The sequence below is a fragment of the Camelus ferus genome, chromosome 14 (genome assembly GCF_009834535.1).
Source record: "Camelus ferus isolate YT-003-E chromosome 14, BCGSAC_Cfer_1.0, whole genome shotgun sequence".
NCBI lineage: Eukaryota > Metazoa > Chordata > Mammalia > Artiodactyla > Camelidae > Camelus > Camelus ferus.
Genome location: NC_045709.1, coordinates 965091 through 1037179, shown reverse-complemented (window position 1 = coordinate 1037179; position 72089 = coordinate 965091). Strand labels below are relative to the sequence as shown.

Below are 72089 nucleotides of genomic sequence, written 5' to 3'. Positions count from 1 at the left end.
GCCGGCAGTGCTACACTCAAAATTCTTCATTAGTCACATTCAAAAAGTCCCTTTTGCCATGTAGAATAACACATTCACAGGTCCAGAGATTAAGGTCTGGATGTCTTGAGGGGCATATTGTCCCTATTACAGTCTGTCCACTGGTCCCAGATATTCACGTGCTCTCAACATATGACATATATTTACCCTATCCCAACATTTATGTAAGTCTAAACCCACAATAGTGTCCCTTCAGAAATCTCATCTAAACTTCATCGACCCCAAAGTCCCAAATATCATAATCCAAATCAAACACAGGGAAAGATCTGACTATAATCCTTCCTAAAACACAATTCCTCTCCACTTGTGAACCCATGGAACTCAAAACACAAGTTAACTGCTCTCGAGATAAAATTGTGGGTCAGGTGTAATAGTTGAAAACACAACCATTTTAAAAGAGATAAAATAGAAGAAAACCAGTTCTCAGACATTTTGAAAGTTAACCTGACAAACTCCATCAAGTTTTAAGACCTGGGAAGAACACTCTCTGGCTCACAGCCCTGCCTTCATGCATCTTGGTTCAGCCTCGGTCATCTTTCTTTTGCATGAAAGGTAGCATGTGTTTTCGACTGAGTAGTTTTATCAGCCAGTTGCTTGCCTGTAGAATTTTGGGTGTTTGCCAGCCTTAAACTTTATTTTGTCTTGTCTCTGTCCCTTTTCCATCTATGCTGGCAGTGTTTCTGCTGTTATAGCATTTGCAAGAAACTTGTGGATCACACAGGTATGTATCAAGGAATCCTTTAATTAGACAGAAGGCTGATCCACAGATCTTTCCTGGATAATCTCATCTTTATTTCTAGCTTCTATTTGAGAGGAATCTGTGAATGACATGCCTAATCTTTTCAAAGAGCCTTCAGAACAACAGAACCTTTTGAAGCACTCGCATGGAGTGTAAAATAAATCCAAGCACTTCTGCTTGGTTCAGAGAGTGTGTATTGAGTAACATGCAATTGATAAACACCCTGTAATTGATGAGTTTGTATAATTGATGAGATGCAACTCCACCTGGAAATGGGAGCTTGTTATTTACCTCTCAAGGAGCATATGACTGGCAGGTGGTGTCTCCAAAATATTCTTTCCTCAATCTTCTAATTAATCTTCTACTTTTAACATTTTTGAAATCAAGATGAGTGGAGATGATCCCCAGATAACCAAATCCTGGTTCCTTTTTGGTTAACAGTTCTTCCTCAGTTTATTTCATTCCTTTCACATTATAGCGACAACAGCAAGATGATACCAGGCTGCATAACAATTTGCTTAGGAATTTCTTCAGCTAAATGTCCTTGTTTATCACTTAAAAATCTCCTTTCCAATTTTGTGCATCCACTGTGGAAAACAGTATGGAGATTCCTCAAAACACTAGGAATAGACTTACCATATCCCCCAGGAATCTCCCTCCTGGGCATATATCCAGAAGGAATCCTACTTCAAAAAGATACCTGCACCCCAGTGTTCATAGCAGCACTATTTGCAGTAGCCAAGACATGGAAACAGCCTAAATGTCCATCAACAGAGGACTGAATAAAGAAGTTGTATAGTTATACAATGGAATAGTATTCAGCCATAAAAACTGACAATGTAACGCCATTTGCAGTAACATGGATGTCCCTGGAGAATGTCATTCTAAGTGAAGTAAGCCAGAAAGAGAAAGAAAAATACCATATGAGATCACTCATATGTGGAATCTAAACAAAACAAGACATAAATACAAAACAGAAACAGACTCATAGACATAGAATACAAACTTGTGGTTGCCAAAGGGGTGGGGGGTGGGAAGGGACAGACTGGGAGTTCAAAATTTGCAGATATTGACAGGCATATGCAGAATAGATAAACAAGATTATACTGTACAGCACAGGGAAATATATACAAGATCTTGTGGTAGCCCACAGCAAAAAAAAAAATTGACAATGAATATATGTATGTTCATGTATAACTGAAAAATTGTGCTCTACACTGGAATTTGACACAACATTGTAAAATGACTATAACTTAAAAAAAAAAAAGTTCTGCTTTCCATGTAACCCTGATACAAATCAGCTAAGTTTTCTACCATTATATAACACAGATATATTTCCTCCTTTCCAATAACATATTCCTCATTTCCTTCTGATTTTTCACCAGCTCATTCTTTAATGCCCATCTTTAACACCCAGCAGTCTCTCTATGATGATTTAGGTATTCTCTGACAAGATATGTTTTCTCTTCCATGCGTCTCACTTCTGAGCTCTCACCAGCAATCCTTAGTGTCCATATTTCCTCTGATAGTTTGTTTTTGATGATTTAAATATTCTGTAGAAAAATGTAACTTTTATCTACCATGTTCTATACTTCTTACCGAGTCTTTACTAGCATGGTGGTTAATATCCATAGTTCTGCTAACAGTCTCTTTAAGGAAATAAAGGCTTTTTCTATCATGTTCCTTAAAATTCTTTCAGCCTCTACCCATAACCCAATTCCAAAGCCACTTCCATATTTTTAGGTGTTTGTAATAACAGCATTCCATTTCCATGTAATAAAATGTATTGATTATTCATTGCTGCTATAAAAATTACCAAAATACAGTGGCTTAGAACAACCCAAATTTATTATTGTTTGGAGGTCAAAAATCTTAAAAACCAAGGTGTGGGCAAGGCTACCTTTCTTTTGGAGGCTCTAGGGAAGAATTATTTCTTTGCCTTTTTCAGGCTCTAGAGGACATCCGAATTTCTCTGCTTGTGGGTCCTTCTTCCATTTCAAAGTTACGACTCCAATTCTGTGTCTGTTAGGATATCTGCTCTGACTGTCTGCCTCCCTTTTCAATTGTATAAGTATCCTTGTGATTACAACGGGCCCACCCAGGTCATCCAAGGTATTCTTCTCATCTCAAGACCTATAGCTTAGTCACGTCTTCAAAGTCCTTTTGCCAGGTAATATAACATATTCACAAGTTCCAGGGGTTATGATGTCCACATCATTGAGGGGCCATTGTTCTGCCTACCATCACCACTTAGACACAGTGTGCAGCTCAGACTGAGGAAAGCTCCTTTCTAGTCTCATAAACCTATAGAGGTCACTGGATTTCCCAGAGTCAGCTGACAATTGAAGAAATTCAGAATAACCTGGCAAAGTCTCTAAAAAGGAAAACATCTTTGGAACCAATGCATGCCAGAGTAGGGTAGGATATGTAAGAGCATTCCTGCCGAAAGAAATATTTTAATAAGATCCAAGGTAAATGATGTTATAGACAAAAGTTTAATCTATCATCAAAAAAAATCACTCATTTTAATAAGAAACTGGGAAAAAAATCACAACAGATGCCAACAATAAGATGAATCATATATTGCAAGTATTTGGCAAGTGTTTTAAATCAGTCATCTTTAAAATATTAAAAAAATAAATTAAAGGTTCTCCTGAAACAAACAAAAACTAAAACTCTCAGCAAATTAATGTTATAAAAAATGTAAATCATAGAACAAAAATTACAAAACAAAAATTTCACTCAATTGGTTGAGTAGTAGACTGGAAATGACACAGGACAGAATCAGTAAAGATAAGTGGAAAGATAAATATAATCCACGTAATCTGAACAAACATGGACTGAAAAAAACATGAACAAAATTTTAGGAACCATGTGGTAATAGCAGAAGATCAACTATATTTATCATCAGAGCCATAGAGAACAGAAGAAAGGGGATTTAAGAGGATGTGAAGAAATAATGGCTGGAAAATCCCACATTTGGAAAAATAACCTACTGATTGAAAAAACTCAGCAAACTCTAAAATGATAAAACTAAAAAAATTCTTGCCCAGACATACCATAATTCAATTTTTAAAACTAAAGACAAAAAACATTCTGGAAAACATCAGAAGGAAATGACACATTACTTATAGAGAAACATCAATTTGAATAGCTATGGATTTCCTGTTTGAAAGTATAGAGGCAGAAAGAAGTAGCACAATCTCTCTCAAACATGGAATGAAAAGTACTGTGAACCATGAATTCTATGTTCTTCTAAACTATCCTTGAGGAATGACAGGGAAATGAAGACATTCCTAAATGAAGGTAAACTTTTAAAAAATGCATCTATCACAGACCTACTCTTAAAGACTGACTGACTCAGAGCCTTGGAAGTAAGAATCACATTGTTCACTTTAGAATCTGGGATAAGACCCTCTTCTCTCATCCTTTTCTCTTTAGATTCTGTAATTCTGTCTCCTCCTTCCACGGTCTGCTTGGGAGATGTTCCACAGTCAATCTGTGTAATATTTGCCTCAACATGTGTAACTTGCTTTAGTTTGATATAATTATCAGATTCACTCTCACTGAAAGACAAGCTTAAACAGATAAAAATAATAGACTAGTCACTCAAGAACATGATGCAGTTTTTCAGTAACTGTGCCACTCAGTATAAACGAATTATTTCTTTAACTAAACACAAAATTTCCTTGAAACCAAGAAGAGTGGGATGCTATTTTGGGTAGTCTTTATAATGCTTTTGATTAAGAATTAATCTGCTTAAGACTTTGAAGTGGTTTTCATTTATGGTATTTGACTATATTTTACTTTATACATTCAAATTTGTGAAGCAATGACCAGATTGCACCTAGCATATTGTTTGAATCTTTACTTAACATGTTTTATAATTGTTTATAAACTGAAGAGAATCCAAAGGAGCTGGTAGTTGATTGACCAGTTTCGCTGTGTGCATAATTGGTATTAGAAAAGTACACGCCACATAAATTTATCTAACTACTAATAATTATTATAACAAGTAATCATATGGTGCTTATCAGACACTACAATCTAATCTATGTGATACTCCTATATTAGTTTATTTAATCACTCAATATGCATATTTAATAAATAATGAAACTGTGCCATCACAAGGGTAAATAATTTGTAAAAGATCACATTTTAATGAATGTTGGTTAACTGCTGTAACAAGAAAGTCTCAAATCTCAGAGAAATAATAAAATAAAGGTTTGGTTTTATTTAGAACAAATCCAATGGAAATGTTTATGATCGGGAGGTCCCCTAGGAAGACTTCCTTGAAATGGGAGTGAAGGTCGTTTGCTGATGCCATGTTGTACCTCTGCCATCTTGTGGCTTCAAGTTGACCTTAACACCATCGAGTCTACAGTCAGTGAAAGAGAGCATGAGGAAGTCATACAATACACTGAACTGGGACCTGGAATTGGCACGTTACATTAGACAAACCTGAGTCCGTGGCTCCACCTATAAGATATGAAAAATGAAAAGATATGATAAGATATATTTCTTAGTATGACAGCTAACCTCCAGCAAAAGATTCTTCCTTTGGAAGGAAAATGAATCCCTAGTTGGTACCCCGTCATCGATGATGCAGCAGATAAACTGAAATATAAACTTAGGAATTTGGCTCTCAAGGCTATGCTATACTATTCTGTCATACACAAAAATAGGATAATAAATACTTTATATTTTATAGTGTAGTATTCATAATATTACAGTGTATTATACAGACATACCTCAGAGATATTGCAGGTTCAACTCCAAATCACCACAATAAAGCTAATATTGCAATAAAGCAAGTCATATGAATTTTTTCTTTTTCCAATGTGTGTAAAACTTATGTTTACAGTATACTGTAGTCTATTAAGTCTGCAATAGTATCATGTCCAAAACAACTGTACCTATTTTAACTAAAAAATACTTTATTGCTAAAATATGCTAAGCATCATCTGAGCCTTCAGTGAGCCTTCATCTTTTTGTAATAACATTACCAAAGATCACTGATCGTAGATGACCATAACAAATATAGTAAAAATAAAAACGTTTGAAATATTGTGAGAATTACCAAATTGTGACACAGAGACACAAAATGAGCAAATGATTTTGGAAAAATGATGCCTATAGGTTTGCTGAAGGCATGATAACCACAAACTTTCTCTTAAAAAAATACACACAATATCTATGAAGTGCAAAAAAATTTTAAAAAGGCACAGTATGCCTGTATATGTGTACATATAATACAGTGTACTATATGTTTGATATATATTAAGCATTCAATAAAAGTAGGCAATTATTGTATTATGAAATATACAATTAGTTGCAGAAGCAATCTCAACAAGTTTAAGAATAAAAAAAATGATTCATTACAAGGGTACGAGGATATCTAATGGAATACAAAGGTAGGGATAAAATATGCTTATGATGAATGAAAATATAGAAAAACTTAGCAGAGAAGTAGAAACTATTAAAAAAAAACAATTAGACATTCTAAGACTGAATAAAATATACCTGAATTTTTAAAAAAATCATTGGATGAGTTTCAGAGCATAATATATGGCAGAGAACAAAACTGAATTTTAAAATAGGTCTATAGAGTGTTTGATTTAATAAATGTTAACTTAGTTTAAGAGTATTAAGGGGATTGTTTAAAGAAAGTCATAATTGTGAGGCAGTCAGTAGCTGATATTTAGTCGGAAAAAAATGTCTAATAAAATCAGCCTATAATCAAATATATTAAATAACATGTATAAATATGTATCCATGTATATGTTTTTAATTTGCCCTTATAAAGGCATATTTCAGTTTTCCCTCCATATCCTTAGATGATGTTTTTCTTTTTGGTATCTTTTCCTAAAAATGTAGAAAATGAAAATTTCTACTTAGTTCAAATTGGAATTGGTTATAAAAATAAAAACCACAATGTGAATTTTTAGATAAAAACCCCAAAAGTATTTTGTAAGAAAGAAATGCTAGATATAATACACAAAATATTCTGAGAGATACCCAGGGAACAACTTTTTTCTGTTGGATTTTTCATTTCAATATACCTTAATAATACAATATGATGTGGAAGGTTACAGCAAGCAAGAAATGCAACATGACTTGAAATTTGCAGTCGTGTATTTAGTTTACGGCAGACTTTAAGAAGGAAACACACATATACAAAAATTAGGTATACAAGATACAAGAAAGTGACATACTTCTTTTTTCATATAAAACCAAACACATACAATTACTGAAAAATTCAACTGCAGATCTTGATATTTATATGAAACATGCCAAATCTGGATTTTGAATTAAAATTTTGAATTTCATCTAGATACTATGGATAAATTTAGTCTAAGTGTGGTTTAAAACTTAATAAATGTACAAATATATATTTATACCTCAAATTTGGATTTAAAGAAATTGAAGAAAACTGAACATGGTACTGATATAATGATATAATTGAGAAATTTGTAATTCTCAATAATTTATAGTGAAATGAGAATATTTGAATTTGATTCTTATACAATATTAGAAAAATCCTTAGTGCATGTACACAGAATTTTGTATATAAAATATTACTGTGTCTCTAATCAAAACCAAGATGATAATCTCAATTTTTAAGACTGACAGCAAATTAAGTTACCTTTTTAGTAAACAATGGAGGAAATTCATATTTCTAAGAACAGAAGTGTACATTTGAGATTCAATTGGAAGATGCAAGTAAAATTTTTTAAACCATTTTGTTGAGGTGTGATTGACATACAAAAAGCTGTACATATTTAATGTGTAGAATTTGATGATATTGCAGATAAGTATACAGCTGTGGAATCATTATAATCTACACCATAAACATATCCATCATCTCCAAAAGTTTTCCCCATCTTCATTATTATTTTATTTTTATTTTTTTAATTTTTATGATAAGAATACAACGTAAGATCTACTCTCTCAGCAAGCTTTTCAATATTTAATAAAATATTGTCAACTGTAGGCACCATGCTGTGTCATAAATATCTAGGACACAATCATCTTGTATAACCAAAACTTTGTACCTTTTGACTAGCACTTCTCTGTTTCTTCCTACCTCTAGGCCCTGACAACCACCATCTTATTCTCTGCTTCTATGAGTTTGACTATATTAGACACCTCATATAAGTGGTATCATGTAGTATGTGTCCTTCTGCTTCTTTCCTTAATTAAATTCCTTGGAATACATACCCAGAAGTGGGATTGCTGGATCACATAGTAATTCTTTTTTAATTTTTTGAAGGACAACTATACTGTTTTCCATAATGGCTGCACCAATTTACATTCCCATCAACAGGGTGCAAAAGCTCTCTTCTCCCCACAACCTCATCTACACTTAATTTGTTTATTTATTTTGGATAATGGGCATCCTAAGATATGTGAGGTGATACCTCATTATATAGTTTTGATTTGCATTTCCCTGACTTTCCCTGATGATTGGTGATGTTGAGCACCTTTTATATATCTGTTGGCCATTTGTATGTCTTCTTGGAGAAATGTCTATTCTAGTCCTTTGCCCACTTTTTAATGGGGTTATTTTTTGCTATGAGTTGTATGAGTTCCTTGTGTATTTTGGATTTTAACCATTTTACTAGCTATGTGGTTTGCAAATATTGTTCTGCCACTCTGTAGTTTGCTTTTTCATTGTGTTTCTTGTTCCCTTTGTTGTTCAGAAGCATTTTAGTTCCTGCTTGTCTATTTTTGCTTTTGTTGCCAGTGCTTTTGGTGTCAGATGCCAAAGTTTGAATTATTTTAAATAGAAGCACCTAAAAATAGATGTTAGCATTAAAAGGAATGAAGAAAGAAGGAAAAGAAAAAAAACTGATATAAAATATAAAGATAGATTTAGGAGAAAAGAAGAAAAAATGATAGCTATAAATGGAGATAATCTAACGGTAGTAAATGTTCTTGTTTAAGGAGGAAGAAAAGGACACTCTGGAAAGTGCTGCATGTTTTGAGAATTTGTGGCCATTTGGTGGTAGGTAGGGGAGAGTGGGTGGCTCTACAGGTCCCCCTGCTATAAAGTTGTGAAGGTGGGATATTTTGGGAATCAGTGAGAAAATTCCCTTCTTAGCTGTACTGTTCATACTGTTAATCCTCTAAAGAAATCCAACTGTTATTTTTCTTATTGCCAACATAGTTAATTATTGTTGCACAGAGCAAAACAATGATAAGATCTGAACAAAACAGATGGCTCAGCGTAGCCAGAAAACTGTTTTCTCCATGAATTTTTATAAGATACAGAAGAAACTACAATTTTGCTGAAAATGCCCAAGATAAATCAGTATATTTTCACAATACTTATAGACATTGTAGTGATTCAAGTACTCTAACTTTATTTCATATTTCTTCAATGATGCTTTTCTAAGAGCTTTATAAGAGCATAAAGGATATATGTCATTTCTACAGGATGACATAGTTAAGAATACTTGCTTGTTCATGAGTATAGCCAATTTAACCAGGTAATGCTTCTTTGAAATGTCGCACATCATCTTTGAAAATCAATTGGCAAGCTGGAATTTTAATTTAACTAATTTGTCCTTTAAGATTGCAGGGTTATCTGGACTTATTGAATGTATTTGCCATGTTAATTTCTAATACATTTAATAACTTTATTAAATGGCAAATAATTATTGCACTCATGTTTATTTCTAGGCAATATGCTATAACTAGTAATATACAGATCGATAAGAAAAGGCCTTGTTCTTTGGTGAATTATTACCTAATGGGGGAGGTTGGCATATAAATCTATAGTGTACGTTTTATTAAATTATTAAGTAAGTATGAAGTTAGAGATAAGATTTGAGGAACTCCAAGGTTGGGGCATTAGTCAAAATAACAGGGCTAGGAGAGAAAGTCATATATATTATGACATATTTATATTTTGCAGAGAATTGGAAGCATTACCAAGGCAAAGATAGATGGAAAATTAATTCAAGTCTGTAAGAAGGGCATAATGAAAAGCACCAATGCATTATAATGTGTGGTGTAGGTAGCCAGACACAAACATGTAATTTTCAAGGAAAAGAATGTTGAAAGATAAAGTTGAAGGGAAAAGTATTTAGTGTTGCGCTTAGTTGGGGCTTTGTTTGATATGCGAAATTTAATTCTTATTCTGTTAGCGATACAAAGAAATACACGTGTATAGAGGAATAAAATAAACCTCTTGGCTATAATATGAGAGAAGAATTTAAGGGAGATAGCACTGAAATCAAAAGAGTTTAAATGTATGTCAATAGTGATATATATGTGCTTGAATGATTAGTAAATGAATGAAAACATGCATATATATGTTAAAACACTTGACTAAATGGAATCATAAATCTTAATTTTTTTAATTTTAAAAATTATTAATTAAAAAAATAAACAATAAACAAATATGTGCAGTCTTCAGGTAAGGAATTTGAAACTCAGGAAATTTAGGTGACATTTCTTTGGACAGAAAGTATCTCAGCTCCAAAACAATGTTTTCGACTCTACTATTTTCTCCATCAAATTAAAGTTAAATCAAGTTAAAAATAATAACTTAAAATTTAACTTTATAGGAAATGAGTTTTCCTGTAAATGTATAGTAGTTTTTATGTCTTTTTTATGTATGTAAAGTGGGGTTTTGAATCATTTTACCTATTTAAATAAATCATTAAATTGATTAGATTGATTAGATTGATAAATAGTTTTACATTTAATAAAACAAAGCATCTATTGAATTTCTTTTAATAATTTGTAAAATCATATGATAGCCTTTATTCTAAAATCAACATTGACAGTTTAACCACTGAATCACTTCTTCTTAAGCAAATGCTATTATCAGAATTTTTCTAGAATTATTTGCAAGCCTTAAAATCAAAATACTATGCATATTAATTAAAATGCGAGAGGGAATCTGCTCCTATAAAAAATAAGAAAGATTGGTAAATAAATTTTAATTTAGTTTCTTAAATTTTTGTTGATTTTACTTAGCCCTACTTATATTCAAACAATAAGGAATGCTATGGGTAGAAATACATTAATTATTGACGATTTTAAATCTTAGTATAGTGCTTCCACACACATTTTTAATGAAACCACTATGTGCTAATGTATTTTTTAGTGTTGAACTCATATACACCTCTTTCAAAACCCTCTTTTCATCTACGAAAGATATACATTTTTATTTTAGTTTATTTTTTAGCCTCCTCCCTTGTCACCTTTCCCATTAGAGATATTTCCCATAAATGTCCACTGTAATGTTCTTATATGACATTATCCGTTATCCTTGAAATTTTAAGTAGTGTGCTTTGTATATATCTGTGTTTTCCTTTGGATTAATGTTATTAGGATAGAAGTTGCATTCACTTTGATACTTACTGTATTCCACACTGTTTTCAATTTCTACCCATATTGCTAATAGTTTAACTGAGAACTTGTTTTTACATCACACCCTACTGCCAGAGGCACCCAACCTATTGCATATTTCTTTTATCTATTTCCTTGGCGATGGATACCCGAGTTGCCTCTATCTCCCTACTACCATAAATAAAACCTCCACGAAGACCCAAGTATACATCTGTTTGGGGACCTGACGAGAGCTTTACTATAGTACACAGCAAGCAGAGTGATTGCTCATGTTATCTCATAAGGAATGAGCATTTTTAAATTGACAAAATACTGCCAAATTGGTTTCCAGATTGGCTGAATGAATTCAAGAAAGACATGAGGTTCTCCATATTCTCAGACCTTGATATAAACTTACATTCACATTTAGGTATTCTAACAGTGTCTTATGGTGGTTTAGAATTAATTAACTCAAGTGAAGTTGGACAGGTAATTAATATTTGTGTGTGTATGTGTGTTATATGTGTATGTGCAGATTTACATAGATAAGTGTATTAAAAATCTAAAAACAAAATCAAAGCTAAAATTAGTATTTTTGGATTGGGGGGGTATTGGATTTCTGTATTTCTCTTGTTAATATATGGAAGTACCTATATTGCCTTTTTGGTTTAAGATTTTATATACATATATCTCCTCCAAAATGTGGCCTGCCTGTTAACTCCATTTGTAATATTCTACATTGAGCAGATATAATTACTTTTAATGATTTCAAAGCCATAGAACTTTATCTTATGATCTGTGCTTTTGGGTTTCGTTTAGAACTATTTGCCTTAATGTGACAAATATATTTTCCTATATTTTATTCCATTCCATTTAAAATTTGTCTTTTCCATTTAAGTCTTTTTTTAAATTTTTTTTTTTTGCCTAGCAGAGAACACAACTGTATATGGTATAAAGACTTCTTTATTTTAGTGTATGTATTGGGCCAGTTTTAAAACACTAATGCTCACACATTTGCAATACTTTTTTGATCACATATTGTGTTCTCATTTATAGATATGTCTCTTGCTGGACACTCAATTGTCTTCTGGTATCGATTTTCCTACTTGTTTCCAAGTAACACAATTTGCCTGTATTTGTTTATTCATTTGTTCATTCACTTGTTTATTTTTATTATCATGAGTAGGTAACATATTTAACATCCGTGGAATGAATCTCCATATTTTTTTTTTAATTCCAACATTTCCAGATATTTGTGAACTTTCCTCCTGAGACTCTGTAAAATTTATTGAACTAAAAATCCATTACATGTCAAAGCAGGAAACAATGCATCATTGGACCACATAGACTTAGAAACTAGAAAGTTAGACAGGGATTTCTGCCTCTCTCCAGGGTCACGTGGTTCCCCATTTCTTTTTATCTTCATGGTGTTCCATTTTCCTGCTGCTGTTCTTGCACACCTTTAAACCTGCTGGGCCAGATACTGTAGGCAGCAATTTAGCATAGTGGTTACATGCATGTGGTAATCAAAATTGTTCCTTCAGCACTGTGAACCCTGGCATGCTGTTACACTTCTCCAGGATACTGTATCTGGGGCTGTAAATTGAAGTCAATGACGATGATAGAGTGTCATAAGGAAAAACAATGCTACGAATTCAACATTTGGTGAGTAGCTGGAGGCTGGTTTTCTCTTTTTTTTCAGATTTTCAGAATAATATTATTCAAATTGAAGTTCAGTTGATTTACAATGTTGTGTTAGTTTCAGGTATATAGCAAAGTGATTCAATTATACATACACACACACACACACACACACATATATATATATATAATATATATATATATATATATATATATATATATATATATATATATATATATTCCTTTTCAGATTCTTTTCCATTGTAGGTTATCACAAGATATTGAATATAGTTCCCTGTGCTATACAGTAGGTCATTGTTGTTTCTTTTATATATAGTAGTATGTATATGTTAATCTCAAACTCCTAATTTATCCCTCCCCACTCCCTCCTTTCCCCTTTGGTAACCATAAGTTTGTTTTCTATGTCTGAGTCTATTTTTATTTTATAAATAAATTCATTTGTATCTTTTTTTAGAATCTGCATATAAGTGACATCATATGGTATTTGCCTTTCTCTATCTGACTTAGTATGATAATTCCTAATTCTATCCATATCACTGCAAATGACAGTTATTTTATTATTTATATGGCAGACTAATATTCCATTATATATGTATATATATATAATATACTATATATGTATATGTGTGTATGTATGTGTATATGTATACACACAACACACACACACACACACACACACACACACACCACATCTTCTTTATCCATTCATCTTTATATGGCACTTAGATATTTCCTGTCTTGACATCCATGAACTTGTCTATCACATCTTCCTTAAATCCCTTCTTGACTTAGACTGGCTTTAAAGACATTTGTTTCCAAGAACATTCCAAAATCCAAATCAGAATCACAAGGAAGCTCAGAAATCATTGCAACTGCAAAAATGTATACTATGGTCTGGGAAACATGAGTCAATTGGACTGTCTGAAGCAATAGGCAGATTCAATAGTATTCAATTCAAAGTATGTCCCTTGCATGCCCACTGTGGACTAGATACTTAGTTACTAAGCAGAAAATAAGTCTATAAAAGAATATCAGTGTCCTCTTACATAACTGATTTGTTTATTCTCCCATTTTCACCTCTTGCCCCAACAGTAACAGCTTGGAACCCATTCCTGTGGCACTGTCTGTCCCCATGTATGTCCCCAGTTACCCACCCAGACCTGCTGCTTTAGGCAGTGTCCATGCCAAGTTCTATTCATATAAACTGTATATTTTTGGAACTTTGGAACTATATGAATTCTTAGAGCTAGAGCACACCTTACAGGGCATTCATTCACCTTCCTAATGCAGATAAGAAGTTAAAGTCTAGTCAGGTAGAGATACCCTCCCAAGGCTCACTGTTTGCAGGTGCTTAGCTGCATAATGGACTTAAGTCATACATGGAATGGATTTTTAAGGTGTCAATTCTGGAACAATAGCAAGACAATTTTGAAAGCTGTTGAGCTCATGTCACAAAATGGAGCATTTACATTGTTCTTGGTAGTCATGGAAATTGTAATTCTTAGATCTGCCCCATAAGGACATGACCATAGATTAATTGTTCTATGGTCCACTAAGCTCATTCCCAGGAATAAGTCATGAATTCTGATTGTCCTCCACTTTGGCAGGGGATGGGGTGAATGTCAAATTCTCATTTCAAAAAATTTTGAAATGCATCACTTTCACAGACTGTAAGTTTCCCCCTCTAACAGCATCCTTGACTGGTAGATATCAGGTCCCCGCTTGAATACCTCTAAAAATAGTTTACTACTTCATGAGTCTACTTTAAACAATCCATTAGATGTTTAATTAAAATGGAATTGGATTTCTAGATTGCTTTGAGAAGACCTGGCATCTTCTTCATGTTAATTTATGCTGTAAAATAAAGGCTGTGTATGTACGTTTTTATACTGTCCTTTTGCATTTTTAACCACATTTAAAATTTATGTTCATACAAATATTCTTCATCTTTAAATAACATATCCAGAAACATTGTATTTACAAATGCAGAGGGCAATACATATCAGTATATGTTCTCTCTCCACCTATTAATCATAAATAAGCTCAAGTTTTTTATTATGTTATTCAAATGCTCTATATCATGGCATGTTTTGTGTGTTTGAGCTATAACATTTCTTTTCTTTGGATCATACATGCCTAAATTATATATTTTTTCATTTTTAAAAATTTTAAACATTTAAAGAAATCCTTATATTTAAATGTGGTTTTTTTGGGATAATTGACTTTTAGGGGGAGGAGTCTGGCTGAAGTTTTTTTTTTTTTTTTTTAATAGTTACTCATTTCTCTCTCTGCCTGCCTGCCTGTCTCTCTCCCTTTTGCCAGATATTGGTTTATTTCAAATATTGTAACAAGATTTCAAAAAGCTAAGAGTCTACATTCTTGATCTACAGTTTACTCAGGTACATTTCAGAACAATAGCTGCATCAGAACTCATTTTTACCACCTTATATTTCCCACTGATCAACTTTTATACATTGTTCTCCTCTTTTCCTGCCATCTATTTTGAAGGTCAAATTTTGTATGCTGCATGTTATTCATTATATTTTCTTCTTCTTCTTCTGGTGGCCACCTCTATCATATCACTACCAACACTTGTGTTTATTCTCTCCTTAAATATCTCTGTCTCACCTTTAATTGCTGCCAGAAAGACCAATTAAAATGGTTGTATTGCCCTTTGCTCTTTTCTTCTCTTTTCTCTTCCATTTTGGTATTTTTACATAATATTAATACTTAGGCTATAAAGATACAGATAATTTTGTTGTTGCTTTTTTGAACAGCAAATACTTACTATTCCTCTTAGCTTTCCTTACATCTGCTGAAGCATTGTTTCACTCAGTGTCCCATCAGAAAAGCAGAAATCCATTATTGAGTTTTAAACAGACAAATTTAAAAACTGGAAATTAGGTACAACCATGATTGAAGTACAGGTGGGGAATAACGAAGCAGGTATCTGAAGTAAGTGCAAAAAACAATGATTACTTTAGGAAAATAATACCACCGAGTTCCCTAGATGTCTATGCTGCAGAAGCCGCTGAGGCCCTCATGATTGTCAGTGTGTTTGTAACCAAGCACAGGAGTGAGCAACTAACCAGGAGCCTGTCCAGGAAGTCTGCAAAATGTCGTTTGCTAACTTCTCACCTCAGCAATATAGAGCAGACGAGAAAAGAGCAAGTGTGGCGCTGAGAGAAAAGAATCACTACTTGGCTCAGGTATAGTCTTCAAAGATGTTTTCAGAGATATTTTTGTGTGGTGAATATTCTGGGAACTTGAATATTTAAGATTATTTTAATTTTTTCCTAGGGTGTTTTCATAACATTTTGCTGGATATAAATTCTTGTCCTAAGCATCTTTTTCTTCAATATTCTGGAGATATTAACCTTTTTAATATTTACATTAACAACTTTGATGCCAGTGTACTTCTTGTTGCTCTGTGGATTATAGTTTCTCTACAGAATATGTAACTATTTTTTTTTTGTATTCAGATGCCGTGTAATTTCTCTATATTGTGTTTAGATTTATTTTTCTTTTATTCTTGTATCCTTTTGGTTACCTTTTGTTTTCTTTTAATCTGAGATACCGTATTTTTATGGACTTATACAGAATCCTGAGGCATTACCTTCAAATTATTCTGCAATTCTTTCATTTTTTTTACTGTGATAAGAACACTTGATGAAATCTATTCTCAACAAAGGTGATGCACAGTATTGTTAATTATAAGTGCAATGATGGGTAGCAGATCTCTAGAATGCACTCATCTCACAGAAATGACACTTCATACCCTTTGAAAATTAACTTCCCATTTCCATCCCCCTCCCAGCCCCTAGTAACCACCATTCATTCTACTCTCTGTTTCTAGGAATTTGACTATTTTAGATACCTAATGTAAGTGGAATCATGTAGTATTTATCCTGCAATTTTCCTTTATTCTCTTCTCTGACTCTGGTATTACTATATTAATTTTGGGTATTTTTGCATTTCTATTCCAAATAGCTGATTTTTTTTTCTTATATTTTCCATTTTCTTTACCTTCTGATAATGTCTGGGTGAATTCCTTCCAGGTCAGTGATTTATTCTTTAGCAGGATCCATTTTACTACTGAACACATATTGGGGATGGTTGTGGTCACGGAGGTGGTAGTTGTTATTTATCTACTATAAATATCACAGTCCATACTTTAAAGCTGTTTCTTCTTTACATCTTTTCATTCCAGCCTTATATTCCCAGTGTGCTTTCCTCCCTTAATGTTATTTATTATGCTCATCAAAATTTTTATTTTTTGTCTGGGCCACTTGATTCTGTCTCTACCTGCATTTTTATTATGTTTGTATCTTATTCTTTCATTCATTTTATGACAATTGGACTCTGTATATTTTACTGTTTCATCTCATTATATTCCATTGAGAGCATCTCCTCCAATGACTCAGTGTTTTTTGGCCAAGATACAACATTTCAGTCTCTAGTCCATACATCCCCTGCTGAGTTGAAAGAGAAAGAGAGGGACTAGGGAACAGATTTACCCTGTGGTCAAAACCCACTGATATGAAAATCAAGACTTAGACCCTGCTTTCATAGTCTCAAATCTGTCAATCCAGGCTTTGGGGAATTATGTCTCTACCATTATTTCAATGACTTTTCTTTCCCAAGTGCTGTTTCTTGGAAAGGTTGAGAAGAGGGTGTTACAAACGACTCCATGACTCCATACTGTTATGTGCTCCCACACTCACCATGCTGTGGTGTTGGGATGCTGTGGTAGCACTGTCTTGGAATTCCAGTCTTACTGCCCCACAGCGGAGATAGAATACATAATGCCATTCTTTCATTTTCTTTTGTTTTTGTTTTGTTTTGTTTTCACTTCATTTTTTTTATTGAGTAATAGTCATTTTACAATGTTGTGTCAAATTCTAGTGTAGAGCACAATTTTTCAATTATACATTAACATATATATATATATATATATATATATATATGTATATATTCATTGTCACATTTTTTTTCACTATCAACTACCACAAGATCTTGTATATTTTTCCCTGTGCTATACAGTATAATCTTGTTTATCTATTCTGCATTTTAAAATTCCAGTCTGTCCCTTCCCACCTCCAACACCCTCGGCAACCACAAGTTTGTATTCTATGTCTATGAGTCTGTTTTTGTTTTGTATTGTTTTTTTTTTTAGATTCCACATATGAGCTATCTCATATGGTATTTTTCTTTCTCTTTCTGGCTTACTTCACTTAGAATGACATTCTCCAGGAGCATCCATATTGCTGCAAATGGCGTTATGTTGTCGGTTTTTATGGCTGAGTAGTATTCCATTGTATACATATACCACCTCTTCTTTATCCAGTCATACGTTGATGGACATTTAGGCTGTGTCCATATTTTGGCTATTGTAAATACTGCTGCTATGAACATTGGGGTGCAGGTGTCATCCTGAAGAAGGGTTCCTTCTGGATATAAGCCCAGGAGCAGGATTCCTGGGTCATATGGTAAGTCTATTCCTAGTCTTTTGAGGAATCTCCATACTGTTTTCCACAGTGGCTTTCCTTCCTTCCCTCTCCCACTCTTAATGATTTAAATGTCTTTTACAATTTTGTGTTTATTCTTTTTGTAATTCATGGCAGTTATCACCTTTCCAGTTATGAGTTTCTCATTTTTGTAGCATCCTGCTTCTTTTCTATTTAAAGTAGACCTGTCAATATTTCTTTTAGCATGGGTTTAGTGTTGCTAAACTCTGTAGTTTTTGCTTGTCTGTGAAGTTCTTTATCTCTCCTTCTATTCTAAAGGATAGCCTTGCTGGATAGAGTATCCTAGGCTGGATCTTGTTTTCATTCAGGACTTTGAATATATCTTGCCACTCCCTTCTGGCCTGTAGTGTTTGTGTAGAGAAATCAGCTGAGAGCCTTATGGAGGTTCCCTTGTAACTCACTCTTTGTTTTTCTCTTGCTGCCTTTAGGATCATTTCTTTATCCTTGACTCTGGCCATCTTGATTATGATATGTCTTCATGTGGGTCTATTTGGGTTCTTCCTGTTTGGGACCCTCTGAGCCTCCTGTACTTGGATATCTGATTCCTTCTTTAAGTTTGGGAAGTTTTCAGTCATGATTTCTTAATTCAATCCCCTTTGATCTTTCTTCCCATTCTGGGACCCCTATTATGCAAAGATTGGCATGCTTTAGATTATCCCATAGGTCCCTTATATTGTTTTCATTGTTTTTTATTCATTTTTCTGTTAGCTGTTCTGATTGGGTGCTTTCTGTTGTCCTGTCTTGTAGGTCACTTATTCGTTCCTCTGCATTATCTAGCCTGCTTTGTACAGCCATTAGGTCAGCTCTCATCTCAGCAAATGAGTTTACTAATTCTACTTGGTTCTTCTTTATAGCTTCTATTTCATTTTTGACATATTTTATATCTGAAAACACTATTTCTTTTAGTTCCTTCAGTACTTTGATCACTCCTTTTTTGAAATCTTGATCTAGTAGGCCATCAATGTCTATTTCCTTGATCATGCTTTCAGGCAATTTCTCTTGATTTTTAATTGGGAGTGGTTCCTCTGCTTCTTCATATTGCTCATATCTCTCTAGCACTGTGGCTTAAGGAGTATCAGTTATCAAGTTCTCCTGGAGACAGTATTCTCTTAATGATTTTATCGAGAGGTCTTTGTGTCTGCCCTGTTTTGCGAACTCAGCTTGATTCCAGAGGCCTTCTGTTGGCGCCCTCATCTGTGCTGCTCCCAGTGGCTGTCAGCTAGCAGATCGCACCCCCTCCTAACACTGGGTTAGGAGCTGAGCTCTTACCCGGTGGGTGGGCAGGGCACTCCCCCTCCTGATGCCACAGTCAGATGCTGCTCAGGTGAGGCATGTGGGCGGACTGCACCGCCTCCCAGCACCACTGTCAAGTGCTGCGTTCCTGCTAGGAAGGCAGGTTGCTGCCCTCCCTCTCCCAGCACCGGTCACTCCACTGCTTTGTGCAGCTGCCCGCTCGGCCTTGGGTCAGCAATCCGCAGGCGGGTTCCGGGAAGACCACGGAACCACCCGGCCCCTGCTCCTTGCCAAATCTCAGCTCCTTGTTTGTCTTGGCAGCACAAGTTATCTGAAGTACCAGGGCAGAAAGATCCTATCTGCCTCAGGCTGTAAACAAGTCTCAGTCCTGCCTAGGAGGTTGCGGAGCCCCAGGGTGAGGATTCAGTACTTGGCCCCGCCCCTGTCTGGGCAGTGCACACAGGAGGAGATGGAGACTGTGGCTGAGCCCTGCCTCTCTTCTCACAGAGAAGCACCAGTAATGGTGCCCCTGGTCTGAGGAGACAAAGGCTATGGCGCCCCTCCCCCCAGGGCACACCAGCCATGTTGCTTTCCTTTTTTTACAATTTATGGAGGCCCAATGGTGTTCTGCTCCATGTCCCCTCCCAGCCACAGCACGCAGCACCCTGCAGTCCCCCGCGGCTGCCTCAGTGCAGCCGCCCCAGTCCTCCACCCAGCTGGGGTGGCCTGTCCCAGCCCCCAGCTGCAGATTTGCGTCTCGGACTGGGTGTTGCGGGGACCCTTTGTGCCCGTTTAACTCATTTCTGTCAGTTAAGGGATGCTTGGGGCAGATCTGAGCCTCGGAGGCTCCCCCTCTGTCCTGCTAGGCCTCTCTGTTGGAGAGGGGAGACCCAGCGAGTGAACGCCAGTCCTCCTTTGCCACTCCCTCCCTGCAGGATAGGTCCCGCACTGTTTTGCTTTTCCTTCTTTCTTTTTTCCTTTTCTCCTACCAGATTTTTGGTGACTTTGTCTTTCAAAGAGGGCGATGTTCTGTCAGAGTTCGGCAGGTACTCTGGTTGGCTGAGTAGGTTCATAGATGTGAATTTTGGTGTATTTGTGGGAGGAGGGTGAGCTACAAGTTTCCTATTCTGCCATCTTGGTTCTCTTCCCATTCTTTCATTTTCTATATTAAATATTCCCCATTAGTATAAGATTGAATTTCCACTGCTTGAATTTTCTTTGTTAATTTTTCTTCAATTTACTTATATAACTTTGAAGTCTAGGAGGCTAAAGCTAAAAAAAAGTAGCAAGGAAGCAAGCAAACAAACAAACAAAAAGACAAAACCAAACACTTTGGTATGTTAGTGTTTGGTTACTGCCCAGTTAATGTTTAGTTAACTGGCCTGGTTAATGCCCAGTGTTGTGAGTAGTGAACATTTTATTATTTTTATTGATCTAAGCCCCCAGATTCTTAAACACTGGATTAATTCAAATTTATTTTGAAATAAAATTCAAACTGAATGAGCAGTTGAGCTCTGCTGTAAAAGTCTTTTAAACAAACAAAAAACCCTCCAAAAACATTCAAAGTATTCTCTCTTACAATAAAAACAGGCTGCATTTAGCTGGCTAGACATTTTTTTATTATTAATTTTAAATTGATAAAGATTATTTTTATCCTTTTTTTAAACTTTTTTGTTGTCTTGTGGACTTTTTTTTTCACTGTTCAAGGTTTATTTGATTTTAGTTTGTATGACACATGGATAGTTGGCTGTGTTATTTATGTAGATTTTTTTCTTTCTACATTATATGGTAATATACACTCTTCTGATACATACAATATATAAAATAAGATTCTTTAGAACAGTTATGCGCAAGACTTGCAATACTGGATTTATACATTGGACCCCGAGATGTGCTTAACTGGAGGGAAAAAAAAAGTTGGACTAGGCATCTTGGCTAAAGCATCAGCTGGTTGGTACTTATCTTGGGTAAACCTGAGCTGGCTGGTGCAAAATAGTTCTGTTTTCTCAAGAGGCACCACTGCCATGCTGCAGATGCTGCTGCTGCCCTTCAAACCAGATGCGTATTTACTGTGTGTTCTATATCTCGGGGACTTTTTATTAAAAACAAACCAGCCAGTGAGTGTTGCATATAGGAGATGCATGTAGGCCCTTCACTTGTTAGTGATATGCATGAGTTAGTAGCTGCTGTGATACAGATTCCTGAGCAATATACTGCAAAAGTGAAAAGAAAAAGAAAGGGTGGACAGGAGAAACTGACCACTTTTCTTCATTCCTAGAGGGAGATCATAGACAAAGAAAGTTTCCTTTCCTTCCAACTGGTGGGATCCCTCATTGTGATGAATGTCTCCAATTCCAAGTGATGTTATAGCAGGTAGCCCAGCACCGCTCTGCTCTGCAGCAAAGGCAATGGAATGCATTTTCAACTGGCACTGAGGGGAGTGGAGATTTTTCTTTTATATACCATTTATAAATTGGTACTATAACCCCATCAAAAAGTAGCCTTTAAAACTTAATGAGGATGCAAAATTGTGTGTATGTTCAAGAGTATACCTATGAGTGTGAGTAAACGTATATTTAACATTTGATATTTTGAAGAGGTTGACAGGAGTAAGCATTCAAACACTTGAATACATTATATTTTGATGCTTTCCCCTTATTTCTTTGTAAAAACACCCTTATCTTCAATTTATATATTGATGATGAAAAACTCAGGACAAATGATTTTTAAAAATGTCCTTGTTTGAGATTGTAACACACCATTGCACTATAACTATATGATATTCTAAGTACCCTGGCTACTGTCTAGAGTTGCCAGATTTCAAAGATAAAAATGCAAGATTACCAGTTCAGAATCCCAGATAAATGATGAAGAAGTTTTAGTATAAATATGTCCCAAATATTGTGTGGGAAATTTTATACTAAGAACATATTCATCGTTTATCTGAAATTCAAATTAACTGAGAATCTTGTATTTTATCTGGCAACCCTAATATTATTGACCTCAGATTCCATTCTCATAAAGAATCATTTTGAGGAAAATATGAATTATTTCAATATGTATGTATGATTACAGAACAAATACTTAAGTGGATGAAATAGCTCTTTGAGAATGGGAAAGCTGATTTTTCTTTCTGTCTTTTTTTTTTTTTTCCACTAAAGTCAAGCAGTGAACAATGTTCCATAAAGGTCAATTGACAACTGCACCATCTGCTCTGGGTCCCTAGAATAAATCTCCTGCTGGGGCCCTGCTACACACGAGCACATGTTGTTTTCACAAAGACCAAAATCTTATGTTGTATTCTTGCTTGATCCCTGCCGTGGTCACTTGCTTAACAGCAACAGTGTTTATGGCTGAATTCTGCATCTTCATTATGCTGACTGCTGCCAATCCCAGAAATAAAGATTCTAGCATGTTAAAACAACATGAAGTGAAATGCTGGAATACGTGTGCTGTGGACAAACAGGTAATACACCAAGACCTGTTGAACCAAGCCACAGGTTCTGTGAGTGCTGGCTGTTGAAGTCTGGCAGCCACAGCCATCCCTCAAGTACTGTCCTGGGAAAACAGAAAATATCTCGAAGGACATAAGTCTCCTATTACCCCCACCTACACACAGCCAATGAATGATGGATAATTGGCTGTAAAATATCTCAAGATGGGACTAATGTGATGCAAGTAATACTCCTGAGCTCCCTATGAAATCACACTGAATCTACACTTCAGGTAAAAATATAGATTTGCTTGGATTTTTCTCCTCCTCTGTTCTCACAGATTTCGCCAGAGAGCACTACCTCAATAAATAACTTATGCATAAATCTCTATCTCAAATTCTGCTTCTGGGCATCTCAAACTAGGATAATATCCTATTGTCATATGGCAAATTACTTATTTGGATAAAATCAAATGGGAGGATCAGAGAATTATCTGTTGAATGTAAAATCATATGAAAAAAATAATGAAGGATCAATACTAACTATACCTGCTAGCTCCTATCTAGAGAATGAGACAGGAAACTTTCCTTCTTCTGCGTTTTTAGGGGGTGGGGCAGGGATAGTTTGAGAAGGATAAGCATTAACTCTTCAAATGTTTGACAGAATTCACCTGTGAAACAATCTAGCCCTGGACTTTTGTTTGTTGAGGGTTTTTTATTATTATTATTCCTGATTCAATTTTATTATCTGTAATTGATCTATGCATGTTTTATATTTCTTCTTTGTTTAGTCTTGGGGGGTTGTACACTCCTAGGAATTTTTCCATTTCTTCTATGTTGTCAGTTTTATTGGTCTATATTGTTCACAATAAATTCTTACTAGCCTATAGTGTTGGTTGTAACCTCTCTTTTTTTCTTCATCAGTATGGCTAAAGGTTTATCAAGTTTATCTTTTCAAAGACCAGCTCTTAATTTTATTGAATTTATCTACTGGGTTTTTTTTTTTATTTTTGTCTCTATTTCATTTATTTCTATTCTGATCATTATGATTTCTTTTCTTCTACTAATTTTAAGTTTTGTTTGTTCTTCTTTCTCTTGTTTCTTTAGGTGTAAGATTAGGTTGTTTATGTGAGATGTTTCTTGCTTCCTTACCACTGTAAAATGCCCTCATAGAACTATTTTTGCTGCATCCCATAGATTTCTTATCATTGTGTTTTTGTTTTCACTTGTCTCTAAGTATTTTATTTTTATTTCCTCTTTGATTTCTTCAGTGATCTATTGGTTGTTTAGCAGCATATTGTTTAGCCTGTGCATGTTTGTGTTCCTCTAATCTGCTGTTCATTCCTGCTAGTGTATTTTTTTTATCTCAGTGATTGTATTCTTCACCTCTGTTTGGTTCTTCCTTAAATTCTCTAATTCGTTGTATACTTCTAATGTCTCACTCTGTTAATCTAATCTTCTCCCAAGTTCTTTGAATGTCTTTATGTTTATTATCTTGGACTCTTTATCAGGTAGATCACTTGCTTCTACTTTACTAAGTTCTTCTTCTGAAGATTTATCTTGTTCTTTGTTTGGAACAGATTTCTCTGTCTCCTCATTTTTATTTGCTGTGTTTATTTCTATGTATTTGGTAGGTTGTTTATTTTTTTGAGCTTGGAGAAGTTGCTTTTTGTAGGAGATGTCCTATGTGACTCAGCAGCATACTTCCCTCTGGTCACCAGAGCTAGATGCTCTAGGGCTTCCCCTTATGTAGACTGAGTGGGTCCTTCTGTTTTGGCATGCTGACTGCTCTGTCTGGTCTGCTAGGCATGACTGGCCACTGATCTGGTTGATTGAAAGGCCCTGCCTTTTGCCAAGGCTGCCTGCTGCTGGTGGGCAGGTCTGGTCACAAGGCAGCTAACAAAAGTACCCTGGGGTTCCCAGATCTAATATTTGCTTGCTGGTGGGTGGTGCTGGTTCCTGACAAGACTGTGGGGTCCTGGGTGTTCTAAAACTGGTGTCCTGTGCTGATGAGTAGGGCTGCATCTTTGGGCAGTTGGCTGAGGTGTACAAGATGTCTCAGCTCTTATGTCTACCTGCTTCTGTGCAGGGTTTGCTTGAGCCTGAATGGGGTCCTATTGCTGGTGTCATTCTGCCTGTGAGCAGTGCTGGGGCACAAGGGGTCCCCCGGCTAATGCCAGCATGCTTGTGTTGGAGCCAGGTCTTGGGGTCTTTGGCTGCAGAACCCCAGATGCCCCAGAGCTAGTTCAGCCTGCTGGTGGGAGGGACATTTCCTGATACAGTTGACTTTAACTTCTAGGGTGTCCTGAAGCTGGCACTTGCTTACTGGTGGGTGGGGCTGTATCCTGGGGAGGCTGGCTGAGGTCCTCAAGTTGTCCCAGAACCAGTGTTGGCCTGCTGGTGGGTAGAGATTGGGCCCAGGAGTCCTGGGGCTAGTGCCAGCCTGCTGGTTGGTAGAGCTGGGTCCTGGAGTCCCAGGTCCTGGAAATTCTAAAGTTGCTGTTGGCCTGCTGGTGATTGGGATGAATCTTGACATCTGACTTGGAGGTCCTAGGGGTTTCCTAGGCTACTGATGATACACTAGGTGGGCCAGGTCCTGGGCCTTTTGGTATATAAGTCAGTCATGGGAGGACTGTGGGCTTAGCGTGTCTTAGGGAAGCTAGCTTTGTGGTAGGCAGGGCTGTGTCCCTGTCCAGCTGGCTGCTTGTTCAAAGCATCCTAGGCTCATGGGCAGGGCCAGGTCCTGGTTCTAATAAGCTAAATGGAGAATTTCATAATGGTGTTTACCAGTACCGATATCCTTGTGGGAGAATGAGTTCCTCAAAATGCTGCCAGTGTCCATGTCCCCAGGGTGAACACCAGTTGTCTCCTGCCTCTCTAAGAGGTTCTCCAAGATCAGCAGGTGGGTCTGACCCAGGCTCCTTTCAAACTACTGCCTCTGCCCTGTGTCCTGGAACATGTGAGATTTTGTGTGCCCCGTTAAGTGTGGAGTCTCTATTTCCCACAGCCCTCTGACTCTTCCAAAAGTAACCCCTGCTGGACTTCAAAGCCAAATGTTCTAAGGGTTCATCTTTTGGGTGTAGGACCCCTTGGCCAGGGAGCCTGTTAAAGGTCTTGGATCTCTCGTTCCTTGAGGAGATGTTGTGCAATTGTAATAATCCTCTTATGTGTGGGTCATCCACCTAGGGGTATGGGTCGGGACTATACCATATCTCCACCCCTCGTATCCATATAATCATGCTCCCTTCTTTATATTTTCAGTTGTAGAAGATCTTTTGTGCTAGTCTTGGGTCTTTCTCATCAATAGCTGTTTTGTAAATACTTGTAATTTTGGCGTGCCCAAGGGAAGAGGTGAGCTCAGGGTCTTCCCACTCCATTGTCTTGGCCACATTCTCCCATTTAGATTCTAATAAACAAGGAGGCACTGTGTCCTAAGATGAGATAAATTTGTAGAAACAACATTGAGATAATTTAGCAATGTCCACATATGAAAGGAAGGAAGGGAAATGCTGGGTGCCTTCCATAACAATTTAGAAAAACAAGGGTCAAAATGATCAGATTATATTTAAACACTCTTTCATGTTCAAGATGTTGGTAAGTGTATTTGTGTAAGAGATTCCATAACGGATCAAATATATAACTGCTTTCTTTTGATAAAAATGAGTTGCCGCTTTATAATCCTTTTATGGAAATACATAGATGACAGTGCATTGTACTGACATTTTATATTAAGTTACATGTTTTTTATTCTCAACTCTTATCTGCATTCATATAAATAAATAGGGTATTTTAGTGCTCATTTCTTAATAATTTAACCTGGCATCATCTGACAAAAAGATTGAAACTATTACTAGCCACTTTAATATATTTGAAGTATCTCTTACTCGATGAAAAATAATATCTTCACTGATTAAGATATGCAAGATACTGACATAAAGTCCATTTGGAAGCTATCTTTCTGCCTATGATTTCCCCACAGTGAAATAACATGTTAAAAAGAAAGGGTTTTTTTATTTGTTTAGTTTTTATTTTGTTTTGTCAAAGCACTCAGAACATAATCTTTTTCCAGTTTTGTGTTCCTACACAGATGCACAAGTTTTCAAATACAAAATTACTGACTTCTTAATTGGGTAAATATGACATATAAATGAGACTGTATCTCACTTCCAAAACCTGTTTTTATCAATATTGTCTACCAGGAAAGTTTGGAACTAAATTAAATCATAAAAATAAAATGACATTTTTTCCCATCCATTTTTGTTAAAGTCACAAATCTGCCTAAAAAAATATACTACAGTATATAAAGAAAATAAAAGCCAGACGAAAGTCACAGAACCTTGAAGAAAATATCTATAAAAGATAAAAAATCACAGCCTTGCTAAACATGCAATCTCAGTTGAATAGTTGAATTCTTTTTTTTTAAGTTTCTATATTTTATTGAAGAGGTCAAATATTAATTTTTTTCTTTTTTATTGAAGTATCGTCAGTTTTCAATGTTGTGTCAGTTTTCAATGTTGTGTCAGTTTCTGGTGTCCAGCATAATAGTTGAATTCTGAATCGTGTCTCTGAGCTCATTGTGTTCTGCTGCCTAGGTCTATTAGTCTGCTGTTTCTTAAAATTTATTCTTAAGCACAAAATCTGCTTGAACGTCTGGAAACTGGCAACCCTGCCTAGGCAATTAATTTGTGCCAGTACAACTGAACACAACCTAGTGACAACATCCGCTTCTGCCAGCTGCTGACGACAAACCCCCTTTGGCTAGACCTTCCCAAACCCGGGCTAGTGAAGTAAACACAGCCCCAGCAGGATCAGAGAGTCCATCTTTTCACATGAACGACAGAGGTTGGAAGACCATATGCAGTTGTTTCATTCTGCCAGACAGCTGTTAACCATCAATATGCCTCTCCCCACAACAAACATATTCCTGCTTATCCTGTGTACAGAAAAATTACAGGTAGGTTTAAGGTATGGATTCCGTGTGATCTGCTGAATGTGTGTGTCTTTTATGTTGTGCAGGATAGAATAGCATGGAGCTCCCAAGGCTAACTCTTCCTAAGAGAGGCCTGTGGTCATTTAATAACTAAAATCGTCTGAATTTACCCCAGTGGCCCTTGATCAAGATGGAGTGCTCTTCAGATAAACCCTAAGTGTCTGGTCTATTCTAACAGAACCATTTCTGCCTTAGTGTCTCTTGGTGTCAACATTTGCTTTGAACCTCCAGTTTGGTTAGGCAACTAAATTATTTTTGATACTCATTCTCGATTATGTCTTCAAAAATATGGAAAGTTTTGATTTTTATTTTCAATTGAAGTTGTTCTTTGGGGAAAAATTGCATGTATTCAACTGCATTTGTGGCAACAACACCCACAATACAAAAATAAATTGCCTAACTTTACAATACTCCAGCCCAAAGGAGTACAAATTCCAAATCTCCTACTTGGCTCAGACTGCAGCTTCGCTCTCCAAATAAGATTTATGACACCACTTGGGACTTGCATTACTGGGCAGTGAGGGAACTTTCCTTAGGAAAGGGGACATGTATCTAAGTCACAACAGAGTTCTGACAGATTTTCTCCTATAAAGGATGGGAAGATTGAGAGTTACCTTAAATCCCCTTAAGACTCTTTTGATGGGAACCAGTGAAGCAAGTTTAAGGTAATGTCATTTTCTGCTGCTTTATCAGTACTATCTAAGATAAATTTCACCTTCTAAGCTTCAATATATCAACGTTTTTCGTGATAGTGCAACAAATCGTCCTAGAAAGAAAGTTCAAATTGCTTTGCCAAAACGAATTGTTTTTCTGGTATTATGAAATTTAGATGAGGTATAATTCTTATGGTGTGATTTAAATTATTTTATAATAGGAAACAACCTTAAGGTGTCGCCTGATTTTTAGCACATTTTGTAGCTGAAAGGCTAGGCTGTGTGAATATTAATTCTGCAATGTCATTCATAGACCAGATTTGGAAAAAATATACTTCAGGGGCTACTGATGACCCTTCCTGAATATGCATCATGTTAATTACTTGCTTCAGTAAAAGTTAGGAGTGTATGTCTTAGAAATAAAACCCAACAGAAGAAGCAATCTTTTTATCCTTTCCTGCACATTTTCTTTTATCATTTATCCTTATGGTTCTGTTCTTTTGTGCTTTCCAACTGGCTATGACAGTGGTGTAGAATGTTAAAGAGGCATCTCTTGGTTCAATGTCAGGTAATAACAACCTTCTCTGGTAATGACCAACATAGAAGCTAAATATTAACCATTTTCCAATTTCCCTCTTTGACTTTGCTAGACGTAATTTAATAAGATGTCAATGTAAAAGTCTCTTTTAATATTCATGCACATAATTATATGAATATGCAAGACTCCTCATGCTCCTAATAAAGAACAACAATTAATATAAAAAGAGTCTTACCTTGGATTTTACCCTTTTATATTCTGAAGCGTGTGGGTTTTTCAAAGTGAAGTATTCTCTCGGGTATGCTATGTCTAGCTCAATTTCAAAATTTTGACAATGGATAAATGTAGTTGAATAAGTAATATATATAGTGCATTAACCTTCCCAGCAAATGTTCTTGTTTTGTAGTTTAGTCATAACAGGCTTTTTCAAATGCTGAATATCTCTGCTTAATTGTTATTTTCCTTCAGAGTCCTTTAAATATATGCTTTTGTTTCCACTTTTGTCTAATAAATGAATGGTCACCAGGACATATTTTTAACCCCTCCTCTCACTCTGTTTGCTTAATCTTTTTTTGTTGCTTTGAAGCAACAATGGAATCAGTTCTAAGGTTCTTCTCAAAATGGCTCAAATATCATTTATATTAATAGCTTTTTCAGGGTAAAAGATTTGTTCTCCATACCCCAAACTCTGAAATTACTACTTTGTGGAATGATTTTACTAAAACTTTAGTGTCAGATACAGAGGACAGGCTCATATTACACTGAATAATGGAAAATTTAATTTAAAATGTACATTAAATCATTCTCTTCTTCCTCACACATATCCTAAAATATGTTTGAAATTGCTGTTCTATGTTCCTCTTATATCTTTTTTTGTTGGTCTCCCCACTAATTAATATTAGATTTTCCATCTCTTGGAACTCCCTCTCCCATAAATTTTCAGTAAATTTTCCCTGATTGTTTTTTTAGTCTGTATTTTGCTGCTATCAGCGAACAAAATTCAACTCCAAGTAGGTAAAACAAAAGGGAACTTAATTGACTCTGATAACACGGAAATCCAGGAAATACTGTGTTCAGGCACAATTATATTCTTCTGTTTAAAGAATGTCATGACTTTTCACCTTAGGTTCTGTTTTTTGACTTCACTGCTCTGGTTATTTCTACAATGGAGAGGATTAGTTATTTCAGGAAATATCTCTGGCAAGACCAACAAGAAACCAAAGTATAACTACCTATAAACTTTAACTTTTAGTACTGTAATAATGAATTAGGTACCTCTAAGGACAACAATTTTGTATTAAATATTGAACTCAATTTTATTAAAAAAGAGAAACTCTACATTTAGTTTGTTTACATAGACCTTGAAGAAAAAAAAATCAATTTAATAGATTTTGAGAGATTTCCTTAGTCAGAAAAAGTTTCCTCTTATTTTCTTCTTTTTCTCAGTATTTTCAATAGTCATTAATTTGAAAAATGAGCCCTTAACAATTTTATGACTTTGTATAATGATTATGGTTATTAAAATACTCCCTTATATGTGGGTGAACATGTCTTAATGGCCTGTTTTGTACCAGCAGAAAACAGAAGAGGTGCAACACAGTTAAATTCTCTGTTTCTTGCATTCACCATTATGCCCTTTTTGAACAAAAGCTGGAGAATATGGCTTACCGTTTTTGAACCCATATAACTTTAAGTAATTCCAACCTAGGATACTATTAATAATAATGTAAATGGATTAAAGAAAGTCATGAATAGAAGACTGCTTCAGTGTTCATGCAATGAGACAGCTTTATTCGAAATAAAATGTTTATTTTGTAACTGATGCCAAAATGCATTAACAGTTATAATCTACCATATTGTGAAATAATATTAAGGCAGAGGTGGGGCATCAAACTCCCATTATACCATCACATATCTTCATGGTAGCTTAAAATAGGCATTTTCTGGTTCCATAGCCATTTATAGAATAATTATTATTCATTATGTACCATATACTGTTTACAATGTTCAGTAATGATGAAAAAAATGAAATGTGCCTTTCCTGATCACTCAGAATGAACAAGCAAAGGGGAAAATGTATACCATTTATACATTAAAAATTACAATATCAGACAAGATTCCAAATTCAATTCCAGAGAGTTTATTCAAGACAGATAATAGGAATATGTTTGACTAAGTTGAAGGATAAATATGAATTTTCCATGAAATAAGAGCAAAATCATTATTCCTAAACCTTTAGTAATAACACTACTAAAAGAAATTAAAACTTCCAAAAGTTTAACAATCAGTATCATATTACTTTTGTGTCTTTTTGTGATGAAGTGACTTTGACCAAGCTGAGATATGATGACAGTTTATTCTCCAATATGGAATTCTGGGGTACAATCTCTCCTTCATCCTACAAAAAAGAAAAGAAGCTTGGCATGGACATAAAGCCATCCTTTGTGTATGTGTGTTTAGCGCTTAAAATGTATTTATTTTCCAGACTTCTATGAGAGTTACAGCCTTGCATGACATCATCACACACAAATGAAAGGTAGGAAGTCCTTTTTCAGTCCCATGTAAGCTTATATTTTATTTTTCCCATATGATATTTGGCACCTTTTTTTTAATTGAAGTATAGTCAGTTTACAATATTGTGTCCATTACAGCACAATGCTTCAGTCGTACATGAATTTACATATATTAGTTTTCATATTCTTTTTCACTGTAAGCTACTACAAGATAGCGAATATAGTTCTCTGTGCTATACAGTATAAACTTGTTTATCTATTTTATATATACCAGTCAGTATCTGCAAATCTCAAACTCCCAATTTATCCCTTCCCCCCCTCTTACCCTCTGGTAACCATCAGTTTGTTTTCTATATTAGTGAGTCTGTTTCTGGCATATGTCTTTATTTTTCCCTTCAGACATACTAATCTAGAGAAGTATGCACAAAATATATATGTGGAATTTAAATAATAATGATAAAGCAGACCCATGTACTAGCCACCTAAGGTAAAAAAATTTAAAGCATTGCCCAAACCTTAGAAACCTCATTGCTCCCACCTCTTTCCCTCTGTCCCTCTCTTGTAGAAAACCTCTCCTATAACGTTTGTGATAATCATTCCCTTTGCTTCATAGGTTTATCTCTTAGGTGTGCACTTACAGATAGCATGGTCTAGTTATGCTTACGTATTTTCTGTGACTGTCATCTTAGTCATGTTTTTGAGATACATCGATGTGAATTCAAGTAGCTGTATTAACTTTTATGCCTGATTGATACTATGTTTTGGTAACAATACATTTTATTTTCTAGTCTATTATTGATGGTTATTGGGTCACATCCAGCTTGGGGCTATTATAAAAAAATGCTGCTGCGAATAATCTGTTGCATGTCACTTGGTGGATAGATATGGGAAATTCTCTAGGGTATATACTTAGGGGTAAAAATTTTAGGTGTAGAGTATGTCCATGTTTAAATTTACTAGGTAAATCCAAACTATTTTGTAAAGCACTTATAAAAAATATTTACTCTAACCAGCAATATATGAGAACTGTCATTGATTCATGGTTATACATTCACAACCTGGATATTTTGTATTACTCTTTCTGGTTCAATTGATTTTTTCCTTTATTTCCTGTATTCCTATAAACAGGAATTTAAATCTAATTATTTTACTAAATTCAGCTAAATTCCTTTTTAGTGGGAATACAACCCAGATGTTACAATGCACTTTAGTTGGCTACATCTCACATGTTATAAAATGTAAGAATCGCAATGTTAATGATCTTAAAGTTTGATCATTTGGTTAAGATCATTTCTTAAGTTGTCTCCATTTTAAAGGTACATTTTTTATACCTGAAAGTAATCTCTGACAGCTATATTGGAACAATGTGAATCACTTTTCCCTCTAATTCTTCCCTAATGATTTCAGCAGCTATTTTGGTGGGGGTTTTATAATCACAATTTTCTAATCCAACATTCTTTTTATAGATACTAACTAACAATATTTTTTAAAGCAAGCATTATCCAGTATCAAATATGATTACCTAAAAAAGGCAGGGTACATGCTTACTTATTTCCTTTTAATTGCCAATTTGCTTAATAAAGATGTGGTGTCATTGATATTTCAGATGGCATAAATGAGCCCTTTTAATCAATTTTTGAGTATCACTATGGACTCATTGATTTATATTTAATATTTTATAATTAAATAGAATCATTGACCACAAATGTGGCTGTTGTGAGTAACACAAAGCTTGCCTTTGTGTTATGTAAAAACTCCTTTAGTTCCTAAGTTCTTCCTTGTTTTCTGGCAAAGCATGGTCCTAAGGCTTACATGGTACTTTCATGATTCAGAAGTTGTCTAAACTATTTATCTTCATAACCTTGGATATATTTTTTTAGTGGAAAATTAAACTACGAACCAATATCTGGAAGCTACATCTATATATTGCTACTGAGATATTTTTACTTTCAAGATTTGTAAATTAAAAATGTTTAGAAAAATTTGTACATATGTATAAATTTAAAGACAGGCAAATAGATTAGATAAGTAGGTAGAGAGGCAGATAGATAAAATAATTTAAAATTAAATGAGGTATCCTTATATCATTTGATTTAATATTTATAGTCCATTCACATACACCAAAATTTGTGATGATGATTTACTTAATTTGTTACCCAACATCATTCATGAAGTCTTTTAAAATTATAATTAATATATTAATACTAACAGACTATTGATGAACTTCATAATTTCTTTCTAGTTTTTTTAATAACATATGCCATTATAGATGTACAGTAAGAAAGTGTATTATTCTAAAGTTACTTGAAAAGACTCACATGATTTTTCTGTGTAATTGTCACTGACTTGAAATCAGAAATCAGATGGCCACTTCTATTGCCAGTCACCAAAAAGAATCATTTTTAGGTCACTCTCCACCGCATTTAGTCTGGAAATATTCTAGTTACTCAAAATATGATTTTTTTAGAGACTTGCTACTCTACAAAATTAAGGAACACTTTCAGTCTCCTTTACTGGCTAAAGTGCTATTGTGCTTGTTAAATGTTGTCCAATTTGATAGAGAAATATAAATTCAGACCTATTAAGTGGAATGTTACTGTTCCTTTCTGTAATAGAGCTTTTCAGTCAGTACAGTATGGGGTCAGCCATCTTTTGTTCCGGCCAATGAGCCAGATACACTGTGCTTTACTCAGTGTAGTTGGTTTGTGCCAATATGTTTCTTTCTTTGCTGTGGACCATCTTTTTTCATAATCATTATTTTTAGTTCATGAATATTTTTAAAATACTATTTCAAAAATTAAAGTAAGGGTTAGGTATAAAATTACAAATAAACTATCATTTCAAACAGCAGCATAAAGGAGAGTTGGGGTCAGAATCAAATATATAAGCTTACATTTTCTACCATTGGAAACATTTGAAAAAGTATGGAAAAGCTAAAAATATGGCTCAATAAATTTCTAATTGATCTTAGATGAAAATCAATTCAAAAATTAGGTAATAAAAGTTTCTTCTAAAACACAGATATATACATATATCCTAAATATTTGTGAAAATAAATGAAGATTGAACAGAAAATATGCCAAAAGAACATAAAACAAAATGTGACCACTGGCTAAATCTAGGTGTAATGATTTATTTTTATTTTAAAGTTATATTCATATTTCTTTGTTTTCCATACTCTTTGCAATGAATGTATATTACTTTATAATAAGGAGGTGTTATTAATCAACTAATTATGACAAAGTCACTTTGCTAGCCTGTTAAAATGCAAGGGTAGTGAATGACTAAAATGACAATGACACTGCTTACCCTAATCTCTCAAGGGCTATTGCAATATTAATTTAGGAAAAAAAAGACATGTAGAGTGACCTAGTATGATTAATAAAGAGAATTATAAAAGAACAATAATTTCTTTTTTTTCTCTGCTCAACGTTTCTAGACTTGTCTTAACTATATATTCAGAATACCATGGCCAAATCAACTTTTCTTATAACTACAGTGTGATTTCCTCTAAAATCTATTTGACTCTTTATTTTTTAATCATAGTCTACATTTACAGCATCATATTTTCTATTTGAATCATAGAATGTGAAAGATTATCACACATTTTTTTCTCATTATCATTTGAAAAGTTTCAAGTGTTAGCTACAGGCCACTTTTTTGTTGTTGTCTTTTGATATCTTGAAAATAATGATTTAGAAAGTTACCTAAAAGAGAGAATGTAAAAGATAGGTGAGTGAAAGTTCCTACATTGATCTTGGAAACAACTTTCTATTGGATTATATAAGGAATACAAAACATGAGTGTTTAGTAGACTCAGGTATTGTTATAGGCAAACGAAGTAGCGTCCCCAAATAAGTCACATGTGCTTTAGAACACATAAAAAGAAGAATGTTTTTAACACTTATTTTATCTTGCGAATAAAATGTTAGACAGACACAGAAAGATGTGAAAGTCACCCAAGACTGATTAGATTTTTAAAAAAAAGGTTCTATGATACTTCCACAAAATAAGAAAATTACTCACAATAGACTTTTCATATTCGTTGTTTAGGAATACAAAATTAAATTTAGCTCATTTTTTAATACTCTTCCAGATAATTTTATCACTTAGACTACCTTCTGATTTAAATATGAATAAACACTTTGTACTCCTGATAGTCATGGTCTGAGAGAAGGAGCTTTACTGGGCTCCATATGTAGGTCATTCCATTCATAGTCCTTAACTAGAGCAAATCCTCGGTACAAGACCAAAACATTCATTTTGCATTATGAGAATGCAGCCAATAGCTTCGTTATGTCTACAGAGTAAAACATATTGCTCCATCTTAGGCTTCTGCCCTCAAACTTGTAGTTTTCTCTCAAAGAAAGAGAAGACTTGTAGTCTTCTTTGAAGTTACATTAATATTCTACTTATGGATATTTTGTTAACTCGATTGAGATTATCTATCTATCCATCATCATCATCTTTCTGTCTCATCTACTCTAATCTGTCTGTCTCTTCCCAATCCTTCCTCATATTTTAAATAGTTTTTAAGTTATCACATAATCACTGTTACTTCTCCCAATGTGCTTCCAATTAATTTTATTTTTCTTAAGCGTTTTAAATAATTAATATGACATACAATTAACCCATTTAAAATGTTCAAGTGAGTATTTTTAAAAGTATTCACCAAGTTCTGAAACCATCAACACTATCTAATTCAAAAATGTTTTCATCGCCCAAAGGAAGCACTATACCCCTTAGCAGTTACTTTCCACCCCACGACCAGCTCATCGGCATCCAGTTATCTGCTTTCTATTTATATAGATTTTTCAATTCTGGATGTTTGATATAAATGGAATAATATAATTATTATGTTTTTGACTGTCTTCTTCAACTTTGAAAAATGTCAGAATTCATCCATGTTGTAACATGTAGCAGTACTTTATTCTGTTTTATAATTGAATAAAATGCCATTGTATGGATATGCCACGATTTATACTATTCATCAGTTTCAGATCATGCATTGTTTCTGTTTTGTGGAGAGCTACATATTTCTGTTATTGTGACCAACCACTCCACCTGGGCAGAACCTGTGTGCCATTGATCGAGACCTGGAGGCATGGAGAGTGGTTTGTTTATCTCGCAGTGGCATTCCTACTCGAAAAGCAGAAAACTCGGCTACATTTTTGCCTAAAAAAAAAATCTAGGTAATACATCTCTTTCTACCTCACTTTTTCTGGTAAACAGGATTTTATTATTTTATTTTAATCAGTTAAAATGTAAACTGAAAGGAACATATATATTGAAAATATTTACATTGTGTAAAATGGAGGTATACTTAGAAAGAATGAGAGATAATTTATCATTTACTTAGTTGCTTTCTAGAACAATAAGCAGGTTGTTCCTAACTCTTAATTTATATAACTAATCCAGAAAATTCTAAGTAAACTTAAGCAGGAACTATCTTGTGTTTATGTTTTAATTACTTTGATAATAATTGTCATTCTTCATTCATTATCAAGCAGAAGTTGAAAACTTTCATTCCTGATCCCCCTACTATTTTACCAACCAGAGGGCATTATGGAAATCTCTCCCTACTGAGGTTCAGAGTATGAAAAAATAAGTACTTAAAATTAAAATATAGCTTGTCATACAGAATGAGCATCTGATGTCATTTATGAGGAACAGGTGGATGTTTATTCAGGCATGTTAGATGTCCCAGCAGGCATTATTTCAGTTAAATATCAATGTCATTGACATTAGAGAAGACTGAAACAAGAGCAAAACACACACACACACACACACACACACACACACTATAGGAATTTAAGGCATGTGAACTGAACCAGATTTGCAGGAGGAAGGGTTCAATTTGTCTGGATTACCTAAAGTAGGAGGAAGTAGCCTCAGAAATAGATCAAGAGAGTCTGACCTTTGTTGTTACACTGAAATGTACAGTTCCTGCTCATGACATTGCTCTATGGAATTTTCTCCCGGTGAGTGAAATATAACATCTTTTTAGAGGGTTAGCGAATGAGAATGACTAGGAAAAATGCTTTATGTCTTTGCACTTTGTATATAGTATCTTGTACTAACAAAGTAGAGCCATTTTTTTAATGAGGGAAAAATATACAAGATAAATATTTGGTTTAATCACAAATGTAAATATTCCTAATGGGGGGAGGGAGGAAAGGGAGGAGGGAAAAGAGGAATAAAAGGAGGGAGAAAGAAAGAACATGAACAACCTATTTAAATTTTTTTTATTTTTAAAATACTCCAGGATATTATATTATGATCTGTAAATATACGTATTTTTACAACAATTATAGCAGCTCAATGTAGGCAAAATGAAGGCATGTTTTAGTACCAAAATACCACTCAACAACACAGTATATCAGCAACCGTTCACACTGAATGATGTAGATAATTAATCTAATTTTCCCTCTGCTTCATTTTGTGTTCTATTAGTTTTCTTATTCAAACTTTCAAGTCACAAATCTAATTTAAAACCTCTTAACTAGTCTAACGCATAATGTGTTCTATCTGTGTTCGGTGTCTAGCAGTGAGCAGCAAAGCTGGAATACTAATTTGCTTCAGAGCGTACAAAACACTCAATAATCAAATAATGAAATCCCAGAGCCAGCACTTCTTAATGACATGACCAAATGTCCAATGCTTTGAAATGTGAGTGTAAGTTAAAAAAAAAAAAAAAAGAAGAAATGAAACAAAGGAGAATAAAATGATGTAAAAGAAGAAAAGGGGGAAAAAAATCAAGCTAACCAGAACAATATATTCAATATCCTAGGTCTGTATTCAAAATGATCCATACTTAAGACAACAAGACTTTAAAATGAGGGAGACAAATTTGGTTAACATCTTTACTTACTCGTGATGTTATTTTAGTACTGCTTTTCCCTTATATTCTCTCGCTCCTTTTCCTTTTCTGCCTGTCAACACACACACACACGAAGTTACCATTATTTAGATACAATATTTGAAATTATTTCCATTTTCTCTTTGTAAAAGTCTGTATTATGTTTTTCATGGAGGGGGAGGCTTTCTTTTTCCTTTTCTGTCTTGCTATGTTCATATCCCCTTTGGTAAAATAAAGTTTATTTCAATATGCTCTCTTGAATTCAAAGTAAATAAAAAAGCAACACATTTCATAAAGTGAAAAGAAATAGGATATGTCAGAAAAATTAACCGTGTACTGAGTGATTAAACTATTTTGTGTAGGAATGTCATTTCTATTTTGTTTAAATGTAATGCAATTTACCAGACCATAAAGAACTCCTTAGATGAAATGGCTGTTTTCCAGGCAATGCTACTCTGCTGCTGATTGCAATATTTTCTGACATCTCTGACAGTTTTATAATTCTTCTATTCTGTGCTCTGAAGTGTCCTTACTTTGCTGAAGGCTTTCTCCTGGGAAAAGGCACTAAAATTTTGTAGAGTGAAAGGACGATAAACAGTTTGATAATAAAACAGTATCACCATGTGATGCAATCGTGTTGCTAATTTGTTTTATGGTAAAATAGTAAAGTATTTCAGAATACCTTTACATCAGGATTTAGAGGAGATTTTTTAAACATGTGAATAGTTCAGGTGAAATATAAAAAGGAAAATCATGAAAAAGAAATAGGGACTCACTGTACCTTTGATAGCCTCGTCCGTCCCATGCAAACATAGTAGAACAAGGTATATTAGCCAAACTGTTTAAAATACTATATATCATATATTACAATTGATTTGAGTGCAATACTTTTTAATAAAGATTATCTTAGGCTAAACAACATAAAGTATGCTTTTTAGAGTAGTTTACTATAAATAGTGATCAAAGATTTTCATTGTTTATAAAACTCTTAAAGCATGTTTAGTAAACAATAGCTGAATAAAATTTTTAGGAATCCATGAGCTGTTTGTAATAAGTATTGTATGTCCATTTTGATAAAAGCAGAAATATAAAAATCAAATTCCTATTTAGAATGTGTTATATTAAATAACTATAAGGAAACACGCACAGAAGAGTGAAATGTGGTCTACATTATCTAAATGATAGATTGACAAGAGAAGAATTTACAATGCTATCAAACAAGAACACAAACAACTGGGTGTGTGTGTGCATACTTGTATTAGAATAAGTTATGGAATATGTTGGCATATGCAGATACAAAAATATTCTTGTGACCATCATGTATAGACCATTGGGAAATATTTCAATTGGATCAGTGTCCAATTTGAAGAGAGCCAACTTAGGTGATTTTTTTAAAATTCAGAATTATTTAATATTTAATTTTATACTGAAGTACTGATACAATAAATTTTTAAAATATGGAGGTTATATTGTTAACTTTTTCATTATGAAAGTATGAATTAATCTTAGAAAAAAATTTAGAAATGAGGAACCACCCCAATAAGTTATTTGAATCAGGAATTACTTTCATAGACTGCATGGAGCCCAGGTTAAAGGGAAATACTATTGTAATTGTCAATTTGTTTAATGAGCTACAACTTTTACATTGCATCTACACCACTGCACCTTAATTAGATGAAATATTTATATAAATAAATGTGTTTTGTATGTCAGATAAACTTACTTTTTCATGGGCTACATATGTAAATTGGAAGGAAAAAATTAACCCATTTTACAGCAAATTTACAAATATGTAAAAATTGTAACTAATTGGATCTTCTTTTTTTGCTTCTTTTTCAAATTGCAGGCTTTTATGTTATTATTATTTTTTTATCATAGGGATGGGAAACTTTAACACTAGCAGCATTGATCAGTTTCAAGATCTAGAGTTGGGAGATTGTAGAGTACCTTATAAGCCATATATTGCAGTAAAATCCTTGTAGAGTTAAGAAGTTTTCATTTGCTAAATCTATACTTCTATTTTCTATGTTATTTATGAATCTGTTTTAATTCCTGTTTGTTTATTTGTTTTTCTTGGTTGTGGACTACATTCTTCTGCTTTCTCTCACGTGCACTAAATTTTGATTAGATGCTGGACATTTTGAATGTTATGGTTTCAAGTGTCTAAATTTTCTTTTAATGAGTGTGGAGGTTTAATCTGGAGTAGGTTAAGTTACTTGAGAAAGAGTTTTCCCTTTTTTACATATATTTTTGTTTTGCTACAGAGGGTCTAGAATAGATTTTACTCTTAGATGTAAGCTTTTTGGGTCTCTGCTGCATGGTGCAAGTTTTCAAACAAGAGTTCTCCACTTCTGAACAACTTAACATTTGACTCATCAATCCCACTTTTGTATATCCAATAAAAATAAAAATACATGTCTACAAACATCTTGTACTTGTAATCTCATAACAGCTTCAATCACATTTATCAAAACCTGGAAAGAAAACATTAATTTTCAGTTTATGAATGGATAAACAAAATATATATACCCATAGAGCTGAATGCTGAGCAATTAAAGGTAACTCAACAGAGAAAAACATCAGAACATAAATGAATTTCAAAATTAAGCTAAATGAATATTAAGCTAAATGAAAGAAGCCAAACACAAATTATACATATGTATGATCTTTTCACATGCAATCCTAGAAGAGGCAAATTTACCTAACATAACAGAAAGATGAGTGAGTGCCTAGGGCTGAGATTTTGGGGAACTGACTGAGAAGGAACAGAGGGAATATCTTGGAAAATGGAAGGATTTTATGTCTTGATTATGGTGGTGGAGATATGTGTGTATACATTTGTCAAAACTAAAAATTATGTGTGTATAGAGAGAGAGAGAGAGAGAGACCTTTAAGACAGGTGCATTTCATAATATGTAAATACCTTGAGTTAGCTCACTTGGGAGGTCAGAGTGGCATGCGAGAATAACCCAGGCTTTGGAGGCATATATAATGGGGTCAAATCCATCCTCACATTTGTAACATTGGGGAAGTTAATCATTCTCTAAGTCTTAATTACCTCATCTATAAAATGGGCAATGCTGATATACATCTCAGACTGACTGTGAATAACAGTTTCATGTAGAAGACCTCTCACATAAGATATGCCCCAAAATATTAGCCCCTTTCCATTTCCTTTTATATACATTCTTATTCTAGGGCATGACTTAAGTGATATGGATCATCTAATGATGACGTTATTAGTTCCTTGGTCAAGATGATGTTTCTCTGTAAATGTAGAGTTATATTTAAAGTATGTTTTAATTAGTATACTTAATATTTACATATGTCGAAGCCAAGATACAAAGACTGCCTAACCTTAGTATGATCTGTTTGGTGTTGACCTTTCCAATAGAGTAAGCTATAGCTTAGGGAGTGACCTGATTTCAGGGATTCCGTCGATTAATGACTGAGACTTCATTGGCCAAAACTAAACTAGCTTCTATTCATGACTGTAAACAAATTTGCAGTTTGTGTCTTAAAAGTGATATATCAGAGTGGTTCCTAAAAAATTCTACTCTTCAAGGCACAAAAAATAGGTAAGTATAGAAAATACAGGCAAACATTTAGGCAAAAATATACATGTGTGAGAGTATATGTTGGAAGCTCTCAATGAAGTATTCATTAAAATCTTCAGTTGCTACAGTCCTTAATATTTGAACAAAGTTTAAGAAGTCATTTAACTATTCCATATAAATTGCATAGATTTAGATTTTCATTTTCTTAGGCTATCCCATTTTCCAATAAAATTCATCACTGTGACCCATCTTGCATCATTAACTGACATCTAAAATTCATCTGCTGGTGCTATAGTAAATAGCCTAGGGAAAGGCTATATGGAAGTGCACAGCACATTAAGTAAGCCTCTGAACACAGAGAACTAATAATTTTATACTTTCTTAGAGAACAAATTGTTTGAAGGAAATAAACAAGTTTAAAGGGAGGTAATGAAAACTATACCTGGATAGGTAATATATTATTGAATATATTTCAACAGCTTCATTATTATGCAACAATCCTTTCTCCCTATCAATGATGCCCTAAATTATTTCCCAGCACACTCACTTCAAAGATGCAAAATAAAAGAACCAAAACTAATAAATAAAAATAAGCTTGCTTATTTTCTTATTAATCTCTCACAGATGTAGAAAACTGTATTGCAAATAAAAATACATTTTTTTTTATCTTCAGTCTTTTTTTAAGGAAGCTTTGCAAATAGCCACTGGATTAGGAGCTGAGTGAACAAAAATTATCTATGAGAAGTGAAAGAAAACTCTGCTATTATCTTTTTTGTTATTATTATTTTGGGGTTTGGAGGTAAGTATATTTATTTATTTATTTTTAGAGGAAGTAACTGCAGATGGAACCCAAGACCTCATGCATACTAAGCATGCTCTCTACCACTTTTCTTTTATATATGTATCAGTCAATGAGGGAACACATTTTGGAAACAAGGAAGGCATTATTACTACTAAAAATAAGAATAAAATATTTCTACCTCTAAGCTATTAAAACTATTAAATATAAATTGAAGGCATTCTATAAGTTGGTCAATATGCTAAACATTTTGCATCCTCTAAAATCTTTTATTTCATTAGTCTCATGCCATTGGCTAACAATGACAATTGGCTAAAATAAGATTCCATTTTACAGATTATTTGTATGAAGTCATCAGGGTGTAAATAGTGGTGTTATCGATAAAATCCAGGCAACATACAGCCAGAGTTTGTACTCTTAAGCCTGGGAAGTATCAATTAACCTTAATAATTAAAAAGAAAAAAAGCCAAATGAAATGTTCTATTGTAGCTGAAAGATCAAACAATATTTCTCTATAAATATTTGTGAAAAAATGCATCTCTGAATTTATATAAAAATGTTTATAATACATTACGTATCATGTAAAGAATACAGAATATAAGAATGTAAGTGTAGAAAATAAGCAAGAGTCAGTATTTAACCAACTTCTATAATATATAATCATTTAAATATAAAAATCTAGAAATCTCAGCCAGTATCACCATTCTTATGTGTCTGTGTGTATGTTCCTTATTTGAAACACTGATTCCAGTGTGATATTAATTAAAGAATAGGAAAGAATGATGTAGAATACAGATTGAAAAGACTTGATAACAAGATTCAAGAGAGCACTTCAAACTAATGTCATTTGACTGTCTCCAATTGTCCTCTCAATATACCCCTGTGATTTGACTGATGAATAAAAATTAGTTTGTAGTTGTTTAAATCAATTGTATTGTCCAGGTGCTTGTCATATTCATTGTCAATCTAACTTACATAGGGTGCCAATATGTTCGGAAAACACTAAATGAAATTTTTCAAAACTCTAAATTTCAAAATGGGTTGCCTAATTTTACTTAAAATGGTAAAATTAGTTTAATTAATTTGGTTATGACTGGACTTGGTATTCATTACATTGGGATTACGAATAAAATAACACATGTACGTGAGGAACCATTTGCTTAAAGTGCTCATTGGTTGATGCAGTAGAAACTTGGAATTTAAAAGATTAAGGGAGAACCAAAAAAACCCATCTAAAAAAGTATCACATCAGTGTTTTGCCCACATTAACATCCTTGAAAATAAATGTATGTTTAGGAACTTTAATTCCTTCTAATTTTAAGGAAATTTGGACAGTCATACATATAACCAGTTAATATTTGTTTTTTTTTTATTTGGTACTTGTATATTATTTATTATAAGAAACTGGTTTTCATGTTAGGTGAGGGGCGATGGCACATTCAGAGGGCAGGCCATCAAGGAGTGAGGTGCCTAAACAGACTTGAACCACATGTCACAGCAGGAGGCTGGGATCCACAAGGGAGATTCACTCTCTCCAGGAAGAGCCGGAGCCTTCTTTTAAAATGATTTACTCAGGTCTGTCAGAAGTAGTCTTCCTCCCAACTGATTAGGTCAAACAATCCCGGGATAATCCTCTAATTGAAAGTTAGCCGATTAGGGAATTTAATTACATCAAAGCGCCTTTCCTCTTGTGTAATGTAACCCAGTCACAGAAGTAAAATCTACCATATCCTGCCCACGCTCAAGTTGAGGGAATTATAAAGAGCATGTGAGCAAAGGGGGTGAGCATCTAAGCGTCATCATAGAATTCTGTCCACCGGGGAAAATGCAAAGATGGTTCAATGTTTGTTAGAAAACAATCAGTGTAGTTATACTATTAGCCTAAAAGAGAAAAAAAGCTATAACGTTTGTTCCATCAGTTTTTAAACATTTGATAATTCTTTGATAAAAGGAATCATTCCCAAACTGATAGTTAGATAATACCAATTGTTACCTGGAATATCAATATAAGTAAAGGAAAGCCCATAATTCTGAAATCTCATTTTTATGTGTGTATTTCAGATACATTCTCACGCAAAGCCACATGGGAGAAATGTAAATCACAACCACAATGAGATAGCACCTCACACCTCTCAGAATGGCTATTATTAAAAAGAACATAAATAACAAATGTTGGCAAGAATGTCGAGAAAAGGGAATCCTTGTACACTGTTGGGAAGAATGTAAATTGATGCAACCATTGTTGAAAACAGTATGCAAGTCTCTCAAAAAACTAAAAATAGAACTACTGTATGACCCAGCAATTCCACTCCTGGATATGTATCCAAAAAAAACCCAAAACACTAATTTGAAAAGATACATGCACCCCTACATTCATAACAGTGTTACTCAAAATATGGAAGCAACCTAAGTGCCCATCAACAGATGTATGGATAAAAAGGATGTGGTATATAAAGAAACAATGGAATGCAACTCAGCTATTAAAAAGGAATGAAATTTTGCCATTTGCTGCAACATGGATGGAATTGGAAGGCATTATGCTAACTTAAAATAAGTCAGACAGAGAAAGACAAATACCATATGTTGTCACTTATATGTAGAATCTATAAAATACAACCAGTTAGTGAATATTAACAAAAAAGAAAGAGACTCACAAATATAAAGAACAAACTAGTGTTTACCAATGTGGAGAAGTAAAGGGGGAGGGACAAACCAAAGGTAGGAGATTAAGAGGTACAAACTAATAGGTATAAAATAAGCTACAAGAATATATTGTACAGTGTGAGGAATATAGCCAATATTTTGTAATAACTATAAATGGAGTATAATCTTTAAAATTGTGAACCACTATACTGAATATCTGTAACATACACTATTGTAAATCAACTACCCTTCAATCAATCAAGTATGCAAATAAATACAAAAACAAAACAAAACAAAACAAAATGAAAACCATAATGGAACATAAACAATAATTTTCACTGCAAATTTTTTTTTCTTTTTTAGTGATAACCAGGAATTGAAAGCTGTATTGCTACCCATGGCAGGGGAAATAGGTAAGTAAAACTGTATATAAATACAATAATTAGAAATAATAACACAAAGCAAAAGATCACACTAAAATTATCAGTGATAAAGGTAAATAAAGGAATGATAGCTGTAGCAAAATATAATTTGTACAATTAAAAAATTCACTTGTACAAGAATTTGTACAAATAAGAATAAATAATACATCTTAACTATCACAGCAAAGAGAGACTAAGGAGGTATGATCTTTAAAGTGTGGTATGGTACCCTGGATGACATTCTGGAAATGCAAAAGGAGATTAGGTAAAAAGATTAGGAAAAAACTAAGGAAATCTAAATAAAAGATGAATGTTAGTTAAAAAGAACAAACAAATATTGGTTCATTAACTGTGACAAATGTACCGTATTAATGAAAGATGCTAATACTGGCAAATACTGGATATGATGTATATGAGATCTCTGTACTATCTTTTTAACTTTTCTGTAAATCTATTTTGAAATAAAAAGGTATTAAAAGTTAAAAAAATACAATCTTATTATATCTATTTTTAAAACAAATCCAGATTATCTTTGTAGAAGTTATACTTCATGACATTAACATAACAGGAACATTACTGTCTGGCTACTCTATTTAGGTCTACAATGGTTTTCATTGTTTTGAATCAATATATATTTATTTTGATATTTATTTATATTCCTAAGATTGGATATGTCATGTATTTTTAATACCACTTCCTAAATCAGAAAAAAAAGATTCTAAAGATTAAGTGATTCACGTAAGGTAAATTAAAGTTTCCAAGTGAAATGCTGTGAATCGGTGACAGGTGAGCCAAGATTTTGATTATCTGTAGGCATTGACATCTGGGCTAAATCTGGAACAGCAACGGTCAGCCTTGGCAGACTAGCCCAATCTCATACCATTATTTTTATTTACTATGTGTTCCAGGATATGAACAAGTTTAAGAAGATTTACACTATATCAACTTGCTTCCGTGTTTATACATAACATTAAAAACATAAACAAGCAAGCATAACTGCTCCTCGACTGAAATGTTTATATAAAGCACATCTATAATGTGATTGCTGTATAACTGCTTGCAAAAATATCTGTTGAGGTAAAACAGAAACACTTTTAAGATGGTTTATGATTGATATATGGAGTGGCTGCTTGGTATCTGAATTACCTCTCTATGCTTCAGTAAATCCCTACAGTTGAAGCAAATATTAAATTCTATTCCACAAGTTGAATACAGATACCAAGGTTCTCTTGGAGCTACGACTTGGGCATTAATTAAGACTAGGATATCGGGATTTCTTGAGGGGAGGGTATAGCTCAAGCGGTAGACTGCATGCTTAGTTCAATTCCCAGTGCTTCCATTAAAAGAAATAATTAAGTAAATAGAAAAAAATTAAAAAAAAAAATAAAAAAGACTAGGAAACACAAATGTACCCGACAGAGAATCAGAAGCCTTAGTGCAGTGATGTAACAACAATATATATCTTTCAGAATCACAACCTGTATTTGCATTGTCTAAGGTCCAATGGCAGGAGTATCTATGGGGCAAGACCTAACAGTCCTCATCAGAGAAGGAGGCAGACATGTTTTCATTACCAAACGCTTTTATGAGATGTATAAAAGTGTCTTTCACCATTACTTTTCTGTTTTACTGGACTCTGGGTTGTCAAGGGAAGGAACTGTTTAGAGATTGGAGAACATATTATACAGTGAAAATCTGTCCCTTAGGACGATGGAAATTTTTTGTGTAGTCACTGAAATAGTTTCTATCTTTCTGGCTGCCTAATAGTTCCCACTGCTCCCTTGCTACCTTAATTTTCTATTTTTTATTATAGTTTTTAATTGAAGTATAGTCAGTAGTCAGTTTACAATGTATTAATTTCAATCTATTCTTGCTCCCTTTCAAGTCTAAAAGGCCACAGAAATTAGGGGCATCATGAGCATTCTTTACCATGTCTTTTTTATTCTAACATTATAAAAAATGATTTTTTCTTTTATGTGTATCTGAATGAATTTTATAATGATGAAGACGTGTTTTAATAATCAAACCATTCAAGCTAGTGATGATTCAAATGCTGACTTTTTGATCTTGTCAGCTTTCCAGACTGTCTTAAAAAAATGAACAGTACATTTTCAGATCATTATAGCAGAGATTTTAAGTTGATGGCATGATATTTTATCTTCAAATGGAGAAAATGCCCAAGAGTAAGCAACTTTCAAAATGTATAGCCCAACAAAGATAGGAACATATGAAAAAATTGTTACACTGAACTATGATTAATAGTTTCTAGCTTTTCTGATTAATGGACTGTTCAGAAAGATGTGCATCTGGGAACATTGAGTTTAAAATTAAATGCGAGGAATTCCTGAGTTCTAATTTCACATCTTTAAACAGTATGACTGTGTAATTTATGCAAGCTGTGATGGATTTTTTAAAGCAGCATTTAAGATGAGCAGTGTCAATTTCACAGGAGAATAATAGTAAATTTACTATGTGTTCATTACTTCATAGAGGTAACTGAAAAGGGAAAATAAAGTCAACTACTTGTTTGGCATCCCCCAAATACAGCATTTAAAAAATTTGAATTTGTTTTGTCCGTTATAAGTGTTTCTCTCATATATGAGCAGTATTTCAACCTGATAACACATTATGATATCTTTGCCAAAATCTCAAAATTTTGCGTAATGGATTACTCTTTAAAACATTAACTGACTTTGATATTATTTGAAATTCACATTTAAAAAAATTAAAGATACATGCAATCTTGTCTATTCATTTTCTATGTATATCTCTATTAGCAAAAATAAATCATGACATCTTTTGGTTAAAATTTATGTTTTGGAAGTCTTAAGATGTAGTTTTAAAAATAAAGTAAACAAAGATAAATATATGTAGCATTTTTTAAAGAAACAGCAAAGAGTTTAAAACAATATATAACAAATAGCTTTATGAGGTCAAGAAAGAATTAATGGAAAGAAAATGACAGCCACAAAGAGAAACTATCATGACATATACGAATACAAGACATTCTTTTTTAAGTAAATAAGGCAGTTGATTTCTTGACTAAATTTTAATTAGAAGACAAAAATAATTCTTAGTCAAACTGAAGAAAAGACCTTTTTGCAGTATAGATGAAATTTCAAATAATGAAGTGGATTATGAGCTAATGGTAATATATAGAAATTATTTAAAAATCTGAATAGACCCCATTACCAATAAGGAAAACATGCTGAGAAACCACACAGTCTTCCCTTACAAAACACAAAAGAAACCAGGAAATTCTAGGATGGAAACTAAGGCTTCACTTCAAGGTTTATCCAGAAATTGACCTTGTGTCTTTTATTTTTATTTATTTATTTTTAATGGAAGTACTGGGAATTGAACCCAGAAACTTGTGCTCATTAAGCATGTGCTCGATCACTGAGTTATTTCCCACCATCCCTACTCCCCTCACCAAGTTTGTGACTTTTATATTCCCAATACTTGAGAGAGTGGCTGGTGGTACACAGGTCGGTTATTCCTTATTAAATAGTGTTAAATAGATTAAATAATGATTTAAATAACCCTTTTTTAAAAAAAGTAAATTGGATAACAAAAAAATGTTTGAAAGTAATGTCTAGCACATGAGCCCACCAGGTTGAGAGGATGATAAGAGAACAGACCACTGCCACCATCTTGAAGGGAGTATTTTACCTGGAACAACATTGGAGACATGGGGGTTTACACAAATACGGTTTTATTGATGTGTTGTGAATATATGTTTACAGGATATATTAGGAAACTGGAAGAATTAGAAAAATTACCTTATGTGTATATATGAAGGGATATGTTATTTTTAAACAATTAGTTTAGTGGAGGCAGAGTCTTCATTTAATAACACATTCATTTTTTAATCTATAGAGTATGTGTAAATATAACTTTCATATTAAAAGTTATGTTAGAGATAATCATTTACTCCCAAGCCTGTGACCCATCTTTATGCAATATCATCCAGTTAAAGGGAGAATAATAAATTAAAATAATAACTTAAGACAGAAAACTATCTGCAGTAATATATACTCAATCTTACATTTGTGTTTTTGAATTTGTCTGTAATATCCCACTTTAAACATACAATTTAAACTCTTCAAATATAAAAAATAAGGCTAAGACACTTAAATTTCTCTAGCCTGCAATACTCATTATGTACCCATTTTCTTCTATTTTACATATTTAATTAATCAGTAACTGTTAAAAAATCGTTCTAAGAAAATGTACGAAAATCTCCCATGACATAGCATATTCATTCTCCATTCAGGTTTGCACAACAGACACTTTTCTATTTTATCGTCTTTTCTGCACAAGTGTGAAGAAGTTATAGTGGTTTGTTTGACCTCCAAATATGGCTCAAATGTTAAGAAAGGAAATTCTGACTAAGGAACAATAATAGAGAAAGAGAAGTGTTATTGTATAAATGGGCATTTTAGTCAATATAGTGGGTGTGTTTTATGTCAAGTGTCTTTTAAGGGAATAAAGTTCTAGATTGTAAATTTGCACAAATATAACCACTGAAGACTTTTATCCTATTCACTGAAAATTCAATCAGCCTTTTAAATCAACTTTGCTTGGATGAAATGGAAATATCTTAATTTCCTTCTCATGAATTCTTGGAAATATCTTTCATTAAGTGACTAATAAAAATATTTTTAAGGTAGAATTTTCAAGTATATGTCTCACTTTGCATTTACGCTATGTATTTCTACATCAAATATATTCTTTAAACAAGATCATTGTTAAAATAAACATTAAAAATGTTGCGTAGATTAGAGGCTGAAGAAGCTGGCTACCAGAAATCTAGGTATAACATAATGTCCCTGAAAGTTTCACTTTTCTAAATATCATCATAATGATTGGAAAGATTCCCCTCTGTCTCAGAAAAGTGAAAATATCCACTTTTGTTTTTCTAGGCTTTTTTTTTTTTTTTGGTAGGAAATCCTCTCTCAGGGCTTCTGTTTCAATTTCTCTTCTTACAATCTGACTAGCCTGAATTGATGGCTGAATAACTCAATTAAAACTTTTTTTTTTTTTACAGTTTCTCTCCCATTGCCTGAATATTATATAAATGATTCCTATTAAATATATGAGCAAAGTGAAATGACTTTGCGGGAGATGAACCTTTGATAGCTAGGGATTAACTTTCCTGTGTTTGCACATGGAGGTCCCTTTTCATTCTTTATAAGTGGGTTCTAATGATACAGAAACTCCATTTATCATGGTACATTAATTAGATGTGCTACACTCTCTAAGATAAAATGCATAATAAAAGTGTAAAGTGAGATGAAACAACCTTTCCTCTTAAGAATGTCAGGAACCAGGTTATTCAAACACAGATTGCACATTTTTTTCTGTCTTTTTTTTCCCGTTTAATAAGGTAGTGCTACCTTTTACCAAGAGCAATACGTCCTTTTTATTCATCAGATTTGTCCTACCCACTTAATTTTTCCGATTTCTCAGTGAAATACCAGTCAGTTCATCAAGTGACACATGTAAGTATGCTGAGTTTTTGAGATTTGCAACCCCTTTTCTCTTTCCATCCATCTTGTATAAAGACAAAGTGATTACGTTTGAAAGCCCCGCACTCAACCATTTCTTATGATTTCACTGATCACAACCAGTTCCTTCCTAAATTCTCCCTGATAGTTGCTCTGGATTCAGAGTCACTTTTTCCTCTTAGATGTTCTCACTGAGACAGCACAGCTATAAGAATAATTATAAGGGTTCCACACATTCCTTATGCTTTCACCTGTGTCCTTTATTTCATTTATGTATTAGGAGAAAAATAGTCCTGAGTTAAGACTCAGGAGGACTAGATTTTAACTGTAGTTTTGCCCAGATGTAGTGTTGGATTCATGCTTACATTTTCTGATATGTACAACATATGCGTCAGAGAATTTCAAAATTTCTAATAAACTTTGATAGAAGATTACTACTGAAATAACTGTAAACCTCAGAACTACTTAAGAAGACTCTAGGTATGTTCAAAAACAGCAGGGGAGACAAAACCAGGGAGACTAATGGAAATTTTAGTCCTTGACACCACAGCTATAGCAAACAGTAAACATAACCTAACCACTAGCCAGATAAACATAAAAGCTCACACTAAAGGAATAGCTATATCAGTTCTTTCTACTCGGTATAACATGTCCAGCTTTCAACACAATTACAGGGCATGCGAAATGGAAAAAAAAAATCTGAAGAGAAAAACAAAGCCTTAGAACCAAACTCAGATATGGCAGAGATTTTTGGAAATATCACACCAGAAATTTAAAATAACTATGATTAATATTCTAAGGGCTTTAATTCAAAAAGTGGACAATATGCAAGGACAGATGGATAAGGTAAGTGGTGAAGGGGAGGCTCTAACATCAAAGAAAAATTCTAGCCTGAAAAATACTGTAATAGAAATGGACATGGCAAAGTAGAGAACCAGTGAGCTTGAAGATATGTTGATAGAAGCCTCAAAAGCTGAAATGCAAAGAGAAAAAAAAACCAATTAATTGAAAAGATGGCATAGAATCTAAGACCTGCAGGACAATTACAAAATGCTTAAAATATATGTAGTGGGAATATTAGAAGGAAAGAAAGAGAGAAAGGGACAGAAAAAAGTGTTTGAAATAACAGTAACTGGGAATTTTTCAAAATTAACAACAGGCAATGAACACAGATCCAGGAAGTCAGAGAACATCAAGCAAGTTAAATACCACAAAATCTACCCCTAGGCATATCCTGGTCAAAGTGCAGAAATAAAAGATGAAGAAAAAATCCTGAAATAAGTCAGAGAAAATGAACACCTTACCTTAAGAAAAACAGAATAAGAACTACATCAAACTTCTCTTTATTAACCATGTAATCAAGAAGAGAGTGGGATAAAATATTTACAGTATTGAAAAAAATTCTTAGAATTACATATCCAGTGAAGCTCTCCTTCATAAATGAAGGAGAATAAACATTCTCTCAGACAAAATTTGAGAGAACTGTTTTTCACTAACTCTGCCTTTGAGGAAATGATAAAAGAAGCTTTTTGGATTGGTCCCACTGTTGGTGGGAATGTAAATTAGTGCAGCCATTATAGAAAACAGTATCAAGTTTCCTCAAGAAATTAAAAATAGAGCTACCATACAATCCAGCAATTCCTTTTCTGGATATTTTTACAAAAAAACAAAACAAAACACTAATTCAAAACAATATACTCACCCCTATGTTCATTGCATCATTATTCACAATAACCAAGATATGGAAGCAACCTAAGTGCCCATGGATAGATGAATGGACAAAGAATGTATATATATGTGTGTGTGTGTATATATATATGTGTGTGTATATATATGTACGTTATATAAATATTATATACATATATAAAGGAATACTACTCAGCCATAAAATAGTAGCTTTTTGCCATTTGCAACAACATGAATGGTCTAGAGAGTATTATGCTAAGTGAAATAAATCAGAGAAAGACAAATACCATATTATTTCACTTTTATGTGGAATCTAAACATCAAAACTAATGAACAAACATAACAAAACAGAAATAGAGTCATTTATAGAAACAGGTGATTACCAGATGGAGGTAAGGTGGTTTGAGTGAAAGAGGTGAGGAAAATGAACAGGTACAAACTTTTAGTTACAAAATAAATGAGTCACAGAGATGAAATGTACAGCATGAGTGATATAGTCAATTATAATGTAATATCTTTGTATGGTGACAGGTGGCAACTATACTTATTGTGGTGATCATTTTGTAATCTATAGAAATATCAAATCAAATCACTATGTTGTGCTCCAGTAACTAACATAATATAGGCAATTATACTTAAAAAAAAAGAAACAAACAAACAAACTGAAAAATAGCCAGCCAAAGGAACTAATAAAAAAAGATATCAGAGCTGGGGGGTGGAAAAGGGGGATATTGTATGAAAGTAGTTAAAAGGTACAAATTTTCAGTTATAAAATAAATAAGTCCTAGGATCATAATGTACATGATTAATAAAATTAACACTGCAATATGTTATATATGAAAATTGTTAAGACAGTAACACAAGGAAAACTATTTTTTCTTTTACTTTTGCTTTGTTATGAGATGATGGCTATTCACTAAACTTATATTGTTCACCATTTCATGATGCATGTAAGTCAAATCATTATGCTGTACACATTAATATTACACAGTGTTATATTCAATAATACATCAATAAAACTGGAATAAATGAGTAAACAAATTAGTTAATTAAAAAAATAAGAAATGCATCCATCTTAACTTCCCTGAGATGGAGCATGTGAAAAGCTATCAATCTTCATAAGTTAATGTTGGCTCTTAGAGTCAATGTAAATTCATCAAAATATAACTAAAAATATTATCTAAATGAAATATATTTTACAGCTTCTAGAGCATCGCTAATAACACTGGAAAAGTTTTTTTTTTTAAGAATAGAACAAATTATAATGGATTAACTTAAAGAAAGGAAATACATTGTAGAAGGAATATTTGAAAGCAAAATATATTTTATTTTTCTTATTTTTAATTTAACAGGTAAGAGTGTTCAAAATTGTAATAGAGACAATGTATTTGTTGATTACAGCACATGGATAAGTGACATGAGTGACAGCAATCTTATAAATGGTTGGGAGGGAAAAACTGAAAATGCTGTTACTCATATAACCCATGAAGTGCTGCAGTGTTATTTGAAAGTGGACTTAAATTAGTTGTAAATATATATTATAAACTCTAGGAGAACAGTTAATAAAAAATTTAGAAAGAAATATAATTGATAAGAGAGAAGAAAAATAGAATCATAAATTGTCAATTAATAACAGAGAAGACAGAAAAATAGTGGAAGATGAAAAAGAAACAGAAACTAGTTACAAATATGGTAGATAGTAAGCTAATTATATCAATGACTTTTACGTTTATTGCTCTAAATACATGAATTAAACAGACTGAGGACTTAAAAATTAAGACATAACAGCATATGGTGTATAAGAAACCCACTTTAAATATTTAGACACAGATTAAAGTAAAGGAATACAGAGACATATCATGCTAAACTAATCGAAAGTAGCTATATGTACTTCAAATAAAGCAAATTTCAAAACATGGAGACTTACTTCCTTCCCCTTCTCTTTCTCCTCCTCCTCTTTATCAGTTCTCAGTATCGATATCTCATGTATTGGGAAATTGCAAGTTAAACAATGAGATGTCACCACATGTAAATCCAAAGCACTGATACCACCAGATGCTGGTGGAGAAATGGAGCAGCAGAAAATCTCATTTTTTGCTTTTAAGGATTCCAATGATTCAGCTACTTTAGAAGACAGTTTGGCAACTTCGTGTGTGGCAACCCCATGTTTGGGGGCAGCTTGCCCTGAACCATCACTTGTTGGGTCTATGGAGTCTTTCCTCAGATACTAAGAAGCAAATGTCAAATGATCTTATCTATAAAGCATTTAAAATTAGATTTGAATGAAAGGAATTCTTAATTAGAGAAAGTATAATTTGAAACTCTATCTTTCATATATGTTGTCAATTTACATCTTAGTCATTATAACAATTCAAGGAAAATGACTTGTAATTTTAACTGGGTTAATCTCTTTCACATTTAATATTTTTTTGATGTTTAAAATTTCACTTTTTCCATATTTTCAGTTGTTCAATATATTTAAATTTTGGAATTTTTGGAGAACTCTAAATAGCCAAGATTAGAATACCCAAGATTAATATCAAAATGATCAAAAATACTTATCAAGCATTAATCCTAAGAACATAATAGCTTCTTGTATAAGAATATATGGAGTTTTTGTGAGAATTTATATACTTTCATAGAACACTGGTTGATTAACTTTATTTTATTCATTCTGGCTTCATGTGTCTATGTTCTTTTAAACCAGTTCCTCCACATCTTTTCCTTTCTTCTTTCCTTCTTTCTTTCTTTTTCTTTCTTTTCTTTCTTTCTTCCTTTCTTTCTTTTCTTTCTCTTCCTTTCTTCCTTTCTTTCTCTTTTTTTCTTTCTTTCTTCTTTTCTTTCTTTCTTTCTTTCTTTCTTTCTTTCTTTCTTTCTTTCTTTCTTTCTTTCTTTCTTTCTTTTTCTTCCTTTCTTCCTTTCTTCCTTTCTTCCTTTCTTTCTTCCTTTCTTTCATTTTTTATGCTGTTCTTTTTACAGTGTGAAGAAGAAAACCAGCATTATAAGAAAAGACTCCAACAATGTCAACTAAACAAAGGTATGTCAAGTTAAAATGAGATAATAGTAATAAGAACATATTAATATAGAGTTTTATATATGTCAACCACTTGTCTAAGTGTTTATATAAATTATTTAATCTTTATCTTATTTTCACCCTGTGAAATAGATTGTGCTATTAATATTGCAATATGTCAAAAATCACAGTTGGAAAGAATGCTGGTATTCAAATCTATGTAGTTTGTTATTGGATTCTACAATCCTAGTCCCTGTAATATGCTCTTAAATGAAGAAATTTTTCCAATAACAGAAAAAAAAATAGCCCATATTCCCTAGAAAAGAAAATATAGCACATATTTTAGATAATGTACATACTTTTAGGTATGGCTACCTTCTAACTACCTTCTTAATAATAAGCATAAGAATAGTTACAGTGAAATCTTAAATAGTTAAAATTAAAGAAAAAATATTTAAAACTCTTGATAACCAAAGTTTTTGTTAAAGTTGTTTGTTTACTTGGGGTGTAATTTGAATTATGAAAGAAACCAAGTACCATTGTCCTTACATGCCTAGGAAAAGTTAATATATAATAAATGTGATAAATTATAGAAATTATTTAAAAACTCACAACAGTTAACTACTAAAGTACCTAAGTACTAATTTATCAACTGTGAAATCAAATAATAAAGTAGAAATGGTTTTCTTTGTGCCATGTTTTTTTCAGAGTGAAATTGCAAATATAAATGTAACTGTTGTGCTAATAATTTTAAATAAAGCCCAAATCAAACAATAAATACCTAGAGTAGCTTACACTAACCAAATAAGAAATTATAACAAATAACTTCATGTCAAGGCTCCAGAGCTATAATGATTTTAAATTAGAACACAACATTTCTTGGATAGGTAGCTCATTTAACATTTTTAGGATCTGTCAATAAGATCACTTTTGGTATGAAACAGCCTATTTATTTTGATTAGAATGGAAATCCCCCAATGAGACACAGAAACAGAGGCCAACAATAACACTTGATTAACCAAATGCCCAGAAACTATTGCATATCCTGGAGAATTTAAATGGGAAAACAAACAACACTGGAAAATATCATGTCAGTTGCAGATTCCATATGAATCCTTTAAAAATAAACAAAGTTCTTTGTTGGGAAAACTTAGATATGATCATCTGACTAGGGACTCTCTTTGTATCATTTTTATATTGTGCATGTATGATAGAAATTGCAAAGTAGGAAAAGTCAGTCCTTCTGTACTGCTCAAATATCTTACAAGATTTGAAGGAAATATATTTTGTTTATTGACATTAGAGAGAAAATGGATGCTTATAGATTGTTTGCAGTCATGAAGACTAAAGTTCTTTGGTATGATATGTACAGAATCAGTTCAAGGTAAGAGCTTCTAACATACTTGTTATTGTGTATCCCCAAGCTGATATATTGTGTGATTATCTACCTAAACAAGAATAATTCTAAAATAAAGTTGGACTTTCAGAAAAGGCTTTTGGATGCTGTATAACCTAAATCAACAGTTTAATTCAACAGAAAAACACTGAGGATGAATGTCAGATTTGCTATAGAATAAGGAAGTAATAAATCTTGTGGTGAATGTGTCAAAACATGTACACAAAATTAAATAAGTCCTAAATAAATCTAGACTCTCAAGCAAATCCTATCACTTTTGTTAAGAAGGAAAGCATGAAAAACAATCATAAAAACTCATGTCTCTTTATTGTCACCAGTATCATGGTACCGAAATGTAAAAGAAGTTCCATTCTGCTTGTATCAAAACAGAAAGAAAACTTAATTGCTTTTTTACAATCCAGTTTTACATAAAATAAATTCTATGGCATATGCGTAGGTCAACCTGCATAAATTCTGCATAATTATAATGGTAAAGCGACCTGAAATTATCTGCATCTGATTTTTTTATTGCTGTTTTTAAGCAAAATAACTCCTCATAAATTGGCTGTTCTGCTAACCCTTATAGGACTAATTCATTAACCTAAAGAGTAACTAAAAAGTTTCATGGGGGAAAAAAAAACCTGAAACAAAACAGAGAATGAATATCAATGTAGAAATAAAAAATCCCAGAAATACAAGACGTTAAAATTGGGAAGCTTTTTTATGTGACCCTGACCCTGTACTTATTCTGAGTAATGGATATTTTTGTTGCTGTTGATGTATCATTGCTTCTAGGCAGTTTTAACAGACAGAAGTAGTAACTATATCTAAATATAGAAACCCACATATACACACATATTTATAATTATCACAGTGTCTATATATCTCTGTGTATATTGAACGTAACATTGATATATAATAATACCTCAGACTTTACTCCATTATGACAGTTTATTTGAATCTTCCTCTACAGATTATTCCTAATGTCTCTTTCTGACAGCGAGAAACCCGGCCCTCATTATTGTCCATTTATTTCCTTTTTTCACCACTAATATTCACAGAGAGTACTTTTAGAATTGTTAAATTCTACTCATGGGAGAAAAAGAAGTTACCAACTCGAATACAGTTCTGTTTTCTTTGGCATTGGAATTTCCAGTTAAATTAATATTGTTCCAAAGTTAAATAGATCAGTTTCTTTTCCCCCCCATGCCCTTCAATGAGGTCATGTCATAAATGCATAAGACAGATTAATTTTTCACAGTACAGGTTTTATCTTGTGATCTTCATCTTCCTCTGTGTGTATTTAATTTTTATACATTAAACTATACTCTTTGTGATGGACAATTGAATGTTGTTTTAGAAATGCATAGCAGTATATATTCATCACTCACATAATTCCATTGTAAATTCCCTCTATAGATAACCAACTCTTCTCCTGGGAACTACTTACCTTTTTTCATCTCTATAGTTTTGTTTTATCTAAAATATTACGTGAATGAAAACACAATATGTACCTTTTTGTATCTGGCTTCCTTCTATTAGTAAATTGCATTTAAACACAGCCATATGGTTCTGTGAATTAATAATTCAGTCCCTTTCTATCTCTGAATAATATTCCATTGTATAGATGCATTATTTACTCATTTATTTGTTGAAGAACATCTTAATTGCTTCTAGTTTGTGATGATAATGTATAAAGCTGCTGTAAACAATCATGAACAGGATTTTCTGTTAACATAATTTCCAATTCACTCCTGTATATAAGAATGTAATTGCTGGGTCACATAGTAAGTTTATGTCTTAACTCATCAGATACCACCAAATTGTCTTCCAAAGAAGATACACCATTTTGCATTCCCACAGCCATTAATGGAAGTTTATCAGCACTTGTTATTGTCAGTGTTTCAGATTTTAATCATTCAAACAAGTGAGTAGTGGTGTCACACTGTGCTTTTAATTCACATTTCCATAATAATGAATGATGTTGAGCCTCTTTTATATACATATTTGTTGGTAATATATCTTCTTTGGTAAAGGGTTTGTTTAGATATTTTGCTCATATTTTATTCTTTTTCTGTTTGTCTTATTGATTATTTTAAAGGGACCTTTATGTATTATGGATTAGTACTAGATATGAGGTTCCAAATATTTCCTTGCAGTTTGTGACGTCACTTTTCTTTCTTTTGTAACAGTCTTTCTCAAGGCAAAGATTTTGTTTTAATTTTGGTAAGTCAAATTGCTTATGAATGTTTGACAACATTTATTTTTAAAAAATATATTGGACTTTTAATATTACATCTAAAATTGCATCACCAAAGTCATGGTCACAAATATTCTCTCCTTAATTTTCTTCTAAAAGTTTTATAGTGTTACATTTTACAATTTGGTCTATGGTCCATATTGAATTAATTTTTCTATATAGTTTAAAGTATGTGTTGAGTTTCATTTTTTTGGATATGGGCACACAGATGTTTAAGGATATTTTACTGAAAAGGGTATTCTTTTTCCATTGAGTTGCCTTTGGATCTTTGTCTAATTCTCACTTCACCAGAGTACTTTTCAATACTAACGATTGATTTTAAACACCATTTTTGCTGCATGAGCTATTATCATGGGCATGTAGACATTTGGTGATCTCAGAGAAAGAGTAATGATGCTTGTCATGTCCAGTGACTTTCTGCTTATACATCTGATAATCAAGTCAGTTTAACAACCTAGTTTCATATGCTATCTGGTTTTATTTTCATGACATCAAAGAAAATATTAGCTTTATTCTTTATGTGCTTCTCTTAGACTAATTTTTTTACTATACTGCTTTGTGTTTTGTGAATATACACATTTATGTGTGTGAATATGTGTGTTAAAATGTCCTTTAAATTAGATGGTAATTTAAAGGACATTTTAACACATGAAATATATTTCATACTTTAAATATATTCAAGGATATTGTGCCATAGACTTTCAATAACAATAACACATGTATTTTTTTTCTGTCTTTTTTTTATTTTCTCATGTTAAATGAATAAGTTTATTCAGTTAACTAGTACATTTATAGCATTTTTTGTCACAATGATTCTGCATATTCCTCTGTGGTTCTGTTTTTAACCTTTGGAGTTCTGTGATGGGCATACTCTAGACTGACTCAACTCTCCTAGTAATCCCTGCTTCCTAAATGTCGTGCGTTGATTACGGGTGAGACCTGTGACTTCATCCTAACCAACAGGATAAGATAAAGGCGATGGAAAGTCATCCATTGATTAGATCTCACTACAGACCTAAAGTGATGGGATGTCACTCTCTTGTGACTGAGTTATGTTTTAGAAGATTCTGTCCTAACAGAATGGAAGTAGAGAGTTTCTTCTTTGCTGGCCTGAAGAAGTAAACTGCCTGTTGTGAGAGGGCTATTGGGGAAGATCAAATAAATGGCAAGAAAGTATGGTGGCCTCTAGATATTTGGAGTGGACCTTAGTAAATCACCAGCAAGAAAATGGGGACCTCATTCCTACAACCACAAGGAGATGATTTCTGCCAACAAACTGACAGGGCTTGAAAGCAGATCTTTTTCCACTTGAGCTTCTGATGGAACCATGGTCTAGGTAGCATCTTGATTGCAGCTTTGTGATTAACCCTGAAATAGAGGACCCAGCTAAGCCAGGACTGATCTTCTGAACCAGGAAGTGTGAGACAATAAATGTGTTGCTTTAAGCTGTTAAGTTTATGGTAACTTGTTACATGGCAAAAGAAAGCTGATATAGACTGGTCTATATAGTTGTTTAGTTTGTGTAATGCACAATTATAGGAAATTCCATTCACATAACAGCCTAACTTTATGTGATATACAACGTGTACAATTATATGGCAGGTCTATTTCCCCATATATTAAATTTCCTGGGGGAATGTGTTCATATTTTGATCCTCTGTGTATTTATACTACTCTACTTATATCCAGTGCATTTTCACTGAGTTGAAATGAAATAAATTACATTTGGGGAAAAAGAAAATGTAATTTTTGTATTAACTTCTAGCATATTCATATTTTTATTAACTCTTTGATATTAAAAGACCCTTAGAGATCATCTATTGCATTTTTTCATGTTATATAGATAAATAAAATAAAACATAGCTTTATTCTGATTCATCAAAGGACACATTCTTAGTTAATGTTGGAGCTGGCCAATGTTTTATGTATTCTGACTCCCAGTCTTATGCTCTGCCTACTATATTATCCTGCCAATTTTCCATCATGCATGTATTATTAAATTATTAATGTATTTTAACAATGAAAATAAATGTAAAACATAAAATATATTTACTTATGAAATCTATAACTGTAATATTTTTGGAAATATGAACTCATAACATATGTAGATATTTTGATCAAATATTAATGATTTTTCCCAGAATGGTAGAATCATACCTAATGAATTAAATAGTATACTACAAAATCTTAATGAGACTTTTCTTCAATTTATAGGAGTTAGGAGAAAATTTCTCAGCACTTTTTGTGATCAGAGGTACTGATTACCTTTAATGTAGCTTATTTTTATAAGGATGTTTTTATAACAAACAGCTTGGAAGAGAGAGGTAGTGTCTCCCTCCAGAATGGAAGGTGGGCATGCTTACTGTACAGAAGAGAAAGTTTGGATTCCCTAAGATCAGGGCTTCTCCTTAGTGAATGTGCAGAAATTAATCACCTAATCCTCTTCATATCACTCTGTGGGAATCAAGGGTTCAGAAATCAACACAAAATGCCAATACTGTATCTATTGCTATCTTTGTTAGTAATAATGTCCTTTTTCTCTGACCCGAGAGTTTCCTATTTTTTGTCAGCATCAATGAAGTGGTGGTCGGCCAATTTGTTAGATTGCAAGTGAAGAAACTGCAGATCCTTCACCAGCTGTTGGTGGTAAAAAAAAAAAAAATGTATTTTTCTAAATAGCTCACTTCCTTTTTTGTTTTTCAAGGAAATGATAAAAAATAATGAAATTTAAAAAAAACTAAATAAAACTTTATTATGCAGTGAAGAGGGAATATTGTTATTTTGCCACTTAGGGGGCTATTCTTCACCTTCATCTAATATTCATATTAGTTTATCTTCTAATTTAATGTTGTTATTCACTCTATCAATAAGAGTTCTTGCTTAGAACATTTCTATTTTTATATATGTATATTATAAATAACTTTCTGTTTTCTCTAAGAGTGACTCTCTTTAACCTCATGTGAATTTAAAAGAAAACATTTGTAAGAGACAAAGGAAAGTCAAACAATTTGTTCTTTAAATTACTTTCTTTTTAATTTTCAAAATTCTAACCAATGAAATTTATGTTTATTCACACATATATAGTTCACAAAGTGAAGTTTCCATTAAAAAAACCATGTGCTAGTCTCATTTTACTAAATTCCAAAAGAAAAGATAGTTTTAAGCCTCAATAAATATTTCATGTTAACAAATAAAGCTTCAAAAATGTATGCTTTGGTTAAAAATATCTGCAAATGATACATTTTTTACTCTGATACTAAAATATATATCCCACTTTTTGAACTGGGCAATGGCTTCCAGGCAAATTCTCTGTTTTTTCTCAGAAATTTCCTCAAGAGATATAATTCTTAAACTATACTAAATTAACATTACTGCAGCTTTATAGAAGCCATGATTATTCATAGTATCCTCATTTGTCTACTTGTGGTTCTATTGGGAAAGAAATACTGTTCATTTTAGAAAGACCTGCTATGATTACAGAGTCTTGCTGTGAGGTTTAAAATGTGTGTAATTCTACAATATTTGTGAGAATAATCACACTGTTTACATGCAGTGATGATCTTAATGAAACTAGGTCATCGTCTTTAAACAAATGTTTAACCCTATTAGCGAAATAAATATTCACTGTTGAAATTATTTGCTAATTGCTTTCCTGATTTAGCTACTACTTGGCATTTGATCTTTTATTCATTGTACACATTGTTTTATTCAAATTTAATAATAGTTTTAAATTTAAACAATTTGTCATCTTATTATAAGTTTTATTATAATAATAACATTTATGACCACATATTCTGGACATCCAAGGTTAAATAACAAAAACATTTTCATATATTTCCAATTATAAATACAAACAGGATTATATTTACATCCTACTACTTTAAATTGTTTACTTTTATTTGATATGCTGTGAACATTTTTCCAAATTTTTCTATAAAATAAATTTTAGAAATGTATTTCACTTCATCTTAGCTGAAAATGAAAGTATTTGTGATATTCAAAACACACATTTTGGAATCTTACAAATTTGGGATAACCTTATGACTCCAGCACCTATATTTTGGGCATGTAATTTAACCTCCTTAAATCTGTTTTTTTTTTTCTGCAATATAAAAGTAATTCTAACTACCTATATACATTTCATGCTGATTAAATAAATGATATATATTTAAATATATATATCTTATATGGGATAATGCCTATAAACTACATAGTGTTTAATACATGCTAGTTCTTCTCATAATAGTAACTTGTTTAACCAATCTCTGTAACTGTACATAATATTATTGAAGATTTTTCACAACCTTAGACAATTATTTGCCATATATCACATTGAACATTTCTAAATATAAAATAAATGAAATCATAGAAATAAAAAATTAAATGATTTGATAGTCTTCTTTCTTAATTATGAAATAATTTCTCAAGATCTATGAAACTGTTACTTGCTAATATGGAAGTAGGGTCGAATCTCAGACTTTTTAAGTTCTGGACAGATGCATACTCTTAAAAGTCTCAATCAAAAGGCTCTTAATCAAAAGATAATGTTTGGGGAAGAAACTCAACTATCATGCAAAGTAGAGTGGATTCAAATGTTTCTGAGGGACCAAATATATAAACTAGATCCACACAAGATGTAGAACATCACACGGAATGAGCATACTCTGAGATACCTGCCCTGCATCAAGCGTTCACCATTTTACATCATGCTTCTATTGCTTTTTCTCTTATTTATTTAACATTTTGTGGAATAAATTACATAGTTAGACCAAACTTAGCTTAAGCACTGGCACTTGGTGAATCTATAGCAACAGTTTTAAATTGTAATAGTTTTCTATATTCCTTAGCTAGAGTGCTTATTTTCTGCTGGTAGAATTAAGAGGTCCAAAGATGAGGTCTTGAAAAATCTCTTGCTTCTGCCTTTCTTTCTAGCTGTTCTCCAGGAAATCAAGAGGGTTTGAAGTGTTCAGCAATTTTTTAAATCCTTCAGTCACCCACTTTTTCTTCCTTCTCCAGGCTACTGCCTCTGGTCAGGATTGTAAAGACTCCGTGGAATTCTTCTAATTCAGCCTCATCATAGTTCAGTGACATTGCTGAAATCAGCACTAACTTTTGAGAAGACACCTCCTCTCTGACATCAATTATTCCACAAGGTCAAAACGCTCGCATCAAAATGAATGTTAATTTTTATGGTTTTTAATTAGTTCATAGCATAGTTCATGCATCACATGAAAAATTTTATCCAGGTGTAATAAATAATAATCTAAATCCATAAACTTTCCATTTGAAAAAAAAATCCTCTCTGTTTTCCATGCTTCAAATTAATTTTGCTTTTATGCCTCCTCTACTGAAGTGAAGGAAAATTTTAACTTCAAGGATACTTGGGAGTTTCCCTCCTTCCATTTTCTTACTGTTTGCCAAAGTTTTAAATGTTTAATGCAGTGACAGTATGTTAGGATGGTCCTCCCCAGTCAACTGTACATACATTTCTGAGATGCACATTTCTCTGGTCAGCACAGGTCTTCCTGTTTATAGACTTCTCCCTAATGTTACTTGAATTAAATTTATGTTGCAAGATCAGTACAGCAAAGGACAGAAGAAAGGTGGGCGAGTGGTGGAGCTGTACCACGGCAGCCCTGTCAGTGCATTTTAGTCTTTATAATGTTTTCCTGAGTCTATTTTGGGCCCATCAATTATAAACTCTCTGTTTCTATCCAGTTTGAATACATCCTACTTTTCCTGCTACCCAACAATTCCCCGCCATCTGGAAATTTTTGGTCTGGTTGTCATGTAACCTAAGCAAACCTGGATGTGTTGATTTCACTTCAGGGTCGTGCCAGTATGTTAGCTGTAAAATGTACAGGTGCACATACAGACATGTCCAATCATAAATAAGATTTCATTTGGAAGATATGTCTTTATAACTGTATTTCAGAGGGTGGAAAAAAGGAATTACATTAGAGAAAACTTAACAAAACTCAATTAAAATCCTTTATACTCTTCTATCTTTTAAAAATTGCAATGGATTGTAGTAACTCTCCAGATCTCTCATCTCTTCAACATCCAATCTCTGTTGCCTCTCTCTTCACTTTTATTTCAGCTCTTTCATATTTGATTCTATCTGCTCTTTTCTATATATATTTTTTCTTCCAGAAAGTTATTATAGTCTCTTTTCCTATAAAAAGATTTGTTGTCTCTCCAGTTCTATTTCTCTTGTCATCACTTGTCTATTAACTGAGCCAATTTTGATGTGAAATGTGGGTGGGGTGGTAGGCATATTTCTCTTCTCAATATATTTATTTCATATATATATTTATCTTTATATATATATATTTAATATTTTCCATTGCCACTGCTTTCAAACATTACATGTAACTATGAAACAAATATAAATTCCATAGTTATTTTGCTAATTATACAAATATGTATTCAAAACTACTATTCTAGCTTTCCTTCCACTTAAAAAATTGACAGTCAATAATTTACTTCATATTTTAAACAATTTGATATTCTTTCTTAATTATGAAATAATCTCTTAAGAACTATTATCAATGAATATAAGATTAGTTATTTTGAAGGAATTATTTAAAGTTCATTTGTATTCCACTTAACTGCTTTGAGATGACCTTTAAACCCTTAGGTGTATGGTTTAAAATATTATCATTTATAGTCATATTTCTATTGGAATTTCATATTATATATATAGGTTGGTTCATCTTCATCTATATTTATTGTAGAGATTTCAAAACGCTTTTAAAAAAATGTGGCTATAATTTCAAACTGAGGATAAAGTGGGTTCTTTTATATAAGTTTACTATAACAAAATAGACATATCTTAACTATGTATGCTTTTATATCTGAATCAAAATTCATAAATAAACACTATTTCTTAATGGGGATAAAACTTCATATGGACGTTTAATAGCTAATTACTTCTCAAAATATATTGTGTTTCGGAATAACTTAATTTTTAATCAACTTTACAGCAAATTTTAAATATCTGTGTTATGGACTGATTGCATGTGTCCCTCCCAAATTCATATGTTGAAGCCCTAACCACCAGTGTGCCTATATGTGGAGTAAGGACATAATTAAAGTTAAATGAAATCAAAAGAGTGGGGTCTTGATCTGATAGGATCACTATATTAAAAGAAGAGGAAACAGTGCCCACCCCCTCTCTCTTTCTCTACACTAAGAAGAGGCCACGTGAGTATAAAGTGAAGCAGTGACTGTCTACAACCTAAGGAGAAGTTCTCTTCAGACACCATGTCTGCTGACACCTTGTTCGTGGAATTCCAGTCTCCAGAATTGCAAGAAAACAAAGTTCCAATGTTTAAGCCAATTTTTCTATGATGTTTTGTATAGCAGCTTGAGAAGATTAACATAATCTGTAAAGAACTTTTTTACATATACAATAAAAATTCATTAACCATTAACTTAATGATTTTAAAATTTTAGTTTTCTCTATGATCATTTTTCTTAGTGAGGGGACACTTATTTTCAGAGATTACTTTGCTGATCTGTACTTAAAGGTAAGTTTATGATAATTAATGTATCAATGATACAAATAAACCCAAAATGGATATAAATTACATGTAAATATACTTTTATGGAGGTAAATGTTTGGAAATGTTAAACACAATAAAATGGCATTTGGGGAAGTTAACTGAAATATTATTTATTTTACCCAACCAAATTTGGTTGCATGATGCACAGCAAGTCTAATGTTCTGACACTGGGTTATGGTGAAGGACAGTACTGTGATTATTGTAAGGCCAAGCAAGAACAGGTTGCTCAAAAGACTCAAAATCCCCAAAAGCTTTCAGGGAAGGGTTTTAAAGACAAGGTGAGGGAGAGGGTCACAGGGTGCCTGAGGAGCTCCTGCACATCCTTCTGATTGGTTGTTGGTGAGGAAACAGGTGAGATCACAGGGTCAGCGTAATCAAAACACAGGACTTCAGCCAGTCTGGGAGCTCCTTGCTCATGGTCATCAGGCAGTTAACTTCTTCCAACCAGTGGGGGTTTTAATATCTACAAAACAACTAAAGAAATGGCTCAGGATATTATCTTTAGCTCTTGAGGAGGACCTAAAGGCCCTTGGCTCTGTTTTATGGCTTACCTACTTTTATTTTGTCTTACTTGACAAAATTGTTTCTGTATTGTCATACTTCTCTGATTAAATGTGTTCTATAGAACTTGGGGAAGGCCTGGGAGGCTAAACTTTTCCTACAAACAAGAGGAGGAAGTCATCAGGGTCTGTCCCACAGAGTCTTGCTCAGTTTCATTCATGTAAGCTTGATAAATAATGCAAAAATTACTTAGAAATTTTTGAAGAAGTGAACGGGAGTGTTGGGTTAGATTGCTTTGGAAAGTTGAGAGGGTGCTTTTTGGTTGATGGTTGGTCAGTATGTTTTTAGTTGAGTTAATATGCCCAAATGCCTAGAGAAAGCTTAAAATTGAATAAATCAAAAGGAAAGCACATATCTGTCTAGGATAAGACATTATATAAAAGAGATTTAACCTTATATATCAATGATAAAATAAGATTATTGGGACATGAGAAAACTACAGATGAACTGAAGTGAGGGAAAACATGCTGATCAATTCCTTGGGGACAAAATTAAAGGGAAAATATATTGTATATGTCCAAATTATAAATCATGTCATACTTTGTTCAGAAAGCACCTTTTTAAACTGTTATAAATGGAGAATATTCAGTAGAGTTCAATTTAAAAACCTCACTTGTGAAAAGGACAGGGATCACAAAAGAATGACAGAACTGTAACTGTTCTATACAAAATAGACTTATTCAGAAAATGATTATTTGCAATTACATAAAGGTTTCTTTTTTTAAGATTCTTTCTTCAAAACTTCTGAAGAGAATAAAAGAAAAAGGTTTCTATTACAGAAGATGAAATGTCCATTGTCTGAAGCATACATATATTCTTTGAAGATTTTTTTTCTGTGATATTGATCAGACAAATGTTTTACATGATAGCTTAGACAAGGGTTTACAGAAAGTAATTATTTTGGAACAATATTGTATTCTTTAGCTATTGATATAAAATCTATTTTGAATTTTAAATACACCATTCTTGGAGTAACACTCTATTGCCAGAATTTCAATTTTATGTTTTTCTGTTATATCAGACTGTACGTATGGGTTTCTACAAATTATTTATTGATTAACAAGCCTTATATTCACTAAAGAAATTGGAAATTTGTAAAGAAAGAAAATTGAAAATAAGTACAAGAATAATATTATTCACACTGTAAAAAAAATTTACAAAATCTGCTCAACTTTTATTAGTTTTCATTTGTTTATTTAAATATAAAAAAGTAAGGAGACATCTTTAAATCTTTGAGTTATTTATCCTCAAAATAAAGCCCTAGCAAATAGAATGCATTGTATACTCATGAGCAATGACATAAATATCATCTGAGAAGTTTGTGTCTACTTACAGTTATGTAAGTGAGTAAAACTGGATTATTTCTAAAAGCAGTGCAAAAAAAATAACATTCCAGAGGCATTCTACAAGTAAAACAGTCAATTCTTGGAATTAAAAAATTGATAATATGCTTATTATTTTTTATTAAATGTACATGCTTCTGTTACCAATATTCATTCTGGTATTTTTAGGTACTTCTATTAATTTTTTGAAGACAATAAGGAATAATAGCCAATTATGTTACAGGTGCTAATGCTAGACTTGACATATGTGGCAATGAAATAAGATCAGAGAACAGATAAGGAGTTTGGACTTGGCATTTGGACGTTGAACTTCAACTTCAAGGGTTAAAAAGAACTGTATTTAACCAAGAGGCAGTGAAAACATTTCAAGAAGACATGGACTATGCAATTCATGACTGGACAAATTATTTTTCTTTATATGTCCACTTCCATAATGGATATAAAAATATGTCCTATGTATTGATCACATGTTTAATTTGAATCTTAATTTTTACATTTGTATAGTAAATGGTTGTTTCTCAGCATCCATTCCCCTTTTTGCAAAATGAACAGAAATTCATTCCATTTGGTCACCCTTAGAAGCTACAGAGGTTTGTGGTAGACATTACTGATGTTCAGAAAGATCTCGCCTGTGAAGAAAATGTTCTCCTTGATGTTAAGTAAGGTCATAAGAAAATTCAACCAATGAAACATAAATAAGTAGAACACATAGTATTTCTTTGCAAATAACAAACCTGTAAGTTGTCTATTGCAGTTACAGTGCTGTGAAATGGTGAAGCTTCTGTGATCATAGCTCCTGCGTGAATAGAATGAGTATAACCCTGCTGTCAACATTCTTTGGACATGTCATATAAGAGTGGTTTTTGCTGTATTAAGCCACTGATATTTTAAAGTTGTTATTGCAGCATTACATAGCCCACCCTGACTTTAAAGGGTCCTGGTGGCTTCTTTTACAAGGCTTCATCATCATGGCTTAGCCATCTATTGGGCAAATCAATTTTAAAACATTTAATTTTGAAAGAAGTGAAGAGAAAAATAGAATAAAAGTTGAAATGTCTTTAATTCAGTGGGTAAATGTAGACAAAACCGATGATTTCTACTCCTAAGTTTATATGGAACTGCCTGTGTTTTCTCTTTTCCCCAAAGAATTTTCAACCTTCCCTTTGATTCAAGAAACTTCCACACAGCTTGTCAGTTTATCAAATCTTGTTTTGTGTTATTGTGAACTGGAGAATCGTAACTCTGACAGAATATGATATTACTGATAAACTGCACACCTGCATTCAAAATATATTGTTATGATTAACATGCCTCATGGTATTCATATATAATGCTGCTGTGTTTAATTACCCTAACCAATCTTGAAGGACTCTCCAAAACTACTGAGAGGTTTTAAATTATTTCACTTCAAATATAGCTTACTTGATGTATGATTCTAAATGTAAATAGTTAATTTGCAACACTCAGTGATGATTTCTCACTTATTCCTCCACATTCATTGAAGAGCATCCTCCTTTTCCTACCATTTTCCTCTCTTTATCTACTATGGAGTGAAGATTATGGCTCTCTTCCCACTATTTTCCTTTTTTTCCTGATATCCCTGGTCTCACTGCCCCTTGACTAGCCCACCTCCAAATATATCTTTTTGATATTTCAAGTTGCCCACTTATTTACAGGGAAAAAAATCTTGTTAAGAGTTGTGCTATATCTGATATCTAGAAATGAAGTATTCCATTCTCTACTAAAATACCATCATTCACTTGCTCTAGGAATCACTCCATTCCCCACACTCTTAATATCCTGCTCCTCCTTCCTTCCATCTCTCACACTAGATAAACCCAAATATTTTTATAAGTTCAATCTCTATATCTCATGTGTAATATTGGAGCAGTCATCAAACCTATCTGAGCATGTTGATGCTGTAGATAAATTTATATATTTAAAATATTTAGTACACGTAACACAATAATCATTAGTGATTATTAATATTGAAGTTAGCGTAGCTATAGTAGCACCTGAAAGACTGATTGTAGCTGGGAAAAATCACACATTCATGTTGAGTGATCTCCTCTAATTCACACCAGAAATCTCAAATAGTAACTTAACATTGCTCAGCCATCCTATCATCCTTCACTAGGATGTGTACTCACCCACACTACACCTATTTTCACATTATCTCTTTTCCCATCAAATCTCCTAAACTTTCTCTCACTTCTCACTCTGGGTGGATGATATATATATATATTTCTCTATGATATAGATGTTACAATAGGTATCTACATAGATACTAATAACAAATATAAACATAGTTGCACAGTAATGGCCCCATCTTCCCTGAACCAAATGTATCAAATCTCCTGCATCTCATCCACATCCTCTGCCTTCCTTCCTGTGTCCCTTAACTCATGTCAAAGGCTATCCTCATTCGCGAGCTTTAGAATCATCTGCTTTCACCTTCTCAAGAACATTTTGTCCTATAAATATAATCACCTGTTCTGAATCACTCTTTTATCCTCTTTGTTAGATAAATGACATCAACAAATTTCAAACATTGTACCTACTTCTAAACATGCAGATGTACAGTACATTTAAATCACTCCTTTGACTGTTTCCAACACTCTAGAGGTGTAGTCAATGTCTTAGAAAGTTTCTAATATGGAGATTAGATTTTTAGATTATTATTTTCTAATAGTAAATCTGGGTTGGAGCCAGGAAAAGGGTTGGCTTATCTTTAATTTCACTGGGGTAGTAAACATATAGAAACCTTCTCATCACACTTTCAAATTCCTTCTGCAGTATT

General features: G+C 33.1%; 2 long non-coding RNA genes across 3 annotated transcripts; both read left to right on the top strand.

The window, feature by feature from the left end:
• The first annotated feature begins 27494 nt into the window (after window positions 1-27494).
• On the top strand, window positions 27495-31682 carry LOC116668514. Its single transcript, XR_004325617.1, has 3 exons — window positions 27495-27932; window positions 28562-28633; window positions 31645-31682. It is a non-coding gene; the product is annotated as an uncharacterized LOC116668514 (long non-coding RNA).
• A 14235-nt stretch (window positions 31683-45917) lies between these two features.
• On the top strand, window positions 45918-59482 carry LOC116668513. 2 transcript variants are annotated; one of them, XR_004325616.1, is made up of 4 exons: window positions 45918-45943; window positions 56128-56185; window positions 57465-57545; window positions 59370-59482. It is a non-coding gene; the product is annotated as an uncharacterized LOC116668513 (long non-coding RNA). The 2 variants fall into 2 exon arrangements; XR_004325615.1 differs by lacking the exon at window positions 59370-59482 and having other exon boundaries at window positions 57465-57632.
• Window positions 59483-72089: the final 12607 nt, after the last annotated feature.